Raw genomic sequence first — 72,089 nt, 5'->3', positions numbered from 1 at the left:
TTTACCGAATGATTTTTTAGTTGCTTTTCTCGCTAGATAATGTTCACATACTGGTAAATTAACATTAGTGAGTGACTCTAAAAGGCATTATCTAGCTAATCTTTGCATTCTTTGCAATCCAATGTGACCTAATCTAGTATACCAAGTACTTACATCAATCTCAACATTACTAGAAGATGCAATTAAAGAAAAACAACCATCGACATTAACATTGTATTGATCATAGTCAATATCTAACACCATGAAACCATTCGATACATGACCTGTACCATAATAAACTGTTCCATACAAAATGTCAACACAATCACCATGAAAATTCAATACATAACCTAGGCTAAGAATAACAACTACGGAGACCAAGTTTCGTCGAATATCCAGAGTATAGAGGATACCATGTAGGAATAGGCTTCGACCATCATATATAATTAATATACATGTGCCGATACCCTTCACTTCAATTATTGAGTTATTCTCAACATATATCAATCTTCTTCTAGGCTGTATTCGATGATACTCCATAAATGTTTCTCAGTCTCTAGCTACATGGTCTATTATTCCTGAGTCTATATTCCACATTGGATGAGATTCAACAAGTATTACAATGCTAGAAACAAAAGCATTACTTAAAGTAATGAAGTTATTGGGTACCTTTTTCAGCTCAGTGCATTCATGAGCAAAGTGACCAATCTTGCCACAATTGTAGCACTTCATCTTGGCCTTGTCCTTCTTCCCACCACGCTTCTTATGTTGGAAGATCTTAGCCCTCTTAGGTGCCTGATTAGTTTTCTACCCTTTGTTGTTAAATTGATAATTCCTTTTGCGCTTGAAGCCCGAAGCTTTGCGTGAACTTAATTCAGCAACATAAACATGGGTAGAGGATCTCGCGGCCTCTAAGCGTTCATCCTCTAATTCCAAATGACGCGCTATATCATCAAAAGTGAAAATATTCTCATTATGCGTCATATTGATCTTCATATGCTTCCAATTGTTAGGAAGAGACCTTATAACAGCATGAACTTACTTACCGTTCATCAGTAAGGGAGTGACTTGCCGACTTCAGCTCATGAATCATGTTTGACATTTCCCGAAAATGCTGCCTCATCGTTACATTTAAGCGTTTTGTTATGTGTCAAACTTGATCATGAGTTTCTTCAACTTAGTGGCAGATGTACCCCTAAACTTATCTTTCAAGGCAACCCACATTGCTTGAGCTTTATCATAATTTTCAAACTCACACATGAGATCATTTTGCATATAGCTCAGCAACGTGATGCGAGTAATGCTATTTTTCTTTTTTTCAAGCTTGATAAGCTTTTAAATCTCTCCTATGTTAAGCTGAAGTTCCACGCTCAGGTTCATTCATAGTGTGGTTGAGGGTTTCCAAAACCTCTTGCTCCTCAAGGATATACTGAACCTTTCAGTGCCAAATATCATAATTGTCACCGTTCAACTTCTTATCCTTATTGAGGTCAGCCACAATGGTCTTGGATGCCGAAGCCATAATCAATTGCTATAACACATTGACATAATAAACACAAAATCAATACTAATACACTTTTCAGAGTAACACACATATTTAATTTGCAACAAAAACAAACTAAATTAATGATAATTCAACAAAAGATACAGAAACGAAAGTTCACTATGTTCCCAATCAACTCCTATGTACGATTGTTCTATTATCATTAATCAGTTTAATTTGCGCAAATTTTAAGTTCTAGGTGAGAACTCCTTCGAATTCTACCAACCTACGAACTCTCACAAGAAAAAAAATAATTACATGACCTCATATAATTTCTATATTTTTTCATTAACACAAAAGCATAGTATGATATAAACAACGTACAAAAAACAATCATGCTGCAACTACAATCAAAGTAGCAATCTAACATGTAATGGAAAAACAAGGATTTTCTACAATTGTTCGAATTTTCATGGAACTAGTAAATTGCAAATATATTAAACTATATACATGCTATCATCAAACCAAGCTCTACACAACATATATGATACCATTTTCATATAGGCTAGCTACTGTATTTCGTAAAACATAAGAAAATACAAGCTAAAAATGAATAATTATACATTAAACCCCAAAAAATATGCATACTTAGGGTTTCCTACACATTTTTCATACATTTATAAAACTCAAAAATATAAAATAAATATACCATAGTATAGAGCACATTCATATGAACCAAATGCCATCGCTCACACTCCAATTGGAGCTGTCACGCGCCCACATGCGCCGCCTAAGTGCACGGTGCGTGTGGCACACGCGCCAGCGAGCCAAATGGCTCTTGGCTGGTTCGACTGATCCAACCGGTCCAATCGATGACTAGTCTGACCGGTTTGATCGTTGGACCGATCAATGGGTCCGACCCGTTGACCAGTCAATGGTTGTGTCGGGTCTTCGGTCGGGCCTGGGTAGGGTCGGGTGGCGGGTAGGCCAACTGCCGCCGGCAGTGACGTCATCGATGACATCATCCGGCGGTTACCGATTGTTGGATGACGTTAGCACGCATCGACGGTTTGTCGATGCATGCATGACACTCACGCGCTGGTGTTCCCAGCGCGTTGAGCGCGTGGGTGCCCACGCGCCGCAGCTTCTGGCCGCGCGTGTGGACGCGTCCGGCGTCCTTCGGTAGTGCTCGACCCATCGACGGACTCGTCTACTTTCACCCTGTATATTTAGAAATTCATTTTAGCCGAAAAAATATTTCGAAAAATGGCCAAAATTGTACAATGTGTACACGACCTCAAACCCGTTCTTTACTTCGGTTCAGTTTCAATGATTTAGATAGCAATTCCGAGCAATAAATATCCAAATAGTGTAGATTTCATACTCTTGATTTCGATATCAAATGGTAAATGAGAAAATTTGATAAAAAACAAAGTAGAAATCACGACCGGGCTTTGATACAAATGTAGGAAATCAAGTCAGTGAAAGACGACTTACCTTTATCCGATGCACAAACAACAATTAACCTCGGAACAAACATTGAATTGCGGATGAATCACGAATAAAAATACTTCATGTTGGTCTGAATGCAATCATGAGGAAAGCACCTGATTTCCACAGCGTAAATGCCAATTGTTCTTGTAGAGGAGAAATGGAATGCCTTCTTTCTTTTTGATGGAAATGGGAGAGAAAAGAAAAAACTATTTCTTTTTGAGCGTACGTTTTGCCAACCTTTCCAATGGTTGTCTTTAGGAGTCTTTTATATGACTCCATTACACCATTTCAAAGGGTGTCTTTCCATTGTCGCATATCAAGACGAAACGGTGCATTTTAATCGCACCCCATCATGGACATACTAATTAAGTACAACATTACTCATTTTTGTTCGAATACTGAGTGTTTGGTCTCATTTGGATATTGGTTTGGATTCAATTGGATAGAATTTATATTTGCTTCTTTGTTGCATATTTGTATATTGGTAAAAGAAAACTAGAAGTGCCTTAACTTGTGTACGGTGTTCACTTTAATATTATAATTTTTTGCCGGCTCACTTAAGTGCCGGCAAAAGAACACTTCAAGTGCCTTAACTTTGCACAAAGGGACACTTAAGTGCCATAACTTACGAAAGGTACACTTAAGTGCCAAAATCGGAGTAAAATGGATCACTTGAGTGCCAATCCGGCCAAAATCCGGCCAAAACGCTGACGTGTCAATTTTCCGGCGAAGTGAGTGCGAAACGGCGTCGTTTTAATGTTGACGTGGCCAAAAATTTAATATAAAAATAATTTAAAACTAAATTTATTTAAATATTTAAAAAATATTAAAATATTAAAAAATGTTAAATTTTTAAAAATTTTAAAAATTTTAAAAAATTATAAAAAATTTAAAAAAATTATAAAAAATTTAAAAAATTTGAAAAAATATAAAAATTTTAGAAAATTTTAAAAATTTTGTAAAAATTTTGTAAAAATTTATAAATTTCTATAAAAAATTATAAAATTCTATAAAAATTTATAAAATATTAAATAAATAAATAAATTAAAAATAAATTAAAAGTTAAAAATAAAAAAATTCAAAAATTTTAGAAAATATTAAAAAATTTCGAAAATTTTTAAAAATATTAGAAAATTTTAAAAATTATAAAAATATTTTGAAATTTTTTTTTTAAGAAAAGGAGGCGGGCCCGGCCAACCCTCCCCCACCTTCCGGCGATGGCGGGAGGTGGTGGCAACGAGGGCTCCGCCCTCGGCCGTTGGCTGCCTTTCTCCTCCTCCTACATTTTTTAAAAATAAAAATAAATTATATTATTGTTTTGTTTTAAATTTAATTTAATTAATTTTTCTATTATATTAAAATTCAACTTATACCAAAAGAACGTTGTTTTGGCCGATTTAAGTGCTCTAATCTGGCCAACACCCAAAACGACGTTAATTTGGTGCTGACATGGTAAAAAATTTAATATATAAATTAATTAATTTTAATATAAAAATAAATTTATTTTTAAATTTTAAAAATTAAAAAAATTTGCAAAAAGTTACAAAAAATAATTAAAAAAAAAGGGAGGCGGTGAGGGCTGAAATTTTTTGTAACTTTTTTAAGTTTTTGTAAATTTCGTAAATTTTTAAATTTTTTGTAACTTTCTAAAATTTTTGTAAATTTTTTGATTTTTTTAATTTTTTTTTTAAATTTTATGTAAATTTTATGTAAATTTTGTAAATTTTTTATAAATTTTGTAAATTTTTTGTAACTTTCTAAAAAATTTTGCAAATTTTAAATTTTTGTAAATTTTTTTAAATTTTTTAAATTTTTTTAAATTTTTTTAAATTTTTCTAAATTTTTTTAATTTTTTGTAAATTTTGTAAATTATTTGTAATTTTTTTTAAATTTTTTTAAATTTTTTTAATTTTTAAAGTTTCTAAATTTTTAAATTTTTTAAAAATGTTTAAATTTATTGTAAATTTAATTTAAATAATTTTTATTATTATAAAATTCAAATGATGTCAAACGACGTCGTTTTTGGCGAATTCGAGCTGACTCGGCTCTGGCGAAACACATCAGCGAGAAATATTAATATTTTAATGCCACGTATGATTTCCGGCCAACTTCGCCGGAGATGGCACTCAGGTGTCCCACTTTTCTTAAAATGTGGCACTTAAGTGTACCTTTCGTAAGTTATGGCACTTAAGTGTCCCTTGGCCAAAGTTATGGCACTCCGGGGTCCGCACGTCCTTAAGTGCCACTTAAAAAAAACGATCACTTAAGTGCTAACTTCAATTTGAGTCGTCGGTAATCGTGGCAATATTTCATTAATTTATCAATCCTCGTCAATTGTCAGTGTGCTCGGTCAACATGTAATCTCTAAACGACGTTGTGTAGCAAGTTAGAAAGTGATTAACTCGGTGTTAGTCATTGTAAAAAAATGATCGTTTCAATGCCAATTGTTGTTAAAAAGTGATTACTTCAGTCCCAAAAAAACTCTTAAATGACATCGTATAGCAAGTTAAGAAGTGATCAATTTAGTGCTAGTCATTGTAAGAAAAATGATCATTTTAGTGCCAATCGTTGTTAAAAATTGACCACTGCAGTGTTAATCTTAATAAAAAAAGTGATCACTTTAGTGAAAAAATGCCATCTCAAATAAAAGCTTTAATTATAAAAGTCACTTAATTTTTCTAACCAGAATTTTTTGCTGGAGGCAATTAAGTGATTGTTTTTCTTCAATTTTGGCACTTAAGTGAGCTGGTGAAAAGTTGTGGTACTATACATAAGTTAAGGCACTTTTGGTGTCCTTCTCCCTTTATATATCCATAGCTTAAACATGATTTTGATTTAGGAATATAGGTGGTAAGAAGTTTTGGGACTAGATTATCATGTTATGCAAGGAGCCATAAACTATGACATCCAATATAGTAAATTTCCCATTGTATTAAAAAGATATGATGATACTAACTGAGTCTCGGATTCAAATGAGACAAAGTCCACTGAATGGTATATGTTCACCTTTGGTGAAGGTGGTCTAACTTGAAAATTAGCCAAATAAGAATTATAGTGAAATGACAATCTTGCTAGACCAAACATCAACTTGGTTGAAGAAAATAACTCTGATGACATATTACTACAGTCATTTTTCAAGCAAAAATTGTGACCACTATGAAAAAGGGGTGATAGATATAGGTGCTACCAGGCATATATGTGCAAATAAATATGCATTTTCCTTTGGTACACCTTTAAGGGAAAGAGAATGAATTATTTATCTTATTATTTGCAGACGACTCTATTTTCTTCCTGGATGGTATAGTGCTAGAATGCCAAAACTTAGCAACTATACTCCATCACTACTGCTATGCCTCTAGTCAAGCCATTAACCTCTACAAATCAGGATTATTTTTCAGCAAAGGTTGTCCAAATAGCCTTAGAAGAAACATGGTATCAGTGCTGAGGGTTCCCGAAATTGCGAAAACTGGAAAGTATTTAGGAATCCATTTAGACTAGGGGACCTCAAAAAAAGATATGTTTGCATGGATATTGGCCAGGGTAAACTCAAAGTTGGAGAGCTGAAAGAAAACTTGCTTTTAAGAGTTGGAAAGGAGATTATTCTCAAATCAGTAGTTCAGGCAATACCTCAATATGCAATGTCAATATTTAAAATTCCAGTTTCCATTATCAAAGCAATTGAGAAGAAAATTGCTAACTTATGGTGGAGAAATAACAATAAGACATCAGGTCTACATTGGCGAAAATGAGATCTTCTAAAACTACGTAAGGAGGAAGGCAGGCTTGGTTTTAAAGACCTACTGGCTTTTAACCCCGCTATGTTAGGGAAACAAGCCTGGAGGATTTCTCAATGTCCACATACACTTTGGAGCCGACTCATGAAAGGTCTTTACTTCCCCAACCGTGACTTTTGGCGAGCAGAGAAAGGATCCCATTCATCGTGGGGCTGGCAAAGCTTATTAGCTGGAAGAGACACAATTGCTCCCCAAGTTATGTGGGTAGTGGGTAATGGACAAAAATTTTCAGTTAGAGAGTATAAGTGGTTGACGATAGGACTGATTGGAGGAACTGCAAGCCCAAATGAACTAGGTAAGGTCGCTGAATTGATTGATTTTGAAGCTGGAACTTGGAGGGAAGACCTCTTGCGATCCCTATTTGATGAACCTCTACTGACATCAATTAAAGCAATACCTCTAGGCCTCCCAACTACAAAAGATAAACTGGTTTGGGCAAATAACAAATCAAGAACCTATGCGGTCAAGAGTGGTTACTTTTCAAATAGAAAACCAGCTATACATCGAGAGTTGACACCAACAACATCATACCAGTTCAATCCATTCATATGGAAGCTTATCTAGAATCCGTGGTACAACCAAAAATAAAATTCTTCCTACGGAGTGCTTGTCAAAATGCACTGCCTACCTTGGATAATCTTTATAGGCGAAAGATTATACCTGAACCATTATGCCCAATATGCAAATTGGAACCGGAAATGATCGAGCACACCTTGCTGCTTTGCCCCCGGACAACACAAATCTGGAATGACCCATCCTTGCAAGCCCGCATAAATTGAGTGGGTTTAACAAGATTTGATGACTGGGTGTGTATAAATTTTGCGGGACAAGGGCACTCACACAATTTTGAACTGATTGCCACAGTTCTGTGGTGTATATGGAAGGATCGAAATCACTTCATATTTAGTAAACATACCCTCAACCCGCACCAAACCCCGTTCAAAGCCACAATGTCACAGGAGAGTTTCTCAACTTGGAATAAAAAATCACCAAAAGGGAATCGAGGCCAAGGAGAATAGGATAAGTGGCAACCTCTAGCCCTAGGAGTTCTGAAAGTTAATATAGACGCCTCGTTTGAAGGTACTTGTAATGTCAGCACTTCGCTTGGAGAATATCCCGAGGAGGTGGGGCGTCTCATTGAAACCAATTCAAATCCCTCCCAATCTTCAACCCCCTAACTGCGACATCACTCTGGCCAATCATCATGCGCTCCCATTCCCTATTCCGAATTAGAATGCAGCCACGGTTGAAACAGATTCTGATATAATGCATAACCAGAAGGTAAATAGCACTACTAGGAAGGATAAAACACATCGAGCTATTTCGCCACATGCAGATTTGAGCAGTTTAGTCTGGACCCAACGCATACCTGGTCTGAACAGAACAGCGCATAGCAAACATCCCAGCCCAAATCGAAGGCATACCTGCAAAGGCACATCCAAGTGCCCAGTAGACGTCGAGAGTTAGAATACGGGAAACAACCCCTGGATCGAGGCTCGAATGGTGATCACCCCCTGCCACCTATAAAGCCGAATAATCAAGTCAAAAATGACAAAGTCGCCCCAAGAACACAGCCTTCGAGTAGGAGGAATAACCAAATGCCACTTCCTTCTAAGAATGCCCGAGTGACAAAGCTACATAAGCACAAGGCTTACTTGTTCAGCAGTGAAGACAAGGATGGATTTGATCAAATGGAGATACCAGGCCCTTTCTAGATCCTCCATGGCTCTCGCTCGCCTGAGTTGCACAGTAACAGAGCTGTTCGGGATGGTCGAATGCTCCCTCTACGCAGCGACCCCACCAAGGAAACATCTACCGCCTCTGAAACCGTGGAACATGACCTCCGATCCACAGCTAGGATTGGGTCTAGTCACTGGGAGAAGCCACTCAATTTCCAGATCTGCAATAAAAAGCACTCGCCTGAGCTGCACAATGCAGGTGTCGTCTCAATAGATGGACAGCTCCCCCTGAGCGGTGGCACCATGGATGACACATCTACTGCCTCTACTGCCAAGGATCACGACCTCAGATCTACCGGATCTGAATATACAGCATCGCAGGCACACGGAAGAAGCAACACCGACGCCCACCATGCCAAAACTTGTGAATCGGAGGCGAGGAAAGGGAAAATGATCAACCAGAGTAGCAATGAAATAGAGGAACGACGTGGCCCTCCTCCCGGCCTAGATCCCACCAAACGCGTTGCTGGAAGGCCTCTAGATCCGGCATTCTGCTATGCCCCGACTAGAGAGACGATGGGAGCCTTCCTCGGTGCTCAGTAGACAAGATCAAGACCTTAGACTTCTGTTGCTTGTGTATGCAGGGACTCTTTGGGTCAAATCAGAGATGGGTTTGCGAAGCATATCGAGGTGAGTTTAGCTGAACAAGCAGAGGCCGTCGCTTTGGTTGAAACCCTAGATTTGATCTCTTCTAAGCTAATCCCAAATTCCCCAGAAAAAGAAATACTTCTTATGTTTGATTGTCGTTTGCTAGTGGAAAGTGTTCTCTCCTCAACTGTTGTTAACTGGTCAGTGCAACCTCTTGTGGACCGGGCCAAACACAAAATGGAGAATATTTCGGGTCCGTCTTTCGCCCATTGCAGTAGAAGTACTAATAGGGTAGCTGATTGGGTAGCTAAAGCCTAGCGTTTGAGTTTTCTTCCTAGCAACTGGGTGAATAAACCCCTGCTCTTTTGGACTTACTTTGTACTAATGCATATGCTGTATTAGCTCTGGCTTTTAGCTAATAATATTAGCCTCTTTCTCGTAAAAAAAAAACCTTGGTGATTTGAAAATTGCTCAAATTCTTGGGAAAAAGGGAAAGTTCTTCTCAAGTTTACATATGAGGCCAAGTTGTTGAGAAATTTCCTAGCATATATTCCTTTGGAATAAAACCTGCCCATGCATTGTGATTGCCAAGCGACATAGTCATTTCAAAGACTAGAACTTTCAATTGCAAAAATGGACACATCTGGTGGAGACATGATGTGGAAAAATAGCTGCTTAAAGATGGAATTATGTCCGTTGATTATGTAAAAATCATAATTGAATTTGGCCAATTCTCTAACTAAATTGAAGAAAATTAATGATACATCGAGAGAAATGAGACTTAAGCCAGTTGAGAGTAATTAAAAGTGATGGAACCCCAACTCATGTGATTAAGGATCCCATGAGGTTCATTCATATAATAACAAGTCATTCGTTGATCTAATAGTGCACTATTAAAATTTTTTGTACCTCATAAGGTGAGAATAATGCAAGACTACAATAAAATAGATGTTGAGCTAAAATCTCAATGAATTCTATAGCCAATATTGTTGGTGTATTAAATTGCATAATACACTTGATGGGAATACTTAGAGGTTGGGACACTGAGTGCCATAACTTGGCATGGAGGGACACTTAAGTGCCATAAATTTGAAATGGTACACTTAAGTGCCAATATCGGAGTAAATGGAACACTTAAGTGCCACTCCGGCAAAAATCTGGCCAAATGGCTAACGTGGCAATTTTCCGGCGAGTTTGGTCCAAAACGGCGTCGTTTGCACGACGACGTGGCGGAGAAAATGCAAAAATAACGCCATTTCGTGTCTACGTGTAAATAATAATATAAAAATTAATTAAATTAGATTTAAACTTAATTTTATTTAAAATATTCAAAAAATTTAATAAAATAAGAAAAATTAAAAAATTAAGAAAAATTTAAAAAAGGGGGGGGTTGAGGGCTGAGCCCTCAACGCCGCTGCCTCCCAACCGACGCCGGGAAGGGTCGGCAACGGTGGGGGAGGGTCGACCGAGGTCGCGGCCCCGGCCGACCGACAGCCGAGGGCTGCGAGCCCTCGTCGGATCGCGGTGAGGGCCGCGACCTCTCCCCAGATTTGGGTGAGGGCTCGCGGGCCCTTGCCGCCGGTCGGCCCGGCCTCGCCGGCCCCGGCCGACCAACGGCGAGGGCTACGAGCCCTCGTCGGATCGCGGCGGGCCGCGACCCTCTCCCCATATTTGGGTGAGGGCTCGCGGGCCCTCGCCGCCGGTCGGCCGGCCTCGCCTGCCCCCGGCCGGGGCCCGGCGACCCGGCCGACCCTCCCCACTCCGTCACCGGCCCTTCCCGGCGATGGCGGGGAGGCGGCGAGGGCCCGCGACCCTCGCCCCATGCGAGCCCTCCCAGATTTGGGGCGAGGGTTACGGCCCTCGCCCAGATTCGGCAAGGGCTTGTGGGCCCTCGCCGCCTCCCGCTGCCGCCGGGAAGGGCCAACGACTGACTGGGAGGGTCGGCCGGGGTCGGCGACCCCCGGTTGACCCTCCCCACTTTGTCGGTGGCCCTTCCGGCGACGGCCGGGGCGGCCACGAGGGCTCGGCCCTCGGCCGCCCCGTTCGACCTCCCCTTTTATTTTTCTTAATTTTTTTGAATATTTTAAATAAAATTAAGTTTAAATCTAATTTAATTAATTTTTATATTATTATTTACACGTAGACACGAAAACGGCGTTGTTTTTGCATTTCTCCGCCACGTCAGCGTGCAAAACGATGCCGTTTTGGACCAAACTCGCCGGAAAGTTGCCACGTCAACCATTTGGCCGGATTTTCGCTGGAGTGGCACTTAAGTGTTCAATTTAACTTCGAAACTAGCACTCAAGTGTACCATTTTGAAGTTATAGCACTTAAGTGTCCCTCCGTGTCAAGTTATGGCACTTGGGCTGTTCTTCTGTCAGATTACTCATATAAGAGTGGAGTAGGGCCAATCCCAAGAAAATTTTGGCAAAATCTCGAGAGAACTTAGGAATTAACCATGCATGCACATGACCTATTAATGCAAAACCACATTAATAAAAAAATTTGTCGGGATATAATTTGATTCGTAAAAATTATAATTCATGCAAAGAAAATGATTGATTCACAAAAGTTTCTAACTTCAATTATTTTTTGAACTATATTTCTTTTTTTCTTGGTTTGGTTCATAGCCCAAAAAGATGCTAATTTTTGTGTATATTTTTTCTTGCGATGCTTGTTTTGGACAGAGTCCCCTAAAGTAAAAAATTTACTTGTGAAAATTCTCTCATATCTCTCTGAACACCTCATTTTCTTTAGTCTGGTAGGATCCTATGAGAAATGTAGCTCAGCTTGTCAAAAATATTACCATCTTGGTATCCTTGAGTGATTTTATGCTTTGAACTAAATCTCTGGGTAGTTTGCAGCTAAAAGGTAGTCCTTAAAGAAGGGTTTGAACATGAGCTTTGCATACCTGCTACAACTTACCTGGTGTGACATCCCGAAATTTGGCTCTGTTTCGAATATATGAAATGGTTATTTCATTGATGCGCTTAAGGTTATTTTACTCGGAACTGATCACTCACGAGTTAACTAATCTATTAGTGAGGCCGTTAAGGGATATAAACGCGACATATTAGAGAATTTGATTAGAAATCGACCGCTCGACCATAATGATCGGCAAGAGTCAATACAACACCGTTATAAATTGATTAGCGAACGAATATAATTCGATTCGATGGAAGTACGTAGTCAAATTGTGGGTGGTTCCGCATGATTACGATATTCATGTCAAACGACAATAAACCGATTTTTTATCGATATTATATTCAGGACATGTAATTGAACCCTCGCAATTACATGCAACTGATTGTCGTCTATGATTCGAAAATGCACAAACGTGGATCGAAAATTATCGACCATGGGTCAAACGCTCCAAAACCCTTAAAAGCTACTTGGTAGATTAGGTCGTACTAAATTCGCGTTCGGTCGATTTTAACCACGAAATTTAATTTAGTTTCGAGAATCGAACGTTTGAGCGTGTCACGATTTATTTATTGGACATCGCCTCGTCTTTCGACGAATCTTCAACGAGTTTGAAATTTTGCGGAAAAACGATTTTCGAACAAAAGGAAAAAGGGAATGAAATTTGGATGGTAGAGAATTTGAGTTTTTCTACCCCAAAAAAGGGTTTAATTGGGGGAAATTAGAGGTAAATTTTGATTGGTGGAGTGAAGATGAAGCATAGAGACTTTTGTGGCAAGAGTGATGATGATTTTAGATATTTTCCTAAGATTTTTGATTGGTTGGCTTGCTTCCCCCCTCTCTCTCTCTCTCTCTCTCTCTCTCACGCACGCACGATCAGCCTCCATCCTTCTGCTCCTTCCTTCATCTCAAGTTCTTTTCCCCTGTTCACTCCCTTCTTCACATATTTTTCCTTGTTCCCCAGGTTTTTGGTCCTGTGTCCCTTTCTTCCCTCCGCCTCATCCCATCTTCACAACCACATCATCATCCATTGCCATCTTCATCATCCACCGTCACCCAGCAGCCTCACCTTACACCTCCACCATAGTGTTTTCTTCACTACTCAACCACATCACCACTCCTTCGCCAGCGTCCCAACTCTAGTAGCCACCGCTAGCTTCAGTGTCCAGCCACCACTCGCCAGAACCCGACACCCCCGCAACACCACCAGCAGCGCCTCACGTGACCACCTAACCACCCATCGCCAGCAGCCTCGCCAAGCTCTTGCAGCCGACCAGCCCCAAGCCAAGCCAAGCACCCCTTTGGCCGAGAGCTTGGAAGGACCGCCATCGCTGTCGTTGAGCCTTGTTCGATCCTCAAGTGGCATGTCCTCGACGCCGTTGCGTCGCCATCGTAAACCCGTGAGTTAACTCTCTAATCGTTGTAGGCCGTTCATTGTGCTTATGGTTGGTTAGATTAGTGCTAATGAGGGTTAGTATTAGTTAAGCCTAGATTAGTCTTTATTAAGCTTGGTTTAGTTTAATTGAGGTTAAGATTGGTTAAGATTAATTTTAATTATGATTAGCCTAAGTAATTATGATTAGGTTAATTAATCATGGTTGGATTAATGAATTGAGTTTAGTTTAATTAATCGTAATTTATTTATTTTAATCGTCAATTTAATTAATCGCAATTAGCGTAATTAGTGACGGATTAGGCGTTACGTAGAATTTTACGCTCGTTTTCTTGAATGAAACTATGCATGATTTTGCTTGTTTGTATGTATGATTGTATGCAATTGATTGCTCTATGGTAGTTATTGATTTTTAATACAAAAGTCGATTACATGGCAATTAAATAGAAAGAATGTGAGGTGTTGGGTTTGGATGCCGAATTTTCCACGCTAGATAAAACTGTGGAGTTTTAAAATGGGAGTGTACTAAGTTTGACGGTTCAATTTCGAAAACGTGACCACACATGATTATTTTATTAGGATTTTTAAATAAGAAAAATTGACGAAGTTCATTATTTGAAAATAAAGTATTTGAAACAAAGCATGGTGTTCTTGGCTAATATGTGCCTGCATGGTCACTTAATGGAACCCGTCACCCGACGAGAGTTGAGGGTGATGCCTGATTTTATCGGATGCCGGGTGTGGGTCTGGAAGCCGAGTCACAGTTGAGGCCGGACCGATACTCATTTATGGAATGCCGTCAAGGCGAGGATTCTGGATGTTGTTGTGCCTGATGGGGCGGTACGATGCCTGGTTAGGCCGGAAGACCGCCGACACTTGTGTGGGCTATGGCCTGAGGGGTCATAATAATCGGAACACGTGTGAATGATTATGATGCATTGCGTTTGATTATAGGGTGAAATTGTTAGGCATGGTATGGGACGTGCCAAAATAGATTTACCTTATAATTAGGACCTATGTGGATGCTTGGTGCATGGGAGATATGTATTCTGATTGTTATTTATGCATGTTAATCTATTATTGTTGGACGAGACGTGCTAATGTGCAGGGGTGTGCTGAGGCGAGGTAAGTTTATGTTTGGCGCATACTTAGGCCGCTTTTGAGGCGAATTCACATCCTAACCGAGGCTTAGGGATTTTAACTTGCTGAGATTTTATCTCACCCCGTTGTTGATAACCATTTTCAGGGCCGTAGCGTGGAGATCTGCTGAGTGCCGATGTGGTGGGCGCGAGATGCGACGCCTTTGGCTGGCCCTGCCATTAGTGAAGTTTAGGTTAGCCTTAAACCCTAAAGGTTTTTGAGAGGGTCGATAGGAAGTGGCTGTAGAAAAGCTTGTAATTATTAAACTTCCTAGGGGTAACAGTGGATAAATAAATAAGTTGTTTTCGGCAACTTTTGTTGTGCTTTACTATCCCTACTATTATTGATTGACTGGGTGTTTATTTAATTCGTTCCACATGCGTTTAATTGAAAGATAAAAAGAATGGGTCGGCGACATCTTGGGATGTCGCATTTTTAATTGACCGCCGAGGGATGTTCGTGCGCTCGGGGTTCAGGGCATTACACCTGGTTTTCCCCGATTCTAAGCATAGATCCCATCATTGGTATCAGAGCCTGGTTTCATTTGTAACTTAGTTTTGTTCCATGTGCTCAAATGGTGAATCCACATTGAGAAAATTTTTCCTTTATCACGGCCGATTTTGATATTACTTCGGTAACTCTCAATGCTCTTGTTACTCTTGCTCCATCTTCATCTTCTTCATCTCTATCTAAGTTTTATGTATCAAATGCCTCCAAGATTGACTATCTTTATGAAGTCTCTCTTAACTAAGCTTCTTCTTATGAACCCCCATTCAACTTTTGCTAAACCATCTTCTTCATTTTCTCTCATCCGCTCTATGAGACATCGTATCCAACATACTCCAAAAGAAGTAAGAGAGTATGTGCAGTCTTCCAAGTTTGACCAGCACCCTATTCCAGTCATTGAAAAAAGAGTATTTTGTTACTCTTCAGATTCCCGCAGAATTCCCTAAATAGTGGACCCGATAGGGATATTCGCATATCCATTATGGAGTTGTGCGACTTGCACTTACATTTCATGGTCGAAAAGGCTTGCCAGTTGTGGCTAGAATGACTTTATTAGATACTCAGTTCCTTGAATACCATCATGCTTGTATTGGCACTATTCAAATCACTTTGAATAATGAGACAACTTTTGTAACCTTTTATCCAAATTTCAATGTTGTTCTTTCAGATCTTCAGTTGTTCTCCTTCTTGAAGGTTCAAATCCAGCTCATAGGGGCACCTTAAATTGCCGATCCCATTGCTACAACCCTTTATTATCAAATGGTTTATTGAGTACAGAATCATGTCCTTGATCTCAATTTCTAGAATGGAAATGAAGATTGTGACATCTTGACATTCGAGCCCTCTGAGGGATGAATTAATGTGAATTTCATCAATGCATTAATGGTTAATCTCACTCGGAATTGATCATTCTTGAGATACTAACCTTGAGGGGAAATGCTAACGAGGACAGAACTCGTACAACTAAAGAACTTGACTTGGGAAAACGACTTGATCGTGAGACTTGCGTGATGACGATCCTATAGATAGGCAGGTCGATTTCAAGGATGACTAGAAGTCGATTCGCAGATAGAACATAATGGAACGACGGGTGATTCCATTTACTGTTATCGAGCCTGCAAACGACCCTAGGTTGATCCTTGGTAATTGTGTACTTTGAAATAATAATCTATCTTCCGCAATTTCATGTAGTCAAGGACGTCCATGTGTTGAGATGTTTTGAATGTGGTTTGGCACGAGTTGGTTACACGTGAATCTCAAAGCCGCTTGTCAGTCTGAGTTTTACCCAAAATAGCATTAGGGCGAAACTGACATGGCATGAGAACCCAAAATTGGATTTTGAACTATCAGGAACGTCCGGGATGGACTTCGGATGATGCAACTTTGACAGTTAGTAGTGTCAGTTAAGCCGAGTATGGGGAAAAAGGACTTACAGACAGATGAATCAAGCCTGTAAGGATGTGGGCCGAGCGAAGCCAGTGTGGGCCTTAGGCCCAAGGTGGGATAGCCACCGTGGTAGGCCCAAGGCAAGCAAGTGACCCCATTGGGCCCAACCCACCATTTTATCTTCCAAGCCCATTATCTAGCATCAAACCATTTTGAGCCCAATCATTTCCCAAGCCCATTCCTATTCATTTCCTAGCCTATTTCTTAGGCCCACCCTTCATTTTCAGCCCAATGGTAGATTGGGAAATTGTGCAAGGTGGAAATGACCATTTTGCCCCTAGATTATGTGGATAAGGTCAAAGGAAGAGAGAGAAGATGAGGTGACTTGCATGGGGAGTTGAAGCATGCATTGAAGAACCTTAATGAGGCTTGACTTTTTGCCCTCACTTCACTCTCTCTCTCCCTCCTTCAACTAAAGCAAATTCGTAGCCCATTCTCTCCCTTGTTTCTTCTTCTTCCTTCTTTTGCTCCAACAGACCTTTCTCCAAAGACATGAGTTGATTGTTGCCTTCTCGTGCGAATCAGCTCTCGTGCCACCCACCATTGTGCTTAGGATGCCTAGAGCGTACACCTAGACTTGGCCGTTCGCCGGTTGGAGCCGTCAGCTGATCTGCCAGTCGGCTAGAAACTGCTGCTCGTCCGTCCACCTAGTAGCTTGCATTACTCCACCTGTTTTGCCTTTGCAGCCTGTTTTCTCCTAATCGACCAAGCCTTTGCCTAGCCCAGCCACCAGCAGGTGCCCCTTGACCCCCAGGTGTCGCTGGTGGCTGGCTAACCCCTCGTCGGAGCTCTGGCCAGCCCGTTCAGCCTCTCTCCTCCTTTGGCAGTTCGGTTTCCGGGAGTTGCAGAGGGAGTCCAAGTTTGTGACTGCTGTTTTGACCCCGAGACCACCTTGGATCACTGTGGTTGAGGTTCCCGAGCGTAGCCTCCGTCGTTGCCACCGCGTCCGTGTCTCCGGCCTGCTTAACGGGTGTGTTTAACTCCTAATCCGTTGACTAGTGCCTAAACGGATTAATGCCTAAACTTGCGTAGGGTTGGTTTAGTTAGAGTTAATCATAGTTTAGGAGATTTAATTAAGTTGTATTAGTCTTAAAATATGTGGTTAGATGAATGGTTAAGATTAGTTTAGCTTAATATCGCTTTATTTGTTTAATGCTGCTTATGTGCTTAATTAAGTATGTTTAGCTTTAATTGATTGATTGTTTACTTTAATAAATGTTTTTAATGATTTTTGGATTTAATTTATTAATTCTTTAATTTTGGAATTTTACTGTTCACATGCACTGTTCACAATTTACTGTTCACACGCACTGTTCACGCACACTGTTCATCCATAATACGAAAAGTTGTCTAAATTAATGTATTTTAATCCTATAAAGTGAATGGATGTGTAAATGCATGGGCATTTGCATGAATCGAGTGATTTTCACAAAAAAATTAAAATGAGTTTTTGAGGGACATTGGAAATGGATCGCTTTTAGGAGAAAATGATTTGAAAGTGTATATATGCAAGCATGTGTGCATTGGCTAAATGCTCACATATAGAAAGGAAGTCTTAGAGGTGTACTTGCGTGATCAAAAGTTGAACCGTCACCCAACGGAAATTTGGGGGCGATACTCGACGGGAGTCGAAAGTCGGTCGCAGTAGATTTTGGACCGATGTCCCTTTTAGGGATACTGTCTAGGTGGAAGTTCTAGATGTTGCTGTGCCTAACGGGATGGAATGAAGCCTAATTTCTATTGGTAGCCCGGTGGGAGTCAGATGATCGCTGATTGGGAAGGTGGCCATGGCCGGGAGGTCAATAATAACTGGAACACGCATGAGTGTTGAGATTGTTGTGCCTTATTATGGGGTAAAATTGTGTGGCACAGTATAGGACGTGTCATAACAGTTTTACCTTATAATTGGGACCTGTGTGATCGATTGAGGCGTGATAGGTGGCTCACTAGTGTGCAAGAGCGTATGAGAACCATGGTATCGGTGGTTCCAGTTATGCGTGAGTGGATCACATTGTTTATGGCATGTACGCATGAATTGATAACATGCAGAGGGTGGCAATGGCCAGGTGAGATCGCTTGTGACGCGACTCATATGTGAATGATAAACTGTATCATCTAATGGCCATGTGCATTACGTGTATTATGCTGATATTTAACGTGTAGGGTATGTCATACCGGGTAAGGTCGAATGTAAATCGATTTGATGATTGTTGGTTGTTAGTCGTGGTTTTATTTGTGGGGTGGTTCTGAAGAGATACCTGCGTTAAGTTGGTGTCCTAACCGGGGGCTTAGGGGAGGACTCACTGAGATTTTATCTCATTGGTTATTGTATAACCACTTTCAGGTCCTTAGAATGGCGCTTCCGCCAATGAGGTTTGGTATCCCTAAGGACTGGTATACTGTCGTGACGCACTATCGCTTCTTGGGTCGAGCGCATTTGTACGAGAAGTATCTCTCCACCATCTGAGTGGATGAGGGACTGGGGCAATGGATACCCTATTGGTTCTAGGCATGGTTCATCCGGGATGGCGATTTATTGATCGGTCCCTTGAGAGGTTTTGATGGGTCGCCCGTTAGGGGCCCCAAGGACGCTGACTGGGATCCCATGGAGCTAGACCCTCCTGACGATGCAGTGGAGAACCTTGGCCCCGCTTCACCAGTGATCGACCTGTATGTCTCCGACTATGACTCGACGAGGTTTGAGTCCGTTAGGTTTGAGTGACTGTAGTGTCGAGCCTAAGGGTTCTTTTTGTGTATAGTTGGGTTAGCCTAGCCCGGTTTCTTTTGGTTTACGGCTTAGAGGATGGATCGACCCTCTATTGGGCTTGTAGATCGGAAATGATCCTTCGTAGGTTAATCCAATATAAAAATGTATATATGAGTAGATGTTGTGTTTTTTGTTCATTTCACTATCCCTGTTTGATCGCTTGATTGTCTGTTTGATGGGGAGATGGTTTGTTTCGCGCTTGCGCATAATGAAAGATTAAAAATGAAGGGTTGGTGATGAGTCATGGGACATCGGTTTCTATCGACTGAGGAAGGGGTTGTTGTGTGCCCGGGGTTCAGGTCGTGAAAAAGATGCATTGTTAATCTCTATGCAAAATGATTAGGCTTTTTGTATTCATGCTGGCCAAGCTTCTCCTAAAGACTTGGACTACTAACTACAAGAAGCTGCATCAGAACAACACGCCACTCCAATCCTCTAACTCTGAATTCATGGGGAAAAAGGATGGCATTGTTGCTATCAAATTTGGCAAAGAAAAGGAAGAAAGTCATTTTACCTTCCGAACTCTATTTATTATCCACCCTCGTGTTCCCAATCCAATCCCTGAGCTAGACCCTTATGATAATTGTTTTTTGGAATCCTTTTTGCGAGTGTTCTTCCTATACAAATTCTCCCGATGAAGTAGACCCGGCTGCAAAACAAAAGCGAAAAGCTTGAAAGGCTAGAGATGTTTTATACTAAAGGTATTTGAACATAGATCTTTCTGTTGATACCCTTGGTGAAAGTGATAAGTTCTAATTTATGGTTTTCTATGACCCATCATCACCACCATCACTTTCAGTCTCACCACCCACACCTCTTCCCTCACTTCCTCATAAAAAAACTAATTGTTTCTCCATTTTACAAGCCAATTGTTGATACCTGATTTTTAGTTGATGCGTCATTAAAAGGTAAAAAAATCGATATTTGGATTTCGATCATGATGGAGCTTATCTCTTGACCAAAAAGTGTCATTTTTCATTTCTTTCTTTTGCATTTTTTTTTTTTTTTTGGTCAGATTGCATTGTCGTTTATAAGCAATTTCTTGCTCATTTTCAAGAAAAACCTAAAATGCCAAACGGTTGACTTTCGAGTTGACTTTTTAGTCAATCCTCTTACCAAAAGTCAAACTGGGTAAAAAAATTGACTTTTTATCCAAAATGATTCCATTTAGCTTTAATTTCACTTTTGTCAAATCAATTTCTTGAAAATTCAAATATTTGACCAAAAAAATCAACATTTTAAAAAAAAGTTAACTAAATGGTTGATAAATAGTTGACTTTTGGTCAAACCTTTAACCAAAAAAAGAAAAATAAAATAAAAAATGTACAGAGACATTTCTTTTAATGCTAATATGACTTTTGTGTCAAAAACTTCACAAAGTTCAGTTAAGAACCTTGATTTCTGAATTTTTTAGTTTTAAGAACTGAAGCAGAAGTTGACTATCCCACATATGCGGCCATTCCATCTGGTCTTGGAGGATTCGAGATCTATAGTGATGCGTCGTTCAGAGGATTGGGTTGCGTGCTGATGCAACATGTTCGAGTAGTTGCATATGCCTCCCATCAGTTGAGGCCTCATGAACAAAATAACCCGATGCATGACTTAGAACTTGCAGCAATTATTTTTTCCCTGAAGATTTGGAGACACTATTTGTGCGGAGAAAGATTCTAGATCTTCACGGACCATCAAAGTCTCAAGTATCTATTCTCTCAGAAGGAGTTGAATATGCGACAACGCCGATGGATGGAACTTCTGAAGGACTACGACTGTGACATTCTATCACCCCAAAAAGGCGAATAAGGTCACTGATGCTTTGAGTCGAAAGTCTTCAGTCGCTCACATATTGATTAAGGAGTGGAATTTAATCGAGAGAGCCCAAGATTTGGTGTTCAAGTTTGAGGTAGGCCACATTTCGAATTTTATGGCCACCCTCAAAGTCGGATGTCAAGATCATAATCAAGTTACTTCAGCCGACATGCTTAGATGTTCAGAAGATTCTACAAGAGGACATAGATAAGAGAAAAGTTGACTTTTAGATTTTTGATAAGGGAACGCTGAGGTTCCGAGGACGTTTGGTTGTATTTGATGATGTAGAACTTAGAGAGGATATCTTGTCAGAAGCACATCGTAGCAATTACAGCATTCATCCTGATAGTACCAAGATGTATCATAATCTACGTCAACACTATTGGTGGTCTAGTATGAAGGCGGACATCGCCAAGCATGTTGTCAAGTGTTTGATGTGTTAGCAGGTCAAAGCTTAGCATTGCAAGCTGGGAGGACTTTTGCAACTTCTCGAAATCCCAGAGTGGAAATGGGAGCACATCATGATGGATTTCGTGACCAGCCTACCGAGGAGTCAAAGAGATAATGATTCCATTTGGGTAGTGGCTGACAGACTAACAAAGTCGGCTCACTTCATTGCAGTACGAAAGGACCTCAATTTGGATAGACACGCAGAGTTGTACATGCGTCAGGTAGTTTGTCTACATGGAGTGCTGGTGACGATAACTTCAGATTGAGACCCGAGATTTATAACTGCATTTTGGAAAGGTTTGCAGGCTGCCTTAGGAACTAAGCTGCAGTATAGTACGACATATCATTTTCAAACGGATGGTTAGTCTGAGAGGACAATTCAAACCCTTGAGGACATGTTGCAAGCTTGTGTGTTAGATTTTAAAGGAAGTTGGGAAGAACAGCTTCATCTGGTCGAATTTGCCTACAACAACAGTTATCAGCAGAGCATTCAGATAACTCCTTTTGAAGCATTGTATAGCAGAGTGTGCATGACACTAGTGTGTTAGGATGAAGTTGGGGAAAGAAAGATCACAAGCCTAGAGTTGGTTCAGTAGTTAGTGGATACAGTTGCAGTGATTAGAGGCAGACTAAAGACTGCCCAGAGTAGACAGAAAAGTTACACAGATAAGCGTTGGAGACCATTGGAATTCCAAGTTGGTGATCTCATTTTTCTGAAGGTGTCACCAATGAGAGGAACTTTGCACTTTGGCAAGAAAGGAAAACTGAGTCCGAGGTACGTAGGTCCATTTGAAATTCTAGAGAAAATTGAGACCCTAGCGATCGTCTTGCGTTGCCGTCGAGATTGGCACAAGTGCACAACGTCTTTCACATGTCGATGTTGAGGAAGTACAAGCCTGACCCGACCCATGTGCTTAATTTTGAAGAATTGAACGTGGATGACAGAGTGTCATACGTTGAAAGCCCGGTTTAAGTCATGGATCGAAACGAGCAAGTTGCGTACAAAGACCATCCTGTTGGTCAAAGTGATCTAGCAACACCACGGCACTGAAGGAGTAACTTGGAAGACAAGAGTCGATGAGATATTTGTACCCCCACCTTTTTGTTTAAAGTATTGTAATGGTTTAAATTTCGAGGATCGAAATTTTTATAAAAAGGGAAGAGTTGTGACATCCTGAAAATTTTGGTTCTGCTTTCAATTAAATTAATCAGGCCTTTCATCGATGCGCCTATGGTGCTATTTTTAGAGCTAATCATTTGTGAGATAACTAGACCCTCTGGGAAGTCATAATTTTTTTTAATATATTAGACTTGAGAATTCGATTAGGAATCGGCTATTCGACCGTGCTCATCTGTAGAGGTCATTACGGCACAGTTAAAAATCGATTAAAGATCTGAGATAGGTCGGTTGAATTGAGATGTGTGGCCAAACGCGGGTGATTCCACTAAATTGCAAAAGTCTCGTCGACTAGCTCTATACTGTCGTTTTGGTACCGTGTCGATAATCGAAACCTCGAGATTTTCACGACCACCAAGAGTCGCCAATGTGTCGAATAGGTTCATTGTGGCTCGAAGAAAATCAACCACGGGTCATTTGTACTAAAAATTTCTGAAAGCTACCCAATAGCCTAGGTCATGCTAAAATCGTGCCGAATTGAAATTAATCACGACTTTGAATCCGATTACAGAAATTGAAAGTTTTGTCATGTCATGAGTCATTTTTGGAATGTCTCAATCTCCGAAGATTATTTTGTAAACCGAGACTTTTGGGAAAAGTCGAGGTAGGGTCGTTTTTGTCTAGAAAATTCGGATGATCGTTTTGTATCCCGAAATTGGGATGCAAGTGGGATCAATTGGTGATGAAAAATACTAATTTGATTAATGACTTGATATTGAAATTTATCGAAGCCTAATTGGAATAATTCAAGGAAGATTTGGATGGAAATTGAAGTGCAACATGTACAAATTCGTATGCCCCCATCACCCATGACATTTGGCCCTCCTCAAGTCTTCTAGAAGGGGTCTTTTGGTCTGAAAATGGGCTGTGCAAGCCAGCTATGCAAGGTGGAGCCCTCCAAGGGGACCAAAGAGGTGAGGATGAGGCATGGTGGCCCCCTCCAAGCCCATTTTGTCCCCTTCCCCTTCCCTTTCTCTTCTCCAAAACCATCAACCACCATCCATCTCCCTCCATCCAACGTGCGAACACCTCCAGCAGCCTAGAAAGATCGAGCTGCAGCTTCCCGTCGTTGTCGCAGCCACCCGCCGAAGCCAAAGCCACTGTCGCGCCCCTTGTGTGCTTGTCTACTCGTCGCATGCCACCGTCATCCCAGTCGTGTTGTCTCCGCCCATCCTCACTTCCAGCAGGTGACCAAGATGCCGTAGGTCACTGTCAGAGTCGCTAGAGCCGCCGCCTGCCTCCGCCTGGACCTGGTTTGGCCCCCTCAGCCCTTCTTGGCTTGTTTCCGTCCCAACTGCACCACCGATCCAGTTTTTCTTGGCCCAGACCAAAACCAGGCCAAGTGGGTCTCCAAGTTGTTGTCGAGCTTGTTTTTAAGGTTTTCCTGATCCCGTTTGGCTAGCTTGCTTTGGAGTTTCTTGCCCCTCTTCGCCTCACCATCGATTTGATCCGAGCGGATCATTTAACAAGTGAGTTTAACTCACTAATCCTCGCTTAGTAAGTTAATGACGTTTAAGGGTTGTTTTGTTCATACTAAGTTAGGGTTAGGTGGTTAGTTAGAATAGATTAATGAATTAGTTAATTCTTGATGCATGTTAAGTGGTTAGTTTAATGCAATTAGGGCCTAGACAAGCTCTAGTATTTATCTAGAGTAGTTCGGAAATTTTCTGGGCTCGTCTCGGATTTTAATTAGGTTTTATGGGACTAAGTTCTATTTATTGGCATTTATTAATTATTTTCCATATTATTTAATTATTTATTTATTTTTCGGAAATTAGACCAGGATAACTTAGGTGACCAGAATTTTATCTTGACTTGTAGTGGTGTGATCTCTTTATTTAATTGGCTGTTATTTTGTAAATTAAGTGTGATTTGTAATTTTGGGATTTTATTCCAAAATTTTATATTTTCAGTATTTAATTAGAAAATTTTCGGGCATTGGTTTACAACGCCAAAAATGTTTTTATTGACTATATAAATGGTGGGAATTTTGAAAGTGCAAATATTATAGTCGTAGTGAGGTGACTATTGAAAGTCGAGATGACGCCTGCTATGCGTGAGATTGTGTGATGGGTCAAGAAAGCCGCCAAAGTATGGCTGCCACCTGTTGGGCCATAATTCATCGCGAAGTATGGCCACGCTCGTTGGGCCGTAATCTGCCACCGAACTTGGAACCGACCGCACCCGTTGGGCCGTAATTCACCGCCGAATATTTAGTAGGCCGTGCCCGAGTGTGGCCGTAATCATTGGTCGAAATGGGTAATTGGAAGGACCATATGATGGTCTTGATGTTATGGATTTGACTAGGTTGATTAATCGATGAGCCGATCAGGTGTGATGAGTTGATTGATTGATTGAATAATTGTACGAATTATATTAACTTATAGGAAGGAAATCGAGGCCAAGGTAAGTCCTTTGACTCATGATTGTGCTTAGGCAGCCCTCAAGGCGTATTTTCTTCCTAGTTGGGTGTTAGGGGGTTGAACTTGTTGAGACGCCGTCTCACCCTATTCTGGGATAACATTTCAGGTTCATAGATGGCAGCTCTTCCCGAGCATTTTGGGCAACCTAAGAAGATGATCGAACAGAGGAACTACATCCTGATACAGGGGCACCCTAATGGGTTAGAGTACGAGTTGGTGAAGTCCATAATCTGGGTTGATGCAGGATTACCTAAGAAGGTGCTCCATTAGTACAGATCATGGTATCACTAGGATCATAATGGACCGAGAGAGGGCCCCATAGTGGAATCGGAGATACCTCTATATGTGCTCGAGGTTGCATTTGGGAAGGGCACAACAGACCCTAGAGAAGGTTTGATGGTGGACCCAGTGGACCTTGGCCTTGAAGATCCATAATCTCCTGTGTATTCCACGGTAGGCTCTAGCTGGAGTGTGGAAGGAGATGATGAGGAGGACGAGGACCCGTAGTTGTTGAAACCACCTGCCTTGTGGCTTGGATTGTAATATATATATTATGGTTTGCTATGTATATATAAGTGTGGTTGTGATTTACTTCAAAAAATTATGTCTATTGTGTTATTGTCTAGAGATTATTATTCGCTTCCGCATGCACACTAAAATGAATGGGTTAGCGATGTGTCCTGGGACGTCGCTAATTAATCGACCAAGCCGGGATGTGCACGCGCTCTGAGGATCGGGGCGTGACAACCCATGAGCTTGGTCTTTGTTTTTTGCGACCTCTTGGAGCCTATAAAAGGCAAGGAGGATGTAATGTTTTGGGTAGAGTATCTTGAAGTAAAGTGTGTACTTGTGAAAATTCTCTCCATGTCTTTTTAAACACTTCTTATTCTCCAGCCCGGTATGATCTTCTAAGAAATGCAGCTCGGCTAAGTTAGAAATGGTACTATCCTAGCATCCTTGAGCATCTCTATACTCTGGACTAAATTTCTAAGTAGTTTGCAACTAAACGTTAGTCCTTAAAAGGCTTAAATAGAGGTTCGCCTATTTGGGATATCATCTCTCTTACAATTGACCTGGTTATTCCCGGTTCTAAGTATAGATACCCCCATGCTACCAGCAAATCTCATGTTAATGATTTGCCACAATGAATATCATGTGCATTTGAACCTATCTGGTGGGACCTAAATTGGCATTTCTGGACAATGTTTACCTTATCCTCGATTGCTGAAAATAGTTAGGAGACTTTGCTCTTAATTGCTGAGGCAACACCATATGTCAGGGATTGACCTAACAATTGTCATTCTGGAGATTGTAATTTCAGACATTTCTTCTTGTATTGTATAATTGCTTGGTGATTGAATTTTAATAGTCGCAGTTTGGTGCTGGAATCAGCTGAGTGCCTAAGCCAGCACTTTTCTACGTGATTTCACATGCTTTATAGAAGACAAATTCACAATGCAGTGATGTAAGGGAATTGTAGATTGAACCCCCTTGTGCATTGTTATGTCCTATTAAATCTTGATGCTGAATGTTTTGGAGTATGAGAGTATTTGAGAGTAGTTGTATTATTGGCAGAGCAGATGGATCCGTAGCAAAAATTCTGTAGCCTGGAGATATGAAGGTTAATGTCCAGAACCTTAACAAAATGATGGTTTTGCAGAGAGTTTTCTTCAATACTAGAAATTCGTCGCCAAGGAAGTTAATAGAAGCTGGAACATCGGCCAAATGCTGGACCATATTGCTGTCACCATAACAGGTCAAATTAACACAACCCCTTTTTGTGTTCTACTTGTACTGTTGCCAAGCACTATTCTGGAGTAACTTAGAGATTGTCCCTGAAGTTATACTCTGCTACTGTAAACTCTAGTCTTTCCCATTTCTCCTCCTCCTTAACCTCTTCTTTGTGAGATGTAAGTTCTCGGCATTCCATCACCAGGATGCAGTGCAATGTCAGATCCATCTTTTCCAATATTACTTTCCTACTGCGCCTGTCTTTAGGTTCTTTTTCAGGCCTTAATCTCCAGGGAAAGCTTCATCCAATGCCAGCAATACCATCTTCATTTGTTGGGATAGAACAATATGTTTTTTTTTTTTTTTTTTTTTCGGGGTTTTCTCCTGTCAATTCTTATACGGTCACCCTTTGAAGTATGGGTGGAAGCACAGAGGGATCCTGTAAGTTTTGTGATGTGGAGAGATGAAGATTAATGTAAAAGAGAAAATGAAAAAATGATGATTACAGGGAGTGGCAGTGGGGGAGAGGGACTTGTATTTTATTTTTAGCAAACGTATTTTCGTATTTAAGTTGCTAAAGAAAATGAGATGATCATTGTGTTGATAAGATCGTTTTTGTATAATTTTGTTTAAATTTTTTTTTCCGATTTTTTTTTTCAAATTAAATAGACGTATGGTAACGGGAGCTGAAAATTAGTTCTTGTAATTTAACAATGTTAACTAACGCAATTTATCTTTAGCGACAAATGTAGAATTGACATAGATATAATTACAAAAGAAAATCAAGACAATTATTAGGAGTGAGTTGACTAACCACTTGCTGATTTACTCAAGTAGATTTATTTTTATTTTTAACAAATGTTTTTCACACCCATATTGCTTATAGAAAGAGATGATTGTCAAATACCTGCACATTGTTTTACTAATTGTTTAAATAAAATATCACATTATTTCGCTTAGATAACATAGATTGTTATCTTTTTTCTTCCGAATATTTTTTTAATATAATAGAAATATGCAAAGGGACTTCGAAAATAGGGAAATCTGCAAAAACATTGTTGAGTTTTCGCCCTTTGACAGAAACATACATCTATTTTAAAACCAAAAGTTACTTACGTCCTCCCAACCAAAATGAATGATATACCCTCCCTTATTTAAAAGCGGCACATATCTAAAAATGAAAAAAAAATATTGAAAAAGTCATAAACCAATTGCACATTTACCAATTCAATCATAAATCTTTTAATTTTGTAAATTGAGTTTTAAATCTTACATTTTGCCAATTGAGTCTTAATCTTTACATTGTGCTAATTGATTCTTAAATCTTACATTATGCCAATTAAGTCCATTTGGTTAGAATTTGCTGACATGGACAATAGTAATCCTATGTGGCATGGCTAGTGCTAATGTGGACAATTTAATAATATTGTAATATTTTTTTCTTTTCTTTCTTTTTATTGTTCCTCTTTATTTTATTTTATTGTTAAGGGTCGGTAGGGAGCCATCAGCCACTGAGTATAGCCCTCACTAGCCATGAGCAATTGCTCACCTACTTGTGAGGGAGGGTTGTGACCCTTGTCCAATGGCTGGCAAGGGCTTGTAGGTGACCCTTGTCTAGTGGCCCGAGAGGGCTTGTAGGCCCTTGCCCAATGCCGATGGGGGTTGCTGGTGGTTGACGGGCCCCTAATGGCCCTTAATAATAAAAAATAAAAAATAAAAGAAAGAAAATGAAAAGAAAAAAATAAAATTTTGTAAAATATTAATAAAAAATATTTACATTAGCGCCAACAGTGCCACATAGAATGGCTAGCGTCCAAGTCAGCGATTTCCAACCAAAATTAGTTGGATGGACTTAATTGATAAAACGTGAAAATGTTTTGAACTTAATTGACAAAAATTAAAAGATTAAGACTCAATTGACAAAAGTGCAATAAATTTACAACTTTTTGGATAATTTTCTCATTTAAAAACGCCTAAAACTCTCAATTCATATCTATCACTGCATTCCATGTTGCCGGCCAACCACCTTTGCTGTCGTGGGCTGCTCTGCCACCCCCAAGCAGCTGCTGTTAGTCATGCCGGTCTCCACCCCTCTTGTTGTTAGCGGAAGCAACCCTGATCATGCACGACCGTCACCCTTCCATTCTTCCCCCTCCCTCTCGCCTCCGCAGCGGAATGTAAGAAGCACGGAACGTGAAGTCTTCACCTATCTAGGAAATTATGAACAAGAATTAATTTAACATAATCGAGAGTATTTATAGTCAAATTAGGGTCGCTTCCAGATTTTCTTACATAAATAATTAAACTGAAAAAATCAGGAATTCCCAGCCATACAACTTTAAATGATGTAGATCATAAGCTAAAAATATACTTAAATATCACTATTATGATATTTATAAATACCAAAGGATAAAAAGTGAAAAAAAAGAAACCCTCCTATAGGTAGGCGTGATGGTTGGGCTTTACTACCTCATCACCGAGGGAACGGGTTCGAATTTCCAGATGCTCGCAACTTAAGTGGGGGTCCCAAGGGTGGTTTATTAGACCAGCCCCCGAGGGTTTACGTCTAAATAGCGGCTTGCGGCGAGGCCCCACCGGTGCTACCGAGCACCGAGAAGGTCATGTGATCCCGAAGGATAATCTCCGGCGGTCCCTCCGTCATAAAAAAAAAAAAAGTGAAAAAAAGATAGTTCAATTTTGGTTTTATTTATTTATTTATTTATTTATAAAAATGGATCGAAATGAAAAGATAATAAAATCTGAACAATGGTGTAGCTATGAAAACCTATAAATAGTATTTAAATGGCTTTATTTGACCCACCTTGTTATGGGAAGTAGAGAGACTATATTAAACAAATTGGAAATTTAGCAGAATTCGATTGTACAAGTTGTAATAATTTAAGGACTTCTATCCCAAATAAATGTAAGACTTAATTCTTACCATACTTTCTCTCAATCGAGATTTTAAAGTTGAGTGCAAGAATTCACCCAATGTGGACCTAAGCAGGTCCTTAAATTGCTCATGAGGGAAACAGAGGGAGAACCTCCCTGGGGAGAGTAACCCATTACACCCCCCCAAGCCGGGATCCGGGCCTGGAAAAAGATTCCTTCCCCATTGGCTGACCCGGCCACTCCCTTAAGGGAAAGGGGGGCAGCCACGTCTGATCCCCGCGATGCCTTCTCCCAGGGAAACTTGGGGCGTGGTACAAGGAAATGATGGCGCCAGTTGAAAGACTGTTTGTCGCTGGCGAAAGCCCAATAAAGAGAAAACAAATCGCATATTAAAGTTACAAGCAAGTAATCGATTCTCTGCTTTCTCTATCCTACTGTAGCTCCTCTTCTTTTTCTTTTCAGAACTGAACACAGACGCAATCAGTGCCATTTCTGCTATAAGCGGCTTCTTGGGAGTCTACGCAGCATCGTCAGGTATTTCGGTTTCTTGCCAGACTACTCTCTACTTCCTTTGTTCTTCCAGAACACTTATGATCTTGTCATTAGTTTTCTTGTCTCTGGGAAAATTCATTCTGGTTTAGCAGTGTGTTGATGAGTGTGTAGATGATCTCATATTGGATGTTAGGGAAACGCCTGGGGCATTAAATTTGGTCGACATAATCGGTCTCTTAAGTAATGTGGTAAACTGTAATTGGGTGTTTGAATATGGGTGGCTTGTTTAAATGTCCTTCTGCAATCAGCCATCTCATTGAATATATGCACTCCGAAGATTAGTTTCAGAAAAAGTAGCAACTAGCATTGCTTATAGTCTTCTGAAACTCCTCTCTTCTTTTTCCTTCTATGTTTGGTGGGTTTCACTTGTGCAGGGCAGCAACACATAATCTCATTCATTGCAATGAGAGAATTAAGGCAGTGTAAGGATCCAAAATATTATAGAACGTGTTGAATGAATGCAACAGGAAGTTTAGACATTTATGCTTAAATCTTTAGAACGAGTCCAAAGTGGGTGGTTTATGGCTTTATGCATTCTCTTCTTCACTAATTTGGCTTGCATTGTTGTTTCTCAGAGAGAATAGCATAAGGCATCACATCCTCATGAAATCGGTCAATCTGCTAAATTTATGGGATGCATGGGGCATCCAATTGCTTGTCACCATGGGTCTCGCTTGCCAAATCACCCTCGCCATCCTTGCGCGCCGCCGGAGGTACACGACCTCGAGCATCGTCAGAGATGCCATCTTGGCCGCCTACTTTCTCTCTTCTTACACAGCGACCATTGCTCTCAGCAAGCTTATCACCCTCCAGACCAACAATCCCGATCAACCGGGCTACATTGCCGAGCTCAAGGGGTTGTTGGCGCCCTTGCTCTTGATGCACCTTGGGTACCCTGACTCAATAACTGCATACTCGGTTAACGACAGGATGCTCGGCATCCGGGAGATACCGAATATTTTGGTCATGGTCGGTTTTGTCGTCTGGATCCTCATTCGCTGCTGGAACAGCTCATCTCACGTCATGTTTCTGTACTTTCCCTTGTTCACCGCTGGGATCATTCGATCTGCAGGGATGGTTTGGGCCCTCAAGTCCGTCTACACGGGGAGGTTGAGCATGTCAATCGAGGATTTCTTCGAACAGGAAAATGTCAGTAAGTTCTTTGACAGGCTTGACTGGGCCAGATGCTCGATGACGCGAAAGATCATCTTGAAGGCGTACTATCGGTTTGATTGCTTGAAGCCCCACTTCGTAAACTGGTTCTACCAACCGGAATTGCTATCTAAATCTCAGTTAATCGTAGATCGCAATTTAGCCTTTATCACAGCTGAGGTTGAACTTGGATTTATGTATGATGTACTTTACACCAACCAACCAATTCTCTATAACCCGCTCAGTCTCATCAGCCGCTTCACTAGTTTTTTCTGTCTAGTCTCATCCTTGTGTGGATTTGCCATTATTTTCAAGAGTGCCTTCCTGATAGACAAGTACATCACCTTCACTTACGCCTTGCTGATGGGAGTCACCGCCCTAGAAGGTTACCAAATTGTTCTGCAACCTTTTTCGTCATGGGCCATTGTGGCAATGAGCCGTCACCAAAGAAACAGCCTATTGTTGACAAGGCTATTGAACTTCTTAGCTGAAAAGAATATTAAGCAGAAGAGGTGGTCGAACTCAGTTGGGCAACTCAACTTGTTTGATCATCGCCTGTACGATGAGTGGCCATGGTCCATTGGCATAATCCTCAAACCCCTGGGCAAGAAAGCAGAGACCTGGAGAAGGAATAGGATTCAGTTTCGCCAGAAAATCCCCGGCTCTCTCAAGGAATTGCTGGTGGAGAATATTGAAAAGTTCAACGAGATCAGATGCCAAAAGCCCTTCACTGAACACGGCAACTGGACGCTTGAAGCTCACAGACTCAGTGGAGATGTGGATTGGACGTTGGAAGACCTTAAAGTGTTGGAAGGAAGCATCTCCACAACATTTGACAAAAGCATCATCATTTGGCACATGGCAACGAACATCTGCCTCCTTTCAGAGCCCGATAATTCTCCGAACTGTAAAGGAAGTGAACTGCTGTCCAATTACATGATACACCTCCTAGCACTGCGACCCTACATGCTGTCCCCACTGACTGCTTACAGCGCATTGGAGCATGCTTGCACCATATTGAAGCCATTTCTCAGGCACAGAGACCGCAATGAGGCCTTGAGGACATTGTCGTCAGAAGAGGACGTGCTCGAACCCTCCCTGGATCAGATGGGAACCATAACAACCAGGGAATTTCATTTGCTGGGGGTCGTGCGGAAATTGGCTGCGACATTGAAGGGCAAGAGCAACAAGTGGCAGATCATAAGCAGCATTTGGGTGGAGATGTTGTGCTTCGCTGCATATAACTGTCACGTTTACTATCACAAAAAACTGTTGCCACAAGGCGGAGAGCTTATAACTCATGTTTGGCTGCTCTTGAATCACGACACTGATAGGTACGCCCACACTGAAAAAACCAAAGGAAAGTCGCAAAGTGAGTCATGATCCTAGGATAGGTCATGCTCTGCACCTGCCTGTAGTGTGCTCGCGCGTGCGTGTTCTCTCTTTTTCCTTGTTGGTAAAGAGGTGCTTTGTCAGTAAAATCACTCTAATCGCATTTGGCTGAGACTTGTCAATGAAGCATATTGACATATTTATTGGATGTAGTTCCTATATATCCAAAGGCTCGTTTTCTTTACACTCCCTTGCCCCTCGTTGCTTGGAAAGTAGTTTATTTTTTGAAACCAGTATTGACTAGGATTTTGGTTTGGTTGTTAACCTATCGGGGGTGCGATACTAGTCACGGGGCATGCGATTTTCAAGGGCGTAACTTTTTCCATGATGTGGCGAAATTTCTCAAAATTTAAATTTGACTATAATAGAACTTAATCCAAAATACTTGATAAGTTTAGCAAAGTGATAAGTGTACAAGAGGGTCTTAAAACTTGTCCCGTAAGTACAAGGACTACACTATTTCCATTCCCTAAATGACTAAATCTACTCCCCATTTACACTAAAAGACAAAATTACCCTTAATCTTTCAATTGCAATTTTAAATAATGGGTCCACCCATTCTTTTTTCTTGTTTTCTTTCTTTTTCTATTTAGGATTGTTACCATAATTAAAAACTTCACATATTTTGTTTTTTAGTGTAGATATTGCTACAATGTTCTACATCCTCCGTGTAAAATTATTTTGCTAACAAAAAGAAGAAAAAACATTCTTTGACATAGTATAAAACTGAAAAGTCTCTTTTTCATTATTTATGTTGCCCCTTATATCAAAAACTCACTTTCTTGGTAAAATTTTTATTAATCTCATTAGTCTAAAATGTAAGCAATTGTCTCTTGTACAGTGTGTATTAATCTACTATAACTATAGGATGCTCTATTTGCACGAATTACTGCACTTATCCGAGTGATCCATAAAGGACGAAAATCTATCTTTTTCCTGACTCTTTCTCGATGAGACAAAACCAAAGATCTTATTTTCTATTGAATAATTGTTCGAGTAAGTCTTTGAACAAGCCCCCTGAAAACTTGATGCATATAAACGAATTTTTATTCTACATCTCCGAGCTGTATATCCTTGTCTAATTCTAGTTATTGAATAAATGAAATTTTCATGGATAACTAATTGATTACCTTTCTTTCAATTATTCTTTTCCCTTTCCCTAGTTTATTAATAATAAACCAGATTCTTCCAATGTATAAAATAAAGATTCCAATGGCTTTTGCTACTATAACTTTCACGACCATGATTTATCTTCTTTTTTTTTTTTATAGGCGTTTCACCTCGAAACAAGTATTGACACTAGGTATCAAAAATAGAAAAAAGTAATAAATAGAAATGAATAACGAAATAGTAAATATCATCATTTATGTCTTCAACAGTGAGGTCCTCTATATATACCAGAGTCCCTTACTTCATTTAATCAATGCTATTAGAAAGTTGTACAATTTACATTCTTCGGCTCTACCCATATATTATCTAGTAATAGTTCTTGGATGAAGTAGATGACCCTCTTAGTCCGTTTTTGCAAGAGTATAGGTATAACATTTCGGCTTTGAAAATAGAATTTCCTTGCTTAATGAATAAATATTTGTTACCAATGAGGAATTTTTTCATTGGAAACCATAAATTTCATATATAGTAGAAGAATCCAATAACTTTTTTAATTTTTTTTTTTTGATATATAGATAGTGAACGACCTTCTTCCTTCCATTTCATACTATTCACTAGTACTGATCATTGAAATTGAAAAATTTCTTTCCTCTTTTTTTTTTTCCCCGACCAACAGTGATCTGAATGAGTCGCGCATACACCCTAGTACATGTTCATTGATGCTAAGGACATTCCCCAAGAGTAGGGGATTTCTTGACATTTCAGATTGGTTATCTTGTGTTTCTAATAAGTTGTTTAATAGTTGGCATGTTGAATCGTATATATAATAAATGGGCTGGTTTAGATCAGTCCTAACTGGATGATTATGAATTATGTCTCTATTTAATAGATGAATAGAATATTATTAAACTCGGTAATAAGTAAGAAGAGAATATCTCAAATTGGCGAGTTGTTTACATTTACCACTATTTTTTTTTATATATATTCAATTACAACAATATCAACAATTCCATGAGCTTGGGCTTTTGTTGCTGGTATAAAATGTCCCTTTCCATATCTTCAAATTCAACCTATAGGGGTTTGCCCGTTCTTTGTACATGAACTCTTGTGATGGTTTTGTGCAGTTTTAGTAGTTCTTCTAATTCTAGGATAAATTCTCCTGTTTGTGCATCATAAAAGGAACTCGCGGGGTGATGTATCATTACCCTAATAATATAACAAAAGTTTCCTCTATCTCAAATGATGAGGTGAGGAGAAGAGATAAAGAATAATAATAATAATAAGAAAGATAGAATTGAGCAACCATACATGCATCTTTTGCACATTGCATTCTTTTCTCAATAAACGATTCACTATAAAAGGAGTTTTTTTCTTTTAGTGAACGTGTCACAATTAATTACTTCTACTTTTCTTTTTTGTAAAGACAAAGAACCCCTATTTACTATGGTGACGAAGAATCAAATTATCACTTGTCGCGATCTGATCTCACTGCCCTCGAATCCCTCATCATCACAAGGAAAGGAAGGGGAAAGGTCAGATTTAGGGGTGCTTAATCATGAGAGTTCCCTCATGGCTTGTGTTCCAAAAGACATCATCACCTCGCCTTTCGGATCAAGCCTCTCGTGAGTTCCCTCCACGAGATCGCGAGTTCTCCTAAACTCGTACCATGTGTGATAGCGGAATGTTGCGACCTGCACCCACATGAGTGACACATTTCAAGAGAGGAGGTCGGATGTGAATGTCAGATTTAAGGGTACCTTTACCATGGTAGCCCTCTTGATAGTACACTTCACCCAAAAGGATGACATCACTTCATCCTTTGGAATACTGCCACATCAAGTATGCTAAACCATGGTGAGTTTCATCGAAACTCGTACCCAATGTGACGGGTTTATTTATACGGTTTAGTTGTTTATGACAACCTAAAAATAAGACGGGAGTCGCCACTAGCCTTGTTATGGGGGTCAGCTAGAAAACCCAATTGAGGCTCGAGAGTGTTTCATCGATTCCTACGCAATCAAAAAACTAGGTTTAGGGACTTGGGATATGCTAATATTTCTATTAGTGTCATTTTGGTACTTAAACAGTATGTTGTGTTTTCCTAACATGTCCATGTGTTTCTTTTTACATTTTCTTAATCATTAACCTAAATTAAGTGATCATGTGTGGTCGGTCATTTTCATACTATTCTATTTCTAGAAAAATAAGAACAAAAAGCAATCAATGGAATTGAAATTATGAGACAGTAAGTAAAGAATCAATGAAAGTAGTAAATCTACCATGCAATCTTAAAAAATATAAAAGAGAAGCACGATTGAAAAAGATGAGAGGAAGAAAGAAAACCTGTAACTCGTCGGGTTTTATACAACAAATGAAACCCAAGACATATGTCGGGGGAATGAATAGTACATGATAATGGTAAAAGTGCACATTAACCTCCACTGTCTTCGTACTTTCTCCATCTTCGGGGTCCTAATCTAACCTAATCTAGAAACTTATAACTAGGTGCATACAATGGAAAGAAACAAACATACACATCAAAACAATCAAAAACACGACATCATGTCAAGATCAATTATTTAGAGAAAGTTCTGTACAAAAGTCAAATTTTGGGGCATCGCGGTTGGCCTTTGTCTTTCATGGGAGGGTCCCACTAAGATACCTACCTTATCCATTTTGGTGACGTATAGCAATTGTTGACCAATTGTGTTCTCGCATGGCTAATAACGTTTATAAGTCTCCTAATCAAGTGATTTATGTGATCCCAGAGTTTTCCTTCGATATCATGCATTGATCCTACCATTCATCTAAAAGTCACATGCATTGCAAAAATTTGAACATGCATGCAAGTCTTTTAAATTTTGTTTCTCAACCAGTCAATCAAGAAAGTGAACCGTCGGTGGGTCACTTATTATCAAGGGCATGTGCCAATCACAAAAACAAGTAATTTCTAATGCATGACGGGATTATATGTATGAGGGGTACGTGTGATATTTCAAAAACATATTTTGAAATCATCCATGAAAAGTTTTGAGACAAAGTGATATCTTAGATATGAAAGGCATTCAATTGCCAAGGCTAGCTGGGGGCTCGCATAAATGCACTCACAAGTATCGTAGGAATTTTGAATACAATTCAAACCGTGACTTTCACAATATCAAATCAGGATTTTAAAAAGAGTTTGAAAATATTTAGGATTAAGGAATGTCTAAGCTATGGAACGCATTTAATTGCTAAGGCTAGCCTGGGGCTCATATAAATGCATTCACAAGCATCACAGGCATTTTGAATATGGTTCAAATCACGATTTTTCCTTAAGCCAAATCGAGTTTTGGAGAAAAACTTTTTAGAAATTGTTTTTGAGAAACATCACATGGACCAAAGTATTTTTTGAAAGATGTAATTTGAAAAGGCCAACTGTTTAACAACAAATATCAAAGCATTTAGAACAACTTCCATGCAGATGACATGGTCTAATTTCATGCACAAACTAACGTAAAAGGTATAATTAAACAATCCCAATCATGTTTATATTAGGAAATTTCAGAACAAATGTATAAGGACAACAAAATTGGGCAATACCTGATGAGAATTTCGTAATGAAAACATTTCCTAACATGCATGACATGATGATAAACAACTTTTGTGAAGAGATTTTTCTTAAAAAATCTATACATGATTTTACAAAAATTAAACAACAAGCAACAACACATTAGAAATTTGTCAAAACAATAGGACATTCAGCTAATGTCATGAGGATTTGTCCCATCGAAACATGTCTAAAAATCATCAAATTTACACAGAACATAGCCAACATGATGATAGGCAAGTTTCATTAAGAGACTAACTGTAGATTCTAAATAGAAAAAATGGAATAAGACTATCAAAGGTCTGTCCAAACAGGGGTTAGAACAGGGGTCCAAATTTGATTCATTGTCCAAATTTTGATCTAGTTTTGAAAAAATGGAAAAGTGGCTTAATGATGAACGATCTACATGAAATTAGTGGCATTGAAAACTTCTAAGTGTGCCTTACGTCTTCCTAGAAGAGCTCGAGTCCAAACTAGGTCAATTTGATACCCTAAGATTGAGATCTCTAAAAGTGTGCGTATGAATAACTAAGGAAACAAAACACATGCATTCATTAGAAAACCTCAAAATTATTCAAAGAATGCACAAATGGCATGAAGAAATTACATGGGACTAAGGATTGGATGCGACAGAATGTTTGGATAATCATCGAATCCTAAGTTAGCATGCAAAATGTCATACAATTTAGGGATAAGTGCTGTAGAAGTCCTAAAACTTGTCACGAAAATGCAGTTGAGTCCTAAAACTTGCAAAAAGTGCGATCAAGTCCTAAAACTTGTCAAATCTGTTTCAATCGAGTCCTAAAGTTAACGCCGTTAACCTTTTAACGAAAAATGCTGACGTGGCGCTGATGTGGCCTTTTAAATAATTTTTCTTTTTAGATGGTTTTTTTAATTATTTTTCATTCAATTTTTTAAAAATAGATTTAAAAACTAAAAAGAAAAGATTTTTTTAAAAAATTATTAAAAAAGATAAAGCAGCTCCTCCCTTGCTGCCATCGCCGCCGATCGCCGGAGGGGCCGGCGATCATCGCCAGCCCTTGGCTTGTGGTGGCCGGCCCTTATCGGCCCTAGACGAGGGTCGGCGACCATCACCAAGCTTGGGCTAGGGTGCCCAAATGGGCTCGCTAGTAATCGGCGACGGTGGCGGCGGCGTAGGGGGGAGCTACTTTATCTTTTTGTTAATAATTTTAAAAATAAAATTTCTTTTCTTTTTATTTTTAAATCAATTTTTTTAAAAAATAATTGAATAAAAATAATTAAAAAACATCTGAAAAAGAAAAATTATTTAAAAGGCCACATTAGTATTTTCCATTAAAAAGGCTATTGGCGTTAATTTTAGGACTCGATTGATACATTTTGACAAGTTTTAGGATTTGATTGTACTTTTTGCAAGTTTTATGACTCAATTACATTTTCGTAACAAGTTTTAGGACTTCGCAGACTTATCCCTATAATTTAAATGACATGGTATACTTGGAAATCCTAAGTGTGATGAATACTTTTGTGAGACAAATTTAATGTGCAAGATGATACTCAAATGACGTGAACTAAACATGTATACAAAGCTTGCAACATGCGGTTCAATGGTCAAGAAGGCATAATCGTAAGATTTGATCTCTGTATGACTCAAACACGCATACAAATGCACACATATGACAATGTTTCATTCCAATATTAAATTTACAAAACGAGCATGATTTCAACCATTCTCAAGATATGCATAAATCCTACTAAAAATCTCACATACAAAGCATGCGATGATGAAGATTTCTTGTTAAGAGTTTGAAACTCAATTAAGATCATATGAGTCGTGGAAAAAATGACAAAACTAACAAACTCTATGCCTAGCTCATATTGCTGTCGTACGTTTTACTCTAATGCATGCAATTGACTCACTTTGCCAACATAAAGACCTTACAAATCATGCATTAATTGAACATATGAATCGTGTATTTCAACTCTCATGAAGGATTTGAGACCAAATAGATGGATTTATGGACTCAATTTCATCAAAACAAATTTCAGACCAATGCAAGACAAACTGTCCTAGGTTCAAATCTAAACAATTTTGACCTAGCTAAACATGTCTAAAAATTTTGAAAAAAAATTCAAGACATGGACAACACTTATACAAGAAACTTTCATGAAGAAAAGTTATCCCAAGATTGAACACAAAAATATGTACAAAAATAGCAAAATAAGATATCAACACGAAACAAACTAACCTAGGCTTGGATCTAAGTAGATTTGACCTAGTTCAACACATCCAAAAATCACAAAAAAGTTACAGAACACGCAAAAGAATATTTGGAACAAAACTCATGCAGGAAGAATCATGCAGAAATCATCACAAGAGGCTATACAAAAATAAGAAAATCTTATTTTGGAACAAGAACAAAACCGAAAATCCTCTTAAACTACTGCAGAATCGCTCGTCTTTGGAAATGTTTTTCAAGGGTCAAACAACACTTGATTGGGGCATACAACCTATTGTCTCAAAGCTTAGGATATCTATTATCTAAGCCTAAAAGGACTCAAGTTGAAATAAACTCATCCAAGGCATCAATCAAGCCAAAACAAAAAGTCGCTCATCCGAACTTGAAAATCACAAAATCTCAGCATCCAACTACAATCAATTCCAGATCATACAAGCATCAATTTTAATTAGATTTGCAATGCATCCTGGCCTCGAACCTTCGTTGTCGATCATGAGTCATGACACGAGAAGCTCTCGCCTCATCAGATGCTATTAAATGGAGTTTTATCACACTTACCTCGACTCATAATGAACTAGTGAAGAACATGCCTTCAGAGATGTCCTCATTCAGCAACGATGAAGTTGCTATTTAACAAAAAGAAAAACATCGAAATCAGTGAAGAATCGAAATCCATTTTTCTCTGTAATGAAGATTGAAAAAGGAAATGGAGCACTCAGCTCTAATTTTGCTTTAAGGACCATGGAACATGAGGAACGCTGAGTCCAATTCTAGTGTAGGAGCTATTCACCACTGATCTTCAAGCTCTGATTTATGACTTTTGCAGATCACGACCGTTCTTTTCTAATCCTTTTTATAGATCGACACTCGAAGGTGAACACATTGATGCATCGTAGCCGTTGGACTTTGTTGAAGAAAAAAAAAAATACTAATCGCCGATGAAGAAACGATTGGACTTTGCTGAATCTAAAATCAACGGGACTTCGTTTGACGTCGATCTCCAATCTTCAATTTACGAGACTCATCAACGGATGCCTCGACTTCAAACGTGATGATCACAACCGCTTCTTCATTTTAGCAATCTAAGAGCATTTTCTTAGCTTCATCCTCAACAAAATCAACGAAATCGAATCAACAAAATCTGCTTAAAGGAAACTGATCAAGATCAAAGCACGATCTGAGAATAAACTATCATGGTAGCCTAAGATTGCTAGGAAAATCAACTATTCGATCGCATCAAAGTCAAAACTAGAGAATAGGAAAGAAGACTTAGCTTCGGTCTTGTTGCTATGATCAAGTAATAGAGAATTCAAAGAGATGAATATTCATTCGATCGAGCCTGTTTATGTGCAAGCGTGCATCTACTTCATTCCAGATGTCAAGCTTCGGCGATGACTCCATGAAGATGAGAACAAGTCTATGTGTGTTCGTGAAAATCCATGAATGACAGAGAATGAGTGGAATTCTCTCGTTTGCTTTCCATTGAACCGACCAAAGGAAAGTCAATGAGAAGAAAGAGAGTGAGTGGAGAGAATTGCAGAGAAAGAATCCCTCCAAGTCTTCTGCCAGAGAGAATTAATGGGGTTTCTTCTTGCGGGCTCGCGTAAGCTTGTTCTTTCGGCTTGAGTTTAGAGAGACCGAGATAGAGAGATGTAGAGAGAGAGTAGTGAGAGAAAGTAGATCTGAAAAATGAGGCCCCCTTAAAATTTGGAGGGAAAGTTGGTTATGTAGTCTTGGGCAAGATCAAATCTTAGCCCTTGGATTAATCCAAAGGCTAAGACTTGGTCTTCTTAGCTAATTGGTTTGTTAAATTTGTTGAGAGCATCCTAATTGACCACATGTCTATTTCAATGGCCACAATGCATTCTTAACGAATGGATGATGATCAATTGTGTACTAATTGGGGTCTTTTTTTTGCAATCTTCATAACATGGGGGATTGATTTGTGAATTTCGTAAAATATGGAACAAAATTGGAAATTTGAAAATTAAGGGCATGGATGGATTGGCCATGAAGTGGGCCAACAGATGGTGGTTTCCGGCCAAAAGATGGTCGGAAAAATTTGCTAGTCAAGACCGGTCAAATCTGGTCAACGCCAGGTTGACTGGGTTGACTTTTTGTTCGAATTTTGTTCTATTTTTTTTCTGGTTTTGCTTGATGTAAATGAAATCAAATATTTCTATATGAATTGGTTCAAATGAGATGTAATTGAGCTATCTCAAGTTGACTAATTATGCACAAAATATTCAAATTCATTGAATTCCTATTGAAGTGAGGCCACAAGCTAGACTCACATCTTCAATTGAACCTCAGTTGGCCAAATTGAAGCTCAATTACTTCAATGGCACTCTAATCTAAAATGGGCCAAGTCGAATTACGTAAATTGAAGCACCTTAGTTGGGCTTTCTAATCTTTGAACACGCCAAATTGACCAAATTAGAATGCATCCAAATGAATCTCCTAAAATTGACCCCGAATTTGGACTCATCTCGAAAAATAAGTGAAATACAAATGTCCATTCATAATTCATGAAGGATTGACTCAAGCACCTAATTAAGGCTAAAAATGGTAATTTACATTTTGACTCAGTAAATCACGAAATTAAATGCACATGTAGATTTCAAATAATCCCTAAACCAAATGTCAAAGAACGAACTACACCTAATTATGACCGAGAACAAAAGATTTTTTTTTTTTTAGTCGATTTAGAACCTAAAACTGAAAAATTCAGAAATCAAGATTCTTAATCGAATTTTGTGAATTTTTGACACAAAAGTCAAATTGACATTAAAAGAAATGTATTTGTGTATTTTTTTTTTTCGGGTCAAAGGTTTGACCAAAAGTCAACCATTGAGTTGACTTTTCCTAAAAGGTCGATTTTTTGGTCAAATCTTTAAATTTTTAAGAAATTGATTTGATAAAAGTGAAATTAAAGTGAAATGAAATTTTTTTGGTAAAAAGTCAATTTTGATCTCGGGTTAACTTTTGGTTAAATGATTAACCAAGAAGTCAACTCGAAAGTCAACCATTTGACTTTTCAAGTTTTTCTTGAAAATGAGTTAGAAATTACTTAAAAACGACAATGAAAAAGAGAGAAATGAAAAACAACACTTTATTGGTCGAGAGATGGGGCTCCATCATGTTCAAAAGCCAAAATCTCGATTTTTTATTTTTGAATGATGCGTCGATTAAAAGTAAAGTGTTAACATCACTATATTTCTTCCTTTTTTTCTACTTTTTCTTCCAAGTGCAGGATAACCCCAAGGGATTGTGGCTTTTTTTTTTGTACCAATTGGGGCTCTCCCTTCACCATCTTTATGGGGATGGTCTACAAGGTTCATAACCACTCCTCTTACTATAGGATGCTTGACTAGCCAACATTTAGATCCGGCTCCACCCAACTTTTTCCAGTTTACCTCAACATTCCCATTTATCCGATTTTTGCTGAGCAGTTTTTGGATATCAAACGGACCTCCCTAGAAGGTAATTTTAATGTGGCCGATTTCCTCTCTTTCGCAAATAGTTTCGCTACAGCACCCACTGCTCTAGCTAATTGTCTACCCTTTCCAAGTGTGGATTTCTATGTTATGTATGGTCATGCCTAAGGGCATATCAATTGAAGTAGATTCTTCTTTTCGATTAATCAAGACCCCTTCCAAAAATGTAAAAATGTACAAGCTTCCTCCAAAACATACGGCTTTCTGAATGTAAATGATGATATCTATACATATGGCTCTTACATAAATACATACATATATGTATGTATATATCATATAATGAAGTACTTCAAGAGTGGATATATAGGAATACAAATCTGCCGAATCACTCATGTTACAATCTTCTACATCCTAGGTCTTCTAGTTCCATCATTTGGCTTATTTCTTCATGTAGCATTCAAAACGAATGACTATATGAAATTATGTCGACACTTCCACATATTATAGGTAACGTAGGAGGCATCTTTATTTCTCCCTTGGGGAAGCTTTTGAATTACCATTGCTTAGCTTTCAATTCGCCTCTAACCAACAAATGAAATGTGAATAACCTATCCTCCTCTCTTTGAAACAAGGGGTCTTCTAGTTTTGTTGGTGCTTGAAACAATTTTGTCTTCTCCATATTACTATATCTCTAGAGTCAATAATTTTATGTGATGAACTATTGACCTCAATCACTTGCTACCATTACTCTTCATTTTTCCGTTGAGGTCTATCCTGTAGAGGTACTCAAAGTGGATAGGTGATTGCTTTCTAGATTTTTTTGTGAACCTAATTGGTTACTTACAATTACGTAAATCAATAGTTCAAACTGCACTCAGAGGTAGGGCATTTCCCATTTTTATAGGATTTTCTATACCAAAAACAATGATATCTCCAATTATAGCCTCTTTGGGATGTAAAATATATCTCTTCTCACAATCCCCATAGTGTATGAGATAAATGGATGCATTTCGATTAGGGTCGTATTCTATGCTTACGATTCTACCATATATGTCTTTTTCATTATGTCAAAAATCAATTTTACAGTATAGACACTTATGACCTCCCCCTCTATGCCCTATGGTAATGATTCATCATCAGCTTTCTCTATTTACTATACCAAAGAATTTATATTTTTTCCTTACTATATTGGCGAGATACTTTTAATACAGAGCATGTAAGAAGTTAGAGAAATATCTAAAAATACACTAGAAACATAATGCACAATGAGGTATCTTAATATTTTTCATAACCAATTTGTTGATGATATTAATTTTTTAAATCCAAAAATAATGAAATTTCCCGGGATTTTTAAAAAGAAATTCTTACTTTATGCAATGTTTTGATTTAATTAAATTTTCATATACTTAACATTTTTTCTATATATTTAATCGACAATGAAGGAAAGAAGTAGATTTCTTGAAACTTTCTCTTTTCAATGAAACAAATTTTTATGGACATAATATCTAGCAATAATAAAGGAAGTAGGTTTATAGTGGTTCGGCTTAGATCAAACCTATGTCCACTCTCCTACACTGACAACCCACTAGCTGAATTCCACTTAGAAACTAAAGAGATTTTATAACTTGATGATCTCAACTTCACAGTGAAGAGTTTGCTTCTCTTTCACGAAGTCACATTATAAGTTTTTCTTTCTTATGAGTACAAATTTGAGCTAAGTGAAATAACAAGGAATTAGAAAGCTTCAGACTTTGAAATTTTTCTTTCACGCACTTATTGAATGACTAGAGACGTCTCCTTTAAATACGCTTTCATGCCTTCTCGACCGTTGGCACTTTTCAAAGGAATTCTTTCAATCAACCCGTTGGATAGAATCAATTAAGGAGATCTTGAGTCGTTTGATGATTGTGATGAAAGTCCGTCAATCTTATTTGCCCATAAAATCAGAATCTTGGTTTTCATAAGTAGATACTTTCCAAGTTTACTTGCTTTCCAAAAGATTTGAATATCGAAATCGTTTCCAATAAAGATAGCCATCATGTAGGTGCTATATTTAACTAGAAAGTCATCCATAAGCCATACAAATTGAACTCTTGAAGAAATAAAGATAATCTTGCATCTGGATAAGTCTTCATTTTTCAGTAGTGTTTAGTCTGGAATTTGTTAGTGTAGGCAGACTTTGACACTAAAGTTTAGCGGTCTTCGAGACTTTGACACGAAAGTCTGGAAGTCTTTAGACTAGACTTTGGATAAGTTTTGTCAACTTCAAAACATTAAAGGAGTTTTCTCCAATAGAAGCTTGGGCTGAGAGGCATGGGCATGGTCGGCTTGTTCGGCGATGTGCTTTGTCTAGACCTGCTTCCGTATAGAGGGATTAGGTCTCCGATCACCAACACTCACACCGGTCTCTCTGGCTCTTCCTTCATTGATAGAACTTCTTCAATTGCAAAGTTAGAGTTAAAAATAATTAAATTAATTGACGAAATGCACAAGTATAAATCTGTGAAGTTCAAATTGTGGTCGGCTCTTACAGTTTCAAAAACGTTTGTGAGCCGAGAGTAGGTGAGATCGACCGACTTGCCATGATGTGGACGTTGATGAATGTGTCAGTGCTATGGTAAGTGAACTTGATCGTAAAGTTTACGTTGATCACGTCCGTTACCACTCTGGTGCTGTCCGACCCGACTTGGATCTAATTGCTCGAAGATAATGACTGCTCTACAGAAACTCAAGAAAGTGTGTCGCGACCCGATCTTGTTGCCCTCGAATCCCTCATCATCATGAGAAGAGAAAAAAAGGCAAAGGTCAGGTTTAGGGGTACTTGATCACGAGAGTTCCCTCATGACTCACGTTCCAAAAAGACGTCATCACCTCGCCTTTTGGATCAAGCCTCTCTTGAGTTCCCTCCACGAGATCACGAGCTCTCCCAAGCTCATACCCCACATGACAACGGAGTGTCATGATCCATACCCACACGAGCAACATACCTAAGAAAAAGGAGTCGAATGTGGATATCGGATTTAAGGGTACCTTTACCATGGTAGCCCTCTCAATAGTACACTTCGCCCAAAAGAATGACATCACTTCATCCTTTGGGTTATTCCCATATCGAGTATGTTAATCCATGGTGAGTTTCATCGAAAATCATACCCCGCTCGACGGGTTTATTTATACAGTCTAGTTATTTATGATAACCTAAAAATAGACGGGAGTCACCACTAGTCTCATTTTGGGGTCGGCTAGAAAGCCCAATTGAGGATCGGGAGAGTTCCCTCGACTTCTACACAACCAAATATCTAGGTTCAGGGACTTGGGTTACACTAATTTCTATTAGCGCCCTCTCGGTACCTAAATAGTATGTTGTGTTTTCCTAACATGTCCATGCGTTTCTTTTTATTTTTTCGGGATTATTAGTCCTGAACTAAGTGATCATGCGTGGTTGGTCATTTTCATTCTATTTTATTTCTAGAAAAAAGAACCAATGGAATTGAAATTGCAAGACAGTAAGTATACAATCAAGGAAAGCAGTAAATCTATCATGCAATCCTAAAAAAAAAAATATAAAAGAGAAACACAATTGAAAAGATGAGAGAAAGCGAGAAAACCCACAACTCGTCAGGTTTTATACAACAAATGGAACCTGAGACATATGTCGGGAAAATGAATAGTACATGATAATGGTCGGAATGGACATCGACCTCCACCGTCTTCGCGCTTCTCCATCTTCGGGGTTCTAATCTAATTCTAATCTAAGAAACTTATAACTAGGTACATATAATGGAAAGAAACAAGCATACACATCAAAACAACCAAAAACAAGACATCATATTGAGATCAATTTTTTTAAAAGAAGTGCAATATGAAAATCAAGTTTTGGGGCCTCGGGGTCGGCCCTTTGTTTTTCATGCGAAGGTCCTACTAAGACACCTACCCAATCCATTTTTTGTGACTAATAGCAATTATTGACCAATTGTATTCTTGCATGGCCAATAACACTACTAAGTCTCCTAATCAAGCGATCTATATGATCCCAGGGTTTTCTCTCGATATCATGCATCGACCCTACCATTCATCTAAAAATCACATGCATTGCAAAAAATTTAAACATGCATGCAAGTCCTTTGAACCTTGTTTCTCAATCAATCAAGCAAAAAAGTGAATTGTCGGCAAGTCACTTATTACCAAGGGCATGCGCCAATCACAAAACACAAGCAATTCCTAATGCATGATGAGATGATATGTATGAAAGGTACATGTGATATTTAAAAAATTTATATATCTCAAAATCATTCATGAAAAGTTTTGAGATAAGGTGATGTCTCAGCTATGAAAGACATTCGATTGCCAAGGCTAGCCCGAGCCTCCCATTAGAAGTCACATGCGTCGCAGGCATTTTGAATACAATTCAAACCGTGACTTTCGCATTGTCAAAACGGGATTTTAAAAATGTTTGAAAATATTTAGGATTAAGGAATATCTAGGCTATGGAACACGTTCAATTGCCAAGGCTAGCCCGAGCCTCACATTCAAAGTCACAAGCGTCACGGGCATTTTGAATACGGTCCAAACCATGATTTTTCCTTAGGCCAAATCAAGTTTAGGAGAATAACCTTTTAGGAATCGTTTTTGAGAAACATCACATGTACCAAGACATTTTTTTTAAAAGGCCAGTTGTTTAACAACAAAAGATCAAAGCATTTAGAAAAATTTTCATGAAGATAATTTCATGCACAAACTAACCTAAAAGATATAGCTAAACAGTCACAGTCATGTTTATATCAGAAAATTTCAGAACAAGCGTATAAAGATGGTAAAATTGAGAATTACCTAATAATAATTTGGCAATGAAAAATTTCCTAACATGCATGACCTGATTGTGAACAACTTTCTTGAAGAGAGGTTTCTCAAAAAATGTACACATGATTTTATAAAAATCAAACAACAAGCAACAACATATCAGAAATTTGTCAAAACAACAGGACATTCAGCTAAAGTCGTGAGAATTTGTCCTACCAGAACATATCTAAAGATCATCAAATTTATACACAACATAGCCAACATGATAAAAAGCAAGTTTCATTAAGAAGCCAAGTTCATATTCCAAATAGAAAAAATGAAAAAAAAATATCAAAGGTCTGGCCAAACAAGGGTTAAAACAAGGGATCCGAATTTGATCCCCTGTCCAGATTGTGATCTGGCTTTGAAAAAATAGAAAATAGTCCAAACGATGAGTGATTGACATGAAATTAGTGGCATTAGAAACTTCTGAATGTTTTCTGCATCTTACTAGAAGAGTTCGAGTCCAAACTATGTTAATCTGGTATCCTAAAATCGAGATCTCTAAAAGTGCGCGCATCAGTAATTAAGAAAACAAAACATAAGCATTCATTAGAAAACCTTAAAATCACTCAAAGAATATCCAAATGGCATGAAGAAATCACACGGGACTTAGGGTTGGATGTAATGGAAAGTTTGGATAGTCATCTAATCCTAAGTCGACATGCAAGATGTCATACAATTTAAATGCCATTATGATATGATTCATGATTCCTAATGATGTGCTTGAGAATTCTAAGTGTGATGAACACTTTTTGTGAGACAAATTGATGTGCAAGATGAAACTCAAATGATATGACCTAAGCACGTATGCAAACCTTGTACCATGCGGTTAAATAGTCAAAAAGGCATGATCGTAAGATTTGATCCCTAGATGACTCAAACAAGCATGGGAATGTGCACATATGACAAGGTTTCATTTCAGCACTAAATTTACAGAACAAGCATGATTTTAGCCATCCTCAAGATATGCATAAATCCTACCAAAAAATCTCACATACAGAGCATACAGTAATAAATATTTCTCATTAAGAGATCGAAACTCAATTAAGATCATATGAATCGTGGCAAAAATGGCAAAACAGATCACACTATATGTCCAACACATGTTGCAGCAGTACCTTTTACTCTAGTGCATGCAATTGATTCACATTGCCAAAGTAAAAAACTTACAAAGCATGCATCAATTGAACATATATATCATGCATTTCAACTTTCATAAGGATTTGAGACAAAAAAAGTGCATTTATGGACTCAATTTCATCAAAACAAATCTCGGACTAATACATGACAGACCGACCTATGTCCAAATCTAAAGCTATTTTGACCTACCTAAATATGTAAAAATTTTGAAAAAAAAAATATAGAAGATGCACAATACTTATACAAGTAACTTTCATCAAGGAAAGTTGTTCCAGAACTTAACACAAAAATCAGCACAAAAATAGCAAAAACAGAGATTCATTAAAACAAATCTCGGACTAATACTGAACAGAATGACCTATGTCCAGATCTAAGCACTTTGGACCTAGCTAATCATGTCCAAAAATTTTAAAAACAATACAGAAGATGCACGAAACTTGTACAGGCAACTTTTATCAAGGAAAGTTGTTCTAGAACTCAACACAAAAATCAGCACGAAACACATTGACCTAATCCTAGATCCAAGTAGATCTAACCTAGTTGAACACATCCAAAAATCATGAAAAAATTACAAAATATGCATGACATTATTTGGAACAAAACTCATGAACAAAATTTTGTAAAAGAAAAATCATGAAAGTCGGCACAAAAATAACAAAGTCAGAAGGCGGAAGTGGATCAGAACCGAAAAAGACTTAAACTACTGCAGAATCGTTAATCTTTGGAGGTGTTTTTGGAAGACCAAACAGCATTCGTTTTGGGCATATGACCTATTGTTTTGAAGCTCGGGATGTCTATTACCTAATCCTAAAAGGACTCGAGCTCAAATGAAGTCGTTTCAGACCTCGTTTTGATCCAAACAGAAAGTTACTCCACGTATCGAAATATGCAGAGATAAGAACCATTTTTTTTAGGATCTACCTATCCGAATAATTCATGAAGGAGTTGATTTAAGATTCAAAGTAAAAAAATCTAGAACAAATTGACAAGCAGACAAGATTGAACAATACATAACAGTGAACTACAACATGTCAGTTTTCCAGAATCATCTCCTGACTTTTGAAGCAGATTTCATATAGCAAACGATATTGGATCGGGACGTGCTATAGCTCATTGGAAAGCTAATCAAGCCATCTTCAACTATCATGAAGGCATTGAGCACAAAAAAGCACATATACTAACTCGTTTCTAGGCATATGCACAAAGAGGTCTGTCATGGATCCGAAATTGCAGAACAACAATCATCCAAATTCGAACATCACAGAACCAAAATATCCAAATATAATCAACTCTAGATCATTCAAGCATTGATTCTAATAAGATTTGCAATGCATCCTGGCCCCAAACCTTTCATTGTCGATAATGTATTTCGACACGAAAAGCTCTCGCCTCATCGGACACTATTAAAAAGAGTTTTGTCTCGCTTACCTCGATTGAACCAGTGAAGAATCAACTTCCAGAGATGTCCACCTTTCAACGATGATGAAGCCGCTCTTCGATCTCGCTTCAGGAATCACCGGACGTGAAGAATATTGAGTTCGACTCCAGTACGAGAGTTGTTCAACGCCGGTCTTCAGATTTTGTTAGCTAGAACAGAACACCAGCAACTTTGATGGCCCAATAGCAACTTCTGATGGCTGAATCAGCAAGAGGAAAGTCCTCCATTGTCCTTCGGCGAGAAGAAATCCATGCTCGAATGAAACAAAACCAACAAAAGAAAGCCTCAGTGGAGAGAATTGCAGAGAGGATTTTGTAAAAAAAAATCCTGCCAGAGAGAATGAGTGGGCGGAGAGGGCCAAAACGCTGAAAATTCCCCAGCCTTTTGCTTCGCTTCTCTTTTGTGCTCAATGTGGAGAAGTCGAGAAGAGAGAATTTTAGAGGGAGAGATATAGTGAGAGAAAGTAGATCTGGAAAAATGGCCTCCCTTCAATTTCGGAGGGAAAATTTGTTATATAGTTTAGGGCTAGGGTTGGATCTTCCTAGCTAATTGGTTTTTTAAAGTTGTTAAGAGCACCCCTAATTGAGCACATGCCCATTTCAATGGCCATGATATATTCTTAATGAACAGTGATGATCAATTGTGAACCAATTGGGGTCTTCTCTCTTTTTTCTTTTAATTTTCATAACATGCGGGGTCGATTTGTGAATTTCGTAAAATCCGTAACAAACTTGGAATTTTGAAAATTAAAGGGCGTGGATGCATTGGCCATGAAGTGGGCCAGCAGATGGTAGTTTCCGGCCATTCGCCGGTCAACGCCGGTCAAAGCCAGTCAAATCTGGTCAACGATGGTCAACGCTAGATTGATTGGGTTGACTTTTTGTCCGAATTTTGTTTTATTTTTTCTGGTTTTGCCCGATTTAAAAAAAAATCAAATATTTCTATATGAATCAAGTCAAATGAGATGCAATTGAACTATCTCAAGTTGAAAATTGTGCACAAAAGGGGTTAAGTCAAATATGCTAAGTGGAAATATCCTAATAAAAATAGGTCTTTCACACTGACTCTGAAAATGGGCTTTTATTCCCAACCATTAATATGGGAAAACTGTTTAAATCTCACTGGAGAAGTCTCACTCAACCTATGTCTAAGGCTTTCAGAAACGTTCATAGTGAGTACAATCCATTGATCAAAACGTCTTTTGAAGGACCATTATGATGGCTTGGTCATGGGCTTACACAAAGGGTATGCACTCTGAGGCCAAAAAATGAATATTCAATCAATATCTTCATTAGGTTTACAAGTCGAGAACCTTGAAGATAAGATAAGATAGGATTGCTTCCTCTCCTTCTAGTCGTAGCTCCTATGTGATACTCTCATTTCAACTTGAATCATCCCAATCGGAAGAGACTTCGGATAAGGGTTGTAATGTTAGTTCGGGTGAGGCTTAAAAGTGCTTGAAAATTTTTCAGATATCAAAGGGTTAAAAGTGAGTGATTATCTTGGCATCATTACCATCACATGACTTTTCGAAAGTTTGACTCTTGAAATTTAACCTATCTTGAGAGTCCTTTTGATAATTTGTCTTGAGACATGAGAGCTTCGCTCTCTGTTCTAATGACATTGTTCGCCATACATTTTCTTTTGCAAGGCTTTTCTTTTGTTTTTCAACGGATGGTCTTTTGCATGACCATTGATTTTGCTCTTCTTTGCATTTTTGCTTTTCTTTGCATTTTTTTTCATGGGCATTGGCCTGCTTTTATCAGGCACACTGCTTTTTCATGCCTCCTAGTTTTCACTCTCTTTTAAGCATCTAGGACTCTCCAGTGGCATTTATAAACATTACAAATATTCTCAATTTTGTTGGTAAATCATGTGCCCTGCCCTAGTGTGGGGGAGATAATCATCATTTGGGGTTATGAAAGAATTATATAAGGCTCAAATTGGCTAAACAAAGGGTAATTGTGTTTATGGTAGTGAACGGAATGCTTTGCGTCACTTCAAGATGGGATGCTTCGAGTTTCGGTAAGAAATCACCTGAAGCTAGCACAAGAAGATTGATGCAAGTGAAAGCAATAAAATCTTTCTGAATCTTTTGCTCCATAATTTTCAACCAAGACCCCATATTTTGCCCCAACGTGGGGTTGTTCTTGACAGGGTTATTTTTGAAATGCTCCCATTTGGCTCAAAGTGGCTTGCAAGGGATTTTGGGATTGAGGAATGAAATGCCTTTATCATCTCAAACCATGTATTCAATGTGAATGAACCCTATGCCCTAAGACATGATTTTTTTCACTCAATTCACTCAAGGAGTGTATAAGGACGTGTTTGGTAAAGGGGTTGCCTCTCATCATTTTAGGCATTACCACTTGGCAAATTCAACAATCCTTTTCAGGCTTTCCAAAGCATACTTTGGTTAAATTCAACTCCCTAGGAAATGAAAATGTAATGAAATTTTGTTTGAAATGACATATTTCCTTGACTTTACTGGGGAGACTTTTGAAAACAAGGGCAAATAAAATTTGTGGACAGAACAGGCTTTACTCAGAACATGGGTTCACTTCTAGAGTTTTACTTGCATTTCTAGAGTTTTAACTGACTCTTTTGGCATTCTAAGGGATAGGTTCACTTCGAAGTTCTAAAGAAGATAGGCATTTTTTTGAAAGTTTTGCATTTTTGAGATGAACCTCTTGTGGACAAGTAGAATCTTCTTTAGAGATCCTGCAAAATGAATAAACATGCAGATGCAATATGGATGCATGAGATGCATGATGCAAACATCCTAAAGTGGCTCGGATTCAATCCAAAAGTGGCTCAAAGACCTTTCACTTTATTCAGGGATAATATTTCTTGACAACATCAGTATTTACAAGTCTTGGCAATTCTTGACCATCCATTTCTACAAGGATTAGTGCCCCACCAGGTAGCACTTTCCTTACAATATATGGACCTTCGTAGTTTGGAGTAAACTTCACACGATGATCTGGAATGATAGGTAAGACCTTTCTCAAGACAAGATCATTGATCTCGAAATGTCTTGGTTTAACCTTGCGATTGAATGACCTAGCTACTCTCTTCTAATAGCTTTGTCCATAGCATAAGACTTTTACCCTTTTTTCATCAATCATATTAAGTTGTTCAAATCTTTGTTGAACCCATTCAGCTTCAGAGAGCTTGATTTGAGAAAGTACTCTCAGTGAAGCGATTTCCACTTCCACGGGTAATACAGCTTCCATCCCATAAACTAATGAGAATGGTGTTGCCCCAGTTGAAGTGCAAATGGAAGTTCAGTAAGCAAGCAAAGCATATGGTGACCGATCATGCCAATCACGATAATTTTCTTCTGTTTTTGGCTAAAATCTTCTTGATGTTTTTATTTGCTGCTTCCATAGCTCCAATCATTTGTGGGCAGTAAGGAGAAGAATTCAAATGGCGAACGTGGAATTCTCCAAGCAATTCATCTACCACCTTATTATTCAAGTTTGATCCATTGTCTATGATGATTGCTTCAGGAACTCCATATCAAGCGATGATATCACGACAGATGAACTTTGCCATGCTCTTTGCAGTAAGATGGACATAAGAACTGGCTTCAATCCATTTTGTGAAGTAATCAATGGCTACTAAGATAAAATGATGTCCATTCGATGCTTTAGGATTAATTGGTCCGATGATGTCGACGCCCCACATTGAAAAAGGCCAGGACTCGGACATTTGATGTAGCTCATTAGAAGGAGCATTAATTTTGTCTCCATAGACTTGACATTGGTGACAACACCTCACATTCTGGATACAATCGGCTTCCATGGTCAACCAATAGTAATCGAGCCTCTCGATTTTTCTAGCCAGGAGATGACCGTTCATATGAGGGTCGCACTCTCCTTCATGTATTTCTTTCATCAGGAGTTTAGCTTCTTGTGCATCCATGCACTTCAGTAAAACCGAATTGAAAGACCTTTTATAAAGGGCTCCTCCACTAAGGAAGAATTTGGATGCCAACTTCATCAAGTGTTTTCTATCATTGGCTTGACTCCCTTAGGAAAATTTTCCTTCTTGAAGGTAATTCATGATGTCATAATACCAGAGTTAACCATCGGGTTCTTCTTCAATCATCAGATAATAAGCAGGCTTCTTTAAGACGTTGATTTGCAAAGGATCAGCCTTAAAGCCATCAGTTACTTGTAACATTGAAGATAAAGTCGCCAGGGCATTAGCAAATTGATTTTGTGATCTTGGCAAGTCTTTGAGATATTCATGGTAAGGAATCAACTTTACATCCCGTGTTTGTCATTCACCTTTCGTCTGGAGAATGATGAGTGCAGAATCACCATAAACTTGAAACTTTCTGACTTTCATATCGATGGCTAATTGTAAACCAAGGATACAAGCTTCATATTCATAAATATTGTTGGTACAAGGGAATACCAACTTTGCAGCTACTTGATAATATTGACCTTCTAGAGATATTAAAAATGCCCCAATGCCAAAACCAGAAAGATTAACTACACCATCGAAATACATGGTCCACTTGTAAGGTGAGACCAAATAAATCCGTTCATCAATCTCATCCCAATCATCAGATTTCTCGGTATTTTCAGCTAACATATCAACTATGGCTCGCCCTTTGACGGACTTTTATGCCATGCTTTGAATATCAAACTCAAAGAGTAATATTTGCCATTTAGCGAGTCTCCCAACCAATGTGGGCTTCTCCAAAAGATATTTAATCGGGTCATTCTCAGTCACTAGAAGGATGCGGTGGTGTAGAGTGTATTGCCTCAATCGGTGTAAAACCCAAATCAAGGCTACATAGATCTTTTCCACTTTGGGATATTGAATCTCAAAAGTAGAAAACTTCTTACTAAGGTAATATATAGCACGTTCTATTCCATCCCTTGGTCCTTTTTGTGCTAACATGGCTCCTAAAGACTCTTCGTGAATGGTGAGATACAAGATTAGAGGCACGCCTTAGATAGGGGGTACGAGTACAGGAGATTGTGAAAGATATCACTTAAGTTCTTCAAATGATTTCTGACATTCTTCATCCCAATTGACCTTGGCGTTCTTTTTTAATAGCTTGAAGAACGGCTTTGCAGTTTCTGACAATTGAGAGATAAATCTTGCAACATAATTCAATCTTCCTAGTAAGCTTCGAACTTCCTTAACAGTAGAAGGAGGTTTTAGATCACATATGGCTTTCACCTTAGAGGGATCTATCTCGATACCCTTGTTACTAACCATAAATCCAAGAAGCTTCCTAGACTTTGCCCCAAATATGCATTTTGCGGGGTTAAGCCTCAACTTGAATTTCCTCAATCGATTAAATAGTTTTCTTAAGACTTCAACATGATCTTCACCTTGTCTTGACTTTGCAATCATGTCATCAACATAAACTTCAATCTCCTTATGCATCATGTCATGGAATAACATTATCATGGCTCTTCGATATGTTGCCCTGCGTTCTTCAAGCCGAAGGTCATCACTTTGTAGCAAAATATTCCCTATAAAGTGATGAAGGAAGTTTTAGTCTTATTTTCCTCTTTCATCCAGATTTGGTTATAACTGGAAAATCCGTCCATGAAGGAGAACAATTCGAATCCAGTAGTACTATCATCTAACACATCAATGTGTGGCAAATGAAAATCATCCTTAGGGCTTGCCTTATTTAGATCACGATAATCAACATATGCTCGGATTCATCCATCCTTCTTCATAACCGGGACTATATTAGCAATCCAATCAGCATAATGGGTGACTTCAGTGAAACCAACATTTAAGAGCTTCATGATTTCTTCTTCAATCTTTTTCGACAACTCAGGTTTCGTCCTTCTGAGCTTCTGCTTCTTGGGCGGAATATTAGGATCAAGTGGTAACGCATGTTCCATGATCTCAAGGTCTAAACCCGACATATTGGCATAGGACCAAGCAAAAACATCTTGGTACTCTTTCAAAAGTCCAAATAATCTATTGGCGTCTGCTTGAGAAAGACCTACCCCAATCTTGGTTTCTTTAGGGTTATTTGAATCTCCTAAATTCACAGTGATTGGCTGTTCGGTGGTAGGAGGTTTGGACTCTTCATGTCTAAGCCATTCCTTTTCAGTAACTTGAGGATCATCCTCATTCTCTGAGTTAGAATAATCGGGTTCGTCAAAATCTTTTGAATGCGAATCCAAGCCATGCAAATGACTATCATGATGCGAAATGTCATGCCTGAGATGCAATCAAGAAATGGTTAGTATATATACATATAAATGAATGCAGTGTATGTAAATGTCATGAAATTTTATTTTCAAATTCGAGTTTTCGAAAAAATTTATTTGGGAACTAGCCCTCATGTCATTGGATGTCCTCGTTCCACTAAAACATTTTGAAACTATAGATCGTGTGGAGGCTTAGGCCTTAAAGCATCATCATAGGACTGATTTGGGAAACCTCACATGTCTATTAACAATATATGAATTTTATTGATATGCAAAAATTGCATTACAACGTATATCATCTTGGATCCACAGAGTTTATGATCCAGATTATTACAAGTACAAATGAATGGAATTCCCTCGCAGGGGAGAAATGAATGGAATACGACTAAAAATTAAATGCAAGAAGGGTTAATTCCAAAAAAAAAGCACCAACTTTAGGTCGATGGACAAATCTGGCCCGAACTTTTTTTTGTCTCGTAAAAAAGCACAAACTTTAGGTCAAGTGACAAATCTGGCCCGAACTTTTCTTGTCACGTAAAAAAGCATCAACTTTAGGTCGAGTGACAATTTTGGCCCTTTTTTTTGTTTAAAAAAAAAATCACAAACTTTCACTTAAATCCTAAATCTGGCCCCCCTTAACTTAAATTCATTGATTGTTTTTATCAATAAATCCATGTGCACTTACTAGCTAACACCATTAATTGTCTTCTTGTGTGAGCTACAGCTTGAAGAATAATGTGAAACTGTGTCATCTCATAAGTAAAAAAATCTACAGATTGAATTTCTCTAGCTATACTTTATCATTTTGTCATAATATGAAGCTGTAGATCACCGCTTTGTTAGGAGAAACCACAGATGAGATCCACCAATCTCACAACTAGAACATTTTCTCCTGATATAAGGTTAACTTCAAATAGAAAGTTAATGGTAGGAGTTAGATTTTGGATAGGAGTGAAAGTTTGTGATTTTTATGAGACAAAAAAAAAAAATTGGGGGCCAGAATTGTCACTTAACCTAGAGTTGGTGTTTTTTTACGAGATAAAAAAAAGTTCAGGCCAGATTTGTCCCTTAACCTAAAGTTTGTGCTTTTTAATGAGACAAAAAATTTTTTTGGCCAGATTTGTCCATCAACCTAAAGTTGGTGCTTTTTTATGGAATTAGCCCAATGCAAGAAATAGAAACATCCCTTACACAGTGGGAACTGTAGGCTTTTCATGTTCACCAATAGTGTCAACCAAACCATCTTCAAACAAATTAGCAAAGTGGTAGACATTGGCCTTTTCTTCTTGCAAGAACTTCAGTGGACCAAGAAAGAAATTCTTCAAAGGTGGAGGCAAGAGACGTTGGTAGCTCTTACCTTTGATGGTTGGGCCTTTATGATTACCTTGACCCTTACGGTCGCCCTGATAACCCAGGCCTTCACACTTGTTGATTTTGACCACCTTAATGGGATTTGGCATGCCTTGGGCAAGCTTACCCAAACCTTTCCCAATGGCAAAACCCTTCTTGAGCAGTTCTTTACTTGACATCAAGGAGGCCTTCGAGAACTGAGGCTTCCTGATGATCGACCCAATAGGCATATGAGTGACAGACACCACCTCAAATGAGTGGTAGCTTGATTCTCCTTTAACCTCAGGCTCAATGAAAGGTATGGCAGTGTTATGGAAAGTCTCCACATCTCTTTCACATTAGATAGTCACAATCTTTCCATCAATGGGAAGTTTCATCATATGATGAAGACCGGAAGGAATGATCCCTACATCATGGATCCAAGGCCATCCCAATAGCAAACTAAAGTTACTTGGAATATCCAGTACTTGAAATTTTTGAGTAATGGTAATAGGGCCGATCGTCAGTGGTAAGTCGATTTCCCCTATTGTTTCTTTTCTCATCCCATCGAAGGCTCGAACGGGAATCTTTGGAGGGGAGACATTTTCCATCCCTATCCCCAATTGACGGAGGGTGGATATTGGACAAATGTTCAAGGCAGAACCATTATCAACCAGACCCTCAAGATCCTAGTCCCAAAATATTGAGCGGACACATATAACGCCTTAATGTGTGCTTGGCCCTCAGGAGGGAGGTCTTTCTCAGAGAAGGTAATTTGATCTCTAAGAAGTATAGCCCCCACAAACTCCTCCAATGGTCACAGGCACGTGGACTTCATTTAAAATTTTTGAGGAGAGCATTTCTATGCTTTTCAGAGGTCTTGAAAAGCTCCAATAGGGAAATCTGTGTAGGTATCTTGCACAATTGGTCTATCATTTCTACCTCACTTGTCTTGAGTGTTTTGAGGAGTTGTTCAGCTTCCTCATCAGTTACAGCCTTCTTTTCCACACCTTCACGTGGTGGGTAGATTCGACCTGATCGAGTGATGGTGTCGATTTCATTTGTATTATAGCTCCAAGGGACCGCATTAGTGTCATAAGTTGGAGTCACCTTAGTATTGGAACATTCACCAACTTTTGGTGGCAATTCAATCACAACGGGTCCAAAACTTGCACTTGAGATCTTCATTGCTCCAAAATTATCAATCAATGAGCCAACTTCGATGACGCCCTTGTTAGTTGTATCAGCCCAACGGGGATTTTCTCCTTGGTTAGATCAATCACACAAGCTCAATCATAGCCATGAAGTCGTCCCCGAATTCATCTCCCCATCCACTAGGGATGGTGTCTTTGGGGTTTTGAAAATAACTTGGAGGAGGAGTACACTTGACTATAAAGTCGTACTTCCCACTTGGTTGTCCCAAGGTGTCCACCACTTCACCTCTCTCATGGGCTTTCCTTATGAACTCACGATCTGAACGAGAAGTTTTGTATTCATCCTCATCCCTATCATAGGAGTGGACCTCTTTATCCTTTGGCAAATTTGAAGTAAGGTCTTCTTCATCATCCCATCCACTAGGGATAATATCCTTCACATCAATGAAGACACTTGGTGGTGGTGTGAACTTCACCTTAAAGTCATATTTACCACTTGGTTGGCCAAGGATACCAACAACTTCACCATTTTCAAGAGCTTTTCGAACAAACTCACAATCCATATGAGAAGCTTTATATTCATCTTCGCTTTCAGTGTCAAAGTCTTGGTACACAGGGGTTTTGTTTTTTGAGGCTCGATGATCCTCCTTTCGAGTATCATCCTGACTTGGATTCCCAACCTTTCTTATGACTTTTGAGATTATGTCCTCGCCAGACAAATTGACTTCACCTAGAGACATCGGTCTTGGAGCGGGCTAATCATCTTCATATTAGATAATTCTCAGCTCAGCTAACTTCACTAAGCAAGCTATCTTTTCATCACGAGTGATGTCACCTTTTAGCTGGCGATCAGCAAATGGTGTGATCTGTTCTAACTTTTGGATATCCATCAAGAGTATATGCTTGTCGGCATCCCCATAAATCATGTTGACATCTTCAGAATGTTTTGGAAGGGGATTTTGTTGGACATTCGGTGTTGAGTCCTTAAAGGTGAGCAACTTTTTATCCAGCAAATTCTAGATCTTAGAACGGAGCACCAGACAGTTGTCCACATGATGCCTTTTTTCTCCCATATAATACTCACACGTCTTATTAAAGTCGAGCCCGGCAAACTTTGGCGGATTATCCCTTAGGATCTCTCTCGCCACAAGATGACTTTCGATCAGCATTGGAAGTAGCTGAGACATGGGTCTAGGCAATAGAGTAAATTTCCTTTGAGGGGCTTTTCCCTTGCGCTCAAAGTTTCGGGAAGAATCCCCTACCTCCACGGCAGGTTTATGAGCCTGAGGATTATATGGCTTCTGAGAAGAGAAGTTTTGTATATAAGCAATCTCCATAGTCAATTCCTTATCTCTCTTTGGGCCATATCAACAATTCGTGTTCTCGATCAACCTTCCTTCACGCATGATCCCCTTAATGCGTTCACCTAACTCCACCACAGCAGCAAAGTTAATATAAGTGTGGTTGTACATTTTTTCGAAAAAATCTCGAGGCATGGCTTGAAACAATAATTTCATAGCCTCCTTCTCAGACAAGGGTGGCTTTACTTGAGATGTAGTAGCCCTCCATCTTTGAGCATAAGGTCTAAACGTTTTAGTTCTCCTATTCTCAACCCGAACTAATTCCTCTTAGGTCAAAGCGATTTCAGTGTTGAACTTATATTGTTGGAGGAATTCGTTGGCGAGATCCTCCCAAGTATGGATCTTCTCCAAGTCCAACTCTATAAACCATGTCAACGTAGGACCAACCAAGCTATCCTGAAAGGAATTAATTAGGAGTGAAGGATTATCTGAGTAACGGGCCATCTTGCCTAGATAGTACTTTAAGTGGGTCTTGGGGCATCTAATGCCATCATATTTCCTCGTAAACTCAGGCTCCTTGTAGAATTCAGGGACTTTAACTTTGGTGAAGGGTGACAGCTTATCGAACCCCTGCAATTGATAGTCTTGTAGCATGCAAAGGCGTTCCTCAATCTTTGCGAGGCGTCTTGAACTTTCCTCATCAAAGTACGGAGTTGGAGTCTCTTTAGACAGAGGCTCTAAATCAATAACTGTCGGGGTTGCAGTAGGAACCTCTTCAGTAGACCCTTTTCCCACAGGTTCTGCTACCAGCACTTTAGAGGGCGCGGTAGGATGATTCATGGTAGGAGAAGTAGGAACTACAGAAGTTAAGTTCTTGACTTGGTTGGAGAGATCAGCTAACAACGCCATCATCTGCGCCATTTGGTTCTCCATGCTAATAACACGAGCACGGGTATCTTCGTTCTCCATCATTATTTGGTGGCGAGTACGTATGATAGACCGTTCTTCAGCCATCTTTCACAACCTTTGTAAAAGAAGATGACTCGAATTAGTAAAAGTTAAAAGAATCAAGAAATTACAAATCCCGGTCAATTTAAGAAGTGTATATGATCCGAGTATCATATAACATCCTCTTATCAAAATTTCTTCAAAAGAAGTTATACAATTAAAAAGGAACGACGACAAATATTTAATAAGAATGCCCATTTTCTAAAAATTACATGAAAATGTCCATGAATTTCATTCATTTCAATCGAACAATTACAAGGGAAACAAAACCTTGCTTTCTTGAAGCTTACAAAGTGGTTCGATATTACATGTGATATGAAAATGAATACAGGGAAACCTCGATAGAAAAGAGGGAAACACAAAGGAAGTCCCTTTACAAGAAAAGAATATGAGATGGAAACCTAAGGACTAGGTGGGATTGTGCAGAGACACTTGTTATCATGGGCCAAGCGTTCCTCATTGATCAAGGCATCGTCCACTTGCTCCTTAATATGAATTTGCCGAAAACCTTGAGGCTCGGGAATATTAGGCAATTGAACCTTGAGCTCAGGTTCTACTTGACGGTATATGTAATCAATAGTAGCTTGGTGAGTCCTCATCTCTCGTTCCAAGTTAGCTTCATTGACAGCAACCACGTAATGTGAGGAACGGGAATACCAAATTCCAATAGCGGCTTGAATCGTGGCCTTGATATGGTCAATTTGGTTTTCCTTGATGACTTTATTGTGATAATCAATAAGATATAACCCCAGCTTGAGGATTGGTGGGATCGTTTGAAGTGCGCAATATTGGCAAAGCACTCTTGAAGGGTAATATGATGTTAAACCGGTCAATCCCACGAGGGGGAGTAGGTCGTCAACTCCACTAAAAAGGCGTACCTCAAGATTCCCAAGCCACCGAACATGCCATTGAATTAAGCTAGGGTTGAGGCTTTTGAGGAAATGAACCATGTAGAGAAAGACCAAGAGGGAAAGAATTCATTTCTTTGGCAAAATCTGAGAATGGGATGATGTTATTTTGTGACATCCACAATCTTCATATAAGGGGCAAATTCTTTGATATGTTAAAAGAGCCAAATTTGGAGAAGTCCTAATGGAGCTCTACGAGTTCCTCGGCCATTTGCTTTGAAACGATTAAGAGACACTAAAGTTTCAGCAAGGATCATGTGTGTAAAACAATTAAAGGTGCATACTTGATTGACAATGTGAGTGACTAAAGGATCCATTGTTTTTTGAGTATGTGGGAATACCACAAAGCCAAAGAACATAAGTAGGAAGACACGAGGAATTTGATTCCCAGATTTAGGCTTAAGGCTAAGGAAATGTTGTTCAAGGAAATTATAAGGCATGGAATGAGAATTTCCTTTAAGAATAGCCTCAATTTTATCGGTAGGGATATTGAGGAATTGACTTAGAAGAGATATTGGATCTTAACCAATAGGAGGAGTGGCGAAACCTAAAGAAGCTTTACCTAACCCGATGGCTTTCCGGAACTCCTCAATTGTAGGGGTCAATTCATATCAATTAAACACGAAGGTGGAAGTCACAGGATTCCAAAAATGAGCCATTGCTTTTACCATCGCGATATGTGGTTCGACTTTTAATAAAGTTGGGAGGAAGCCTATGCATTTTTCAACATAGTCTTGATGTCTTGGGTTGAGATTCTCCCATAGAGTCTTGAGATTCCCAGGCACGGGGACCACATCCACTTTAGGTTTACCCATCTAAACCTAAACCTAAAGGGGCACCCATGATTAAAACATAGCGTCGTTGAAATATAAAATGTATAATTGAAATACGGAGAGTAAGAATATAAGAACGATAAAAAAGGAACGATATCTTACCCCCCAAACACATGGCAAGCACAAATCACATGTCGCATGAAACTGTGAGGTTTCGATGCCTAAGGTGAGGGTGCTAGAGGCTCAAGGTCCCCATCCCAAAGTATACAAATAATTTACCCATCGCTACTATCGTCGGTCAGTGCTATTTTTATCGGTTGGGATGAGCGGGCTTATGTAAGTAATGGATTACTACAAGTATTCACTCGCAGGTTCCACCCATAAACCCTCCTAAGGTCCTAGATTGGGCGATCGGGGTTTTAGACTGTGGTTATGTGTGCAATGTCGTGCTAAAGCTTGTAAACATGCATTTAAATTTAAACATCCAACACTTCAATATAAACTCTCATACATTCATACATCCTTACACCACCTGCAAAACAAAGGGTTTACAAGCACGTCTCCCTTTATAACTTCCACCTACAAGACTATTTAACACGAGGTTAGTGGCTAACTTGATTTTCCACGCGATTTTGACTTGCAGGTGATCCTACATGAGACATGTTAGTTAAAGCACAACAACCATTTTTAAACGGCTTCAAGTCCTCTTAATCTAGTAACTAGAGATTCTGGGTTCATCCCCAGTGGAGTCGCCAAGCCTGTCGCGACCCGATCTCGCTACCCTTGAATTTCTCATCATCACGAGAAGAAAAAAAAAGGGGAAAGGTCCGGTTTAGGGGTACTTGATCACGAGAGTTCCCACACGACTCGCGTTCCAAAAAGACATCATCACCTCGCTTTTTGGATCAAGCCTCTCGTGAGTTCCCTCCACGAGATCACAAGCTCTCCTAAGCTCGTACCCCGTGCGACAGCAGAGTGTTGCTTTCCATACCCACACGAGCGACATACCTTAGAAAAAAGAGTCGGATGTGGATATTGGATTTAAGGGTACCTTTATGATGGTAGCCCTCTCAACAGTACACTTTGCCTATAAGGATGGCATCACTTCATCCTTTGGGTTACTCCCATATTGAGTATGCTAGACCATGGTGAGTTTCATCGAAACTCATACCTCGCGCGATGGGTTTATTTATACGGTCTAGTTGTTTATGACAACCTAAAAATATATGGGAGTCGCCACTAGCCTCGTTTTGGGGGTCGTCTAGAAAACTCAATCGAGGGTCGGGAGAGTTCCCTTGATTTCTACGCAACCAAATATCTAAGTTCGGAGACTTGAGTTACGCTGATATTTCTATTAGCGCCATTTCGGTATCTAAATAGTATGTTGCGTTTTCCTAATATGTCCATACGTTTCTTTTTATATTTTTGGGATCATTTGTCCTAAACTAAGTGATCATGTGTGGTTGATCATTTTCATTATATTCTATTTCTAGAATAACAAGAAAAGAAAACAATCAATGGAATTGAAATTGCAAGACAGTAAGTAAACAATCAAGGAAAGCAGTAAATCTATTATGCAATCCTTAAAAAAATTATAAAAGAGAAACACAATTGAAAAAGATGAGAGAAAGAGAGAAAACCCGCAACTCATCGGGTTTTATACAACAAGTGGAACCCAAGACATATGTCAGGAAAATGAATAGTACATGATAATGGTCAGAATGGATATCGACCTCCACTGTCTCACGCTTTCTCCATCTTCGAGGTTCTAATCTAAATCTAATATAAGAAACTTATAACTAGGTACATACAATGGAAAGAAACAAGCATACACATCAAAACAACCAAAAACAAGGCATCATATTGAGATCAATCATTTAAAAGAAGTCAATACGAAAATCAAGTTTTAGGGCCTCAGGGTCTGCCTTTGTTTTTCATGCGAAGGTCCCACTAAGACACCTACCCAATCCATTTTTTGTGACTTATAGCAATTATTGACCAATTGTATTCTCGCATGGCCAATAACACCACTAAGTTTCCTAATCAAGTGATCTATATGATCCCAGGGTTTTCCCTTAATATCATGCATTGACCCTACCATTCATCTAAAAATCACATGCATTGCAAAAAATTTAAACATGCATGCAAGTCCTTTGAACCTTGTTTCTTAATCAATCAAGCAAGAAAGTGAACTGTCGACGGGTCATTTATTACCAAGGGCATGCATCAATCACAAACACAAGCAATTTCTAATGCATGATGGGATGATATGTATGAAAGGTACATGTGATATTTTAATATATATATATATATATATATATCTCAAAATCATTCATGAAAAGTTTTGAGACAAGGTGATGTCTCAACTATGAAAGGCATTCAATTGCCAAGGCTAGCCTAGGCCTCGCATTAGAAGTCACAAGTGTCACGGGCATTTTGAATACAATTCAAACCGTGACTTTTACGTTGTCAAAACAGGATTTTTAAAATGTTTCAAAATATTTAGGATTAAGGAATTTCTAGGCTATTGAACATATTCAATTACCAAGTTTTTGAGAAACATCACATGTACCAAGACATATTTTTTTTTTAAATATGCAATTTGAAAAGGCCGGTTGTTTAACAACAAAAGATCAAAGCTTTTAGAACAATTTTCCTGAAGATGCCATGTCCTAATTTCATGCAGAAACTAACCTAAAAGATATAGCTAAACAGTCACAATCATGTTTATATCAGAAAATTTCAGAACAAGCGTATAAAGATGGTAAAATTGAGGAATACCTAATAATAATTTGGCAATAAAAAATTCTCTAACATGCATGACATGATGATGAACAACCTTCATGAAGAGAGTTCTCTCAAACAATGTACACATAATTTTATAAAAATTAAACAACAAGCAACAACGTATAAGATATTTGTCAAAGCAACAGGACATTCAGCTAATGTCACGAGAATTTGTCTTATCAAAACATGTCTAAAGATCATCAAATTTATACACAGCATAGCCAAAATGATAACAAGCAAGTTTCATTAAAATGCCAAGTTCAGATTCCAAAGAGAATAAATGAAACAAAAATATCAAAGGTCTGTCCAAACGGGGTCAAAACAGGGGATCCGAATTTGATCCTCTGCCAGATTGTAATCTGGCTTTGAAAATGTGGAAAATAGTCCAAATGATGAGCGATTGATATGAAATTAGAGGCATTAGAAATGTCTAAGTGTTTTCTACATCTTCCTAGAAGAGCTCGAGTCCAAACTAGGTCAATTTGGTATCCTAAAATTGAGATCTCTAAAACTGCGTGCATCAGTAATTAAGAAAACTTAACGTAAGCATTCATTGAGTTTGGGACACTGAAGCGCCAAAACTTGGCACATAAGGACACTTAAGTGTCAAAACTTTGGAAAGGTGCACTTAAGTGCCCGTTTTGGAGTAAAGTGGAACATTTCGGTGCCACTCCGGCCAAAATCCGACTAAATTGCTGACGTGGCAATTTTCTAGTGAGTTCGGTGCAAAAAGCGTCGTTTTGCTCGGCGACGTGGCGACAAAATGCAAAAATGACGTCTTTTTGTGTCCGATGTGTAAATAATTAATATAAAAATTAATTAAATTAAATTTAAACTTAATTTTATTTAAAATATTCTAAAAATTAAAAACTTAAAATTAAAAACCTAAAAAAAAAAAAAACATACATTTAAAAATCTTTAAAAAATCTAAAATCTAAAATTAAAAAACCTAAAAAAAAAACCTACAATTAAAAAACCTTACAAAAATCTAAAATCTAAAATTAAAAACCTAAAATCTAAAAAAATTTGGGGGAGCCGAGGGGGCGGCCGAGGGCCGAGCCCTCGCCCTTGCCGCCTCCTTGCCGCCTTCGGGTAGGGTGGCGACAGAGGGGGAGGGTTGGCTGGGTCGTCGGCCCTCGGCTAACCGGCAATGAGGGCCGTGAGCCCTCACCGGATCGCGGCAAGGGTTGCAACCTCGTCGTAGATCTTGGCGAGGGCTCACGGGCCCGCCGCCTCCCCATCGTCGCCAAGAAGGGCCGGCGGCAGTGGGGGAGCATCGGCCTAGGTCGCCTAGCCCTAGCCGGGGACCGGTGACACTGCCGCCGGGGCCGGCGATCCCGCCCGACCCTCCCCCTCCGTCGCTAGCCCTTCCCGGTGGCGGTAATGAGGCGGCAACAGCAAGAGCTTAGCCCTCACCTGCCCCCTTCGGCTCCCCTTTTTTTTTTTTTTTTTTTTTAGATTTTTTTAATTTTTAAGTTTTTAATTTTTAGGTTTTTTAATTTTAATTTTTTTTTATTTTTAGAATATTTAAAATAAAATTAAGTTTAAATTTAATTTAATTAATTTTTATATTAATTATTTACACATCAAACATAGAACGACGTCGTTTTTGCAATTTGTTGCCATGTTAGCGAGCAAAACGACACCGTTTTGCACCGAACTCACCGGAAAATTGTCACGTCAGTAATTTGGCTGGATTTTGGTCGGAGTGGCACTTAAGTGTTCCACTTTACTTCGAAATTGGCACTTAACTGTACATTTCCAAAGTTTTGGCACTTAAGTGTCCCTCCATGCCAAGTTTTGGCACTTGGGCTATTCTTTCACAAAGCATTCATTAGAAAACCTTAAAATTACTCAAAAATGTCCAAATAGCACTTGTGTTATTCTTCTGCCAGCATTCAATTTTGGAGGAAAAATTTGTTATATAGTTTAGGGCTACGGTTGGATCTTCTTAGCTAATTGGTTTTTTAAAGTTGTTAAGAGCACCCCTAATTGAGCACATGCCCATTTCAATGGCCATGATATATTCTTAATGAACGGTGACGATCAATTGTGAACTAATTGGGGTCTTCTCTCTTTTTTCTTTTAATTTTCATAACATGCGGGGTCTATTTGCGAATTTCGTATAATCTGTAACAAACTCGGAATTTTGAAAATTAAAGGGCGTGGATGCATTGGCCATGAAGTGGGCCAGCAGATGGTGGTTTCCGGTCAACGCCAATCAAAGCCGGTCAAATATGGTCAGTGCCGGTCAACGCCAGATTGATCGGGTTGACTTTTTGTCTGAATTTTGTTTTATTTTTTCTGGTTTTGCCCGATGTAAACAAAATCAAATATTTCTTTATGAATCGAGTCAAATGAGATGCAATTGAACTATCTCAAGTTGAAAATTATGCACAAAATATTCAAATTCATTGAATTCCTATTGAAACAAGGCCACAAGCTAGTCTCACATTTTCAATTGAATCTCAATCTCAATTACTTCAATTGCACTCTAGTCTAAAATGAGCCAAGTTGAATTACGTAGATTTAACCACCTTAGCTGGGCTTTCTAATCTTTGAACATGCCAAATCGACCAAATTGGAAAGCTTCCGAGCAAATCTCCCAAAATTGACCCCGAATTTGGACTCATCTCTTTTAATGATGTATCGACTAAAAATTAGGTGTCAACAAAGTGATAAATCAAAATCCCAACTTCGGCAATTTACTTGTGAAAACGAGACTCCAAAACCAATCCTCCAAAGGGCAAAGCCTCTTGAAAAAGAAAAGAAAAGAAAAAACAAACAGAAAAATGAATGATTTGTCCTTGAGACAAACAAAAAGGCTTGTCTTCTTACTCTCTACAATTTGTCGGATGGGCCCCTTTTGGTGGTTACAAGAATTGGGGGCTCGGAGGAATCGGTTTCTTCTTACGAACGAGAATTCATCGAATAAGAATGATGAGTGGACCCGCACAGGCTATGGAGCGGTCGACCGATAAAATCCTGGTGAAGCCGCGACGTAGCGCAGCTCAATGTGGAGTGCGATTTTACCACCGCAGTTGCCGAATCTATAGGGTCTCTCACCATCTTGTTCTCTGTCGCGGGTAAGAACAACAATCTCAGTGTTCCCGTTGTCTAGGAAAGGAAATGGCATTGCTGCAAAATAAAGATGGGGGCGGCTGATATGCTATGGTGTGTTGAGGTAGGGGTATAAGTGGTAGTTCGGTTTCTTTTTTTTTGAAAAATCAAACCAAACTGAATCGATAAGAAAATTTATTTAATCGAATCGAACTGAGATCCTAGTTTGATTTGATTTGGTTCAGTTTTTCAGTTTTTACTTTTGTTTTTTTTTTTGTTTTGTATTTTTTTTTGCTGTTATATAATTGTCTTTTGCTCGGCGAGATAAAAACTTCATTGGTTTTCATAAGAATTGCATTTTTTAATTAGGTGAAAAAATAAATTCAATATACTGCTATTATTTTTCCAAATGAAAATAATATTGCGAATGCTACCATGTCGAAATAAATAAAATGCAATAGTAAATTCCGTAGCAATTCAATTACCTTAATATTAGCATTTTACTTAACTTTTTATCACTTTAAGAGACACCAAAATCCTTATTTTTTGCATCAAATCTAATGTAACATAGTAGGTGTATAATACATATAATAGATAATGAAGGCTTGAGGACACAATCAATGTTGCGTACTTTGTATTATGAATTCACATGATAGGCTTGGAGAAGAATTGGTCTTGCATATGTCTACGGATATAATTAGTAATATCAACGGTACCAACATATGAATTTCAATTACGAAAAAGATGAATGAATTTTATATTATTTTAATTTACTAATTGTAAACTGGACAAATTGCAAAATGGTCTAAAATTAGTGAAACACATGTTAGAGCCCAAGCAAATTATTGCTTCATCAAGGCTTCGTTCGTTTCGCCAAAAATAGGGTTTTTTAGAAAATATTTTCTAAGAAGTCATTTTCCAAGAAAATACCTTTATTTTCCATTATTCAGCTGAAATATGAATTAGAAAATATTTTTCGTTATTCAGAAGGAAAATCTTTTCCTACATGCACTCCTTTCAATAATTTTTGTATTTTTTTAAAAAAATTGGTTTTGTAAATTATTTTTATTCTTTTTCTTTCCTTTCTTTTTCTTCATTGGCTGGTCGCCAGCCGTGTTAGCAACTAGTGATCAGCTAGAGGTGAGATGGAGCCTCGCCATAGGCCAGTAAGGCTTGAGCTCAAACTTACTAGATCCGGCGAGCTCGAACCCGCCATATTCGGTGAGCTGGGTGAGGCTTGAGCCTCGCTAGAGGTTGTTGGAGCCTCATCGACGTTTGGTGACCTCTAGCAAGGCTCGAGCCTTGCCCGGGTGATCGCAGGCTTGAGCTTGCCGGTGAGGTAGGTGTTGGGTGAGCTCTGCCTCACTGACTTGTGGCGAGGCTCCAACTTACCTCTGGCCGGTGATGGCCAGGGATCAGCCAATGAAGAAGAAGAAGAAAAATAAAAAAATAAAAAGATAAAAAAAATTTCAGAATTGATTTTTTTAAAAAAAAAAAATTAGATTTTATCTATTTGTCTCCGTTAATCGAATCACCGATAAAAATCAAACCGATTAAAAATTTCTCGATTTTTAATATTATCTCGAGCCATAGAAAACCAAACTTTTCGGTTCAATTTGGTTTGGTTTTTGGTTAAATTTTGTATACCCCTAGTTTGAGGTGGTGCTAGTGGCAGTCAATTCTCATTTCGTACCTAGCAGAGGAAGGGGCACGTTGCATCGTAGTTTTTTTTTTTTAAAGTTATATGGGTGGGTTTAGGTTGGATTTGGATTGAGTTGGGTATGAGTTATCTACATTATTTAGAAAATAAATTGAGTTGTGTGAGTTGAATGAGTGAATTTAAGTTGAATCCATTTATGACTCACCAAAACTCAACCCATCCCATCCATCTGCCATCTCTACTTTTGAGACTTGGGCGCCTCCTATAATTGATATATTTATCTCTACTATGACTGTAAGCGATCACTTCTATAAATACATATTACACCATCCTAATTAGGACTATCGTGACCCTATTAAAAAGACGAGTTAGAATGATGATTTAGAGATATTACCTAAAAGGCATGCCAACAACTCTCAATTGGCCATGGGCTTCTCCTAAGGCCTAACTTCGCACGACATTAGATTTTTGTTTCAAGTTCTTTTTTAACCTGAGGAATTCTAAGAGTTGACACTAGCCATTTGGGGTTGGCTAAAAACCAAACGAGACATGGATGGTTCGTCTCATTTTTTTACGAAATAAAAAATTCTAGGTTGGAGGATTTGATTACACTAATGTCTATTAAGGGTTCTTTGGTACCACTAACTTGGAAGATTTGTTTATTTAAGTTATCATTGTTGAGACTTAATTTTAGCTAATAAGTCTAAAAGTAAAATCTCAAGATTAAGTGTCACGCCTCGGACCTTTCTCCCGTTGAGAGAACGCGGTATCCATGGGAATTAACTTGCGATGTCCCAAGAGAGGTCGTAGTCCCATTACTTTTATATTTCAATTAAGCACATGCGGAAGCGTGTAACCACAACACCCAATCAACAAACAATAAATGGATAGTAAATAAAACACATACATGAATATACTACGTATATATATTGCTTCATTGGATCGGAGGATTTTATATACAAGCCCACTTTGTTGGGACTGTTCCGATTACAACCAAAAGAGGCATAAGGGAGATTAGTCCTAACTCCTCTATGATGGCTATTATCAAAAATAGTTCTCATTAAAGGCTGGGTCCTTACGGCTCGGGCTTAGGATCATAGTCGGGGTCAAAGTTGAGGTCATCCACAGTGCCATCGGTAGGGTTCGTCACCGTATCGTCAGGGCCACTAGGCGGAGCATCAAACCCACGGAGGGTCTCGAAGACCTCTTCATTGATCAACACAAACCATGCCTGTATAGATGAGGAACCAGAAAAACTAAGCCCTCATCAACCCACACCACGGTGGTGTGCTTTTGGTACGTAATGTCGG

General features: G+C 38.8%; 2 protein-coding genes across 2 annotated transcripts; one reads left to right on the top strand and one right to left on the bottom strand.

The window, feature by feature from the left end:
• Positions 1-30,946: 30,946 nt before the first annotated feature.
• Positions 30,947-32,818, top strand: LOC120291869. Its single transcript, XM_039309633.1, has one exon. It carries the CDS (start codon positions 30,947-30,949, stop codon positions 32,816-32,818), a length of 1,872 nt encoding a protein of 623 aa, XP_039165567.1.
• A 28,092-nt stretch (positions 32,819-60,910) lies between these two features.
• LOC120291868 lies at positions 60,911-61,597 on the bottom strand. Its single transcript, XM_039309632.1, has one exon. The coding sequence runs from the start codon at positions 61,595-61,597 to the stop codon at positions 60,911-60,913; it is 687 nt and encodes a 228-aa protein (XP_039165566.1).
• Between the last annotated feature and the right edge of the window lie 10,492 nt (positions 61,598-72,089).

The sequence above is a fragment of the Eucalyptus grandis genome, chromosome 3, assembly GCF_016545825.1.
Source record: "Eucalyptus grandis isolate ANBG69807.140 chromosome 3, ASM1654582v1, whole genome shotgun sequence".
Classification (NCBI taxonomy): Eukaryota; Viridiplantae; Streptophyta; class Magnoliopsida; order Myrtales; family Myrtaceae; genus Eucalyptus; species Eucalyptus grandis.
Note: the sequence above shows the minus strand (reverse complement) of the source record. Positions and strands in the feature narration are given on the sequence as shown.

Bases quoted from the DNA above. Each gene is read 5' to 3' on its own strand.
- LOC120291869 (XM_039309633.1), top strand. From the start codon at position 30,947: ATGGGTCTCGCTTGCCAAATCACCCTCGCCATCCTTGCGCGCCGCCGG.
- LOC120291868 (XM_039309632.1), bottom strand. From the start codon at position 61,597: ATGGCTGAAGAACGGTCTATCATACGTACTCGCCACCAAATAATGATG.